The following is a 60,948-nucleotide window of genomic DNA, read 5'->3' as shown; positions in this document are numbered from 1 at the left end:
ATACATATATGAAGGTAAAAAGATCATTCATTAACTAAATAAATAACAATATTCATACAAAAATAAAAAGGCTAAACTAAACACTTATAAAAATTAGTCTAATATTTTTAAACCAATAATCATGGTATTAAATAAAAAGATATAAAATAAATAAGTAGAAACTCTTTCTAGATTCAAAATTTCTTTAAGTAGCAAGATGATTGGTCCTTACTCTCAATTTCTTTAAAAGGTCCTTAGATCTTAAAAATAGTAATGAAAACTAAACTAAATTGTGCATGAAGAACTTTAGAGAACTATATAGAGAATAATGGTGGGCATGTGTAAAGAACAGATAGGAGAAAACTCCCTCCTCCAGGAATTAGGTTTTGCAGAGAGATATACATAGAGAATAATCATCCTTTAAATAAGTCTCCCTAGAGATAAGTATATACCTAATATAAATCTATCTAATAGATAAGACTATAAGTATCCTTATTTCCACCAAATACTATCATATGAATAACTGTTAATATAAATTCTAATAATTATATAAAATGACTAAAATGTTCCTTCAGCCTTGTAATTAGCAGTCTATGCGTTTTAAACTTGGGGTTTGACACAAACATGTCTAATTAAACTTCTTTTTGAGTACTTAGCTCCATATTTTCCTCTTTTGATTAATATTATCTGAAAATAGATAATTAAACTTAAGTGAAGTAAAAACACATATTTTCACTATATTATATATAGAAATATATCATTAAAGCTCTAAATACCTTTAAATTTCTATATATAATTTGAACCGATCACTATTTTAAAGAAAAAACAGAAATTATGCCGTATATAATTTTAATTTCATAAGCATTTTTCCCTTTCATTCAATAACACAAAATGTTTTGCAAATTGAAACATTTTCTCCCCCTATTACTTAAATTATGGGTCAATCAAACATGTCTTTCCTTATCTATTTCACCATCTTACTAACTCAAGTGTGTAATATCAATATATATATATCAATAACTCAAGTTTTCAAGTATTTATCAATTAATAAATATATACCCCAGTATTATTTCAAGGTGCATGCTACTAATGGGAATAAGAAAGAGAAAAATAATTCATATACTTTTTTTTATAAATAATCAGAAGTCTCCATATATATATTTCTATTTATATATCAGATTAATATGTGAGTGTATCATTTATTTATTGTAGTATATATTAATACAAGTTGTTTAATGCAGAAAATATGCATTTGCTTAGTTTAGTATATGTCAACTTTATATACCAAAACTAATCACTATCTAAAATATTATATGAACTTATACGTTCTGGTTGAATCGATATCGATTAAATAATAATTTTATATTACTTACAGTATTAAGACTCGTAATATTTTGGAGTACTTTTTTAATTATTTAATATTTATTCATAAAATATAGGTAAAAAGTATAAATAATCCTTTAAATTTTTTATCAAATCTCAATTAAGCTCTTAAACTTTAAGTTTAAGCAATTAAGTCTTTAAACTAAATAATACAAAACAATTAAACTTCTATACGCAACTTTGTTACTATTATCATTAACTATTTTTGTAAAAGATACAAATAACCCACTAAATTTTGTCCAAATATCAATTAAACCCTTAAACTTTTAAGTTAGAACAATTAGTCCTTAAATTAAATAATATACAACAATTAAACTCCTCTATACAACTTTGTTACTGCTACCGTTAATTAGTTTTATTGATGATGACCTACATAAAATGGCAATTAATAGCATAAAAACACCTAAATTATAAATTCTATTTTTTATATTTCTGAAAAAATAATACAAAATAAACAATAATACAAAAATTAAAATAATTATTTGAACAGAAAAGAAGATAGAACCTAGGCATGAAAATGAAAGAGTTAAGATAAAACCTAGGTGTGAAAATGTAGGTTTTTTTTTTCTATTTTTTATTGAAATAATTATTTTAATTTTTGTATTATCTTTTTATTTTCTTTTATTTTTAAGAAATATCAAATAGAATTTGTAAACAAGGTGTCTTTATACTATTGGTTGTCATTTGATGTAGGTCATTATCAATAAAAATAATTAATGATAATAGTAACGAAGTTGCATAGAGAGGCTTAATTGTTCAATATTATTTAGTTTAAGAGCTTAATTATTCTAACTTAAAATTTAAGAGCTTAATTTAGTTATAACCAAAATTTAAGCGATTATTGTATTTTTTACCAAAAGAATTAACGATAATAATAACGGAGTTGTATAGAGGGGTTTAATTATTTTACATTATTTAATTTAAGAGTTTAGTTATTCCGATTTTAAGTTTAAAAGCTTAATTTAGCAAAAAATCTAAGAGTGTACTAAAATATAAAAAAGAACGTTGTGTGTTCAATCTAACACCAAATTTCACCATTTTAAAATGTCAAATAGTAATTGGTGTTAATTTATAAAGGGATATACCTTTGGTAAATATTTTCTTAGAAACGCAAGTAACTATATACAAAAATTGACAAGATGGGCGTTGAACAAAAAAAAGAAAAAGAAAAAGAAAAGACAAATTAAGAACCACCATAAAAGAAGAGGAAGAAGAAATGTATTAGGTTAGTTGAAAAGATATTAGAACGAAGCTTAGCTTTAGGGCAATGGCGACTCTGCAACTAACTGCCCACACCACCACCCCCTTTCCTTACCCGGACGCATTAGGTGAGAGGTTTTCCACCTTCTTTACCCTACTACCCTTTTTCTTTCATTAAATAAAAAGAAACACTCTTTCACCACCCATTCCTAAACTCACTTCTCTCTTTCCCTTCTCTCCATTCGCCATGGAAGCAGGCGCTGGACTTGTTGCCGGCTCTCATAACCGGAACGAGCTTGTTGTCATTCATGGACATGAAGAGGTACAGCAAAGAAAAGCCCTTCATGTTTGGTGCTTAATTAACTCTCCGTTTGGCATATTAATTTACTTTTTCTTCTTTTCTTTTTTGGTGGGTTTCTTGTGATTGTGCAGCATAAGCCATTAAAGAACTTGGATGGTCAAGTTTGTGAGATATGTGGTGATGAAATTGGATTAACAGTTGATGGAGATTTGTTCGTAGCTTGCAATGAGTGTGGTTTTCCTGCTTGTAGGCCTTGTTATGAGTATGAAAGGAGAGAAGGGACCCAAGTTTGCCCTCAGTGCAAAACTAGATACAAGCGTCTTAAGGGTACTACATACATATATGCATACAAAATATTAATGATATATATATTTTTTCTTGGATGTCGTTCCAACCTATTTAATTTCTCCGATTAATTCTGTTGGAGAAAATGTTGCACAGGGAGTCCCAGGGTGGCAGGAGATGACGACGAAGAGGATACAGATGATATTGAGCATGAGTTCAACATTGAAAATGAGCAGGACAAGAACAAGCATCTTACAGAAGCAATGCTTCATGGGAAGATGACTTATGGAAGAGGTCGTGACGATGAAGAAATAAATACCCAAATCCCACCTGTTATAGCTGGTGGCAGATCAAGACCTGTAAGCAACAACAACAGAAAAAAAAATAAGATAAAAAAATAAGAAAAATAGTTCAGATCAGATTGTTTGTTTCGCTTTTATTTCGATTCAATGGATCGATCTTTCTACAGCTTTAAAGACATGAATATGTAAACATGCACATGCAGGTGAGTGGAGAGTTCCCTGTCGGATCTTATGGAGATCAGATGTTGGCTTCTTCACTTCATAAAAGGGTGCACCCATATCCAGTTTCTGAGCCTGGTATATAAGCATATATTTCTTGGCAAATATATATATATGAAAACTTTATCATTTTCTAATATCTGAGTATTTTTGCATGAAACAGGAAGTGCAAGATGGGATGAAAAGAAAGAAGGAGGGTGGAAGGAAAGGATGGATGACTGGAAACTGCAGCAGGGCAGTCTGGGACCTGAAGATGATGACCCTGATGCAGCCACGTAAGTTTCTTGCCACCTTCTTATGATTGTGTTTGGTATTGCTGTTGACAACTATAATTACAAGAAATAACATTTCTGTTTGCATTTTCTCAAGTTTCATAATGGAAAAACTGTGCGTTGCAGGTTGGATGAGACAAGGCAGCCACTGTCAAGAAAAGTACCAATTGCATCAAGCAAGATCAACCCTTACAGAATGATTATTGTAGCTCGCCTTGTGATATTGGCGTTCTTTCTTCGTTATAGACTTATGAACCCTGTACATGATGCTATTGGTCTCTGGCTAACTTCTGTCACCTGTGAAATTTGGTTTGCGATTTCATGGATTCTTGATCAGTTCCCCAAGTGGCTACCAATTGATCGGGAGACCTATCTCGATCGCCTTTCTCTCAGGTACACCTCTCTCTATATTGACTTAATACCTACCGAAGTTTCTTTAGTTAACTTATGATTAACATTATTAGGATCAAAGTTTTATGTCATTGAAAAAAAAAAAAAAAAAAAAAAAAAAGAAACTGATTGGCATAGAGAATACACTATTGAAGTGTTGTGGCTATGATTGCGTATGGAATAAGGTTGTGTCTAAGATTAACATATATTATTAATTTTAATTAATTAATCATATATGTAAATTATTTAATATTAAAATATAAATCACTTACAGTATATATTATTTTTCTATTCATTATCATAAACCCAGACTAAATTGAGCCTGAAATTTTATTGCCCATATTTAAATCATAAGCCTAACTTATTCAAAAATAAAAATATATAAAAATAGAAAATTGTTAAAAATATATTAAAATCAACAAAAGATTTATTTTTAAAAATATTATTTTTCTTTTTAAATTTACAGTGTAATTATTATTTTGTTATTTTTAAATTATTTTTCTAATTATTTTTAATTGTTTTTCAGTCGTTTTAGTTGTTTTATTAAAAAAAAATGGAAAAAAAGACAATTATAAATTTGGGAAAAAAAAGTTAAAAATCCATATTTATAATATTTTAAGTCAGTAAAAATAAAAAAACAAATAAATCAAACCGTAAATTTAATTAAAAAAAAGATATTTATGTTTTTTTCTTTTTTCCGAAATAAAAGAATACACGAGCTTCTAAAGGAGTATTTTCCAAGTGCAACCCACTTTAGAAATGGACCTTCGTCCCGTTGAACCGAATCGAACTATGAAGAGATTCATAGTAATTAAGCCTAATCACACCGAAAAGATACCTTAGTCGAGAAATGTATAATGTCAGAGATACACACAGAAGCTAATATATGGCATGACCTAACCTTCTGTGTCTAGATTTAGCACTGATAAGTTGTGTAATGCAGATATGAGCGGGAAGGTGAGCCCAATATGCTAGCTCCTGTGGATTTCTTCGTCAGTACTGTGGATCCAATGAAGGAGCCCCCTCTTGTGACTGCAAATACACTTCTCTCAATCTTATCTGTGGACTACCCAGTAGAGAAGATCTCATGCTACCTCTCTGATGACGGTGCTTCCATGTGCACCTTTGAAGCCATGTCTGAAACTGCTGAATTTGCTCGGAAATGGGTTCCATTCTGCAAGAAGTTCAACATCGAGCCTCGAGCACCTGAGATGTACTTCACTTTGAAGGTGGATTATCTCAAGGACAAAGTGCAGCCTACATTTGTTAAAGAACGTAGAGCTATGAAGGTTTGCGATATAGCCTACCCAAATAATTAGGATTATTTTGACAGCATTGTAAGACTTGGAGCTGTTTTGGTTAATGTATCATGATGTTCTTGCCTTTGACAGAGAGAATATGAAGAATTCAAGGTTCGGATCAATGCTATTGTAGCAAAAGCACAGAAGGTTCCTCCAGAGGGGTGGATTATGCAAGATGGAACTCCATGGCCTGGAAACAATACCAAGGATCATCCTGGTATGATTCAAGTGTTTCTTGGTCATAGTGGAGGCCATGATGTTGAAGGGAATGAGCTTCCTCGCCTTGTTTATGTCTCTCGTGAGAAAAGGCCTGGATTTGCACATCACAAGAAAGCCGGTGCCATGAATGCCCTGGTAAACTAAATAAACTGTCAAAACAACCTTAAACTTTTTATATTCACTCACCCTAGCAAGTAGCAATAACTAATATAACTTGTTTGGAATTTCTCAGATTCGAGTCTCCGCCGTACTCACCAATGCACCTTTCATGCTGAACTTGGATTGTGATCATTATATAAATAACAGCAAGGCCGTCCGAGAAGCCATGTGTTTCTTGATGGATCCTCAGATTGGAAAGAAAGTTTGCTATGTACAGTTTCCTCAAAGATTTGATGGTATTGATAGACACGATCGATATGCAAACAGAAACACTGTTTTCTTTGATGTAAGTCCTTTCTTTGTATATAAATTCTCCTTTTATCCCGTAAAAATTGTGCAGAGAAGGAAATCAACTAATATTTGTTGTTCTTTCTGTTCCTGCAGATTAACATGAAAGGTCTAGATGGAATTCAGGGTCCAGTATATGTCGGGACAGGATGTGTTTTCAGAAGGCAAGCTTTGTATGGTTATTTACCTCCAAAGGGCCCCAAGCGCCCAAAGATGGTAATGTGTGACTGCTGTCCATGTCTTGGACGCCGCAAAAAGAAGAATGCTAAGCAAGGTGCAAATGGAGAAGTTGCAAATCTTGAAGGTGGTCAAAAGCAATAGCTCACTAATAACTCTTCTACTTGTCACTTGCTTCTCAAATTTTCCTTCCCCCAAAAATCCTGACCTGTTCATCTTCTTCTTCTTCAGGAGAGGATGACAAGCAGCTCTTAATGTCACAGATGAATTTTGAGAAGAAATTCGGGAAGTCGGCAATTTTTGTGACTTCAACTTTAATGGAAGAAGGTGGTGTTCCTCCTTCCTCCAGTCCTGCAGCTCTGCTTAAAGAAGCCATCCACGTCATCAGTTGTGGCTATGAGGACAAGACCGACTGGGGACTTGAGGTATCATTAGTCACGATCCTCTCATAGCTATTTCAGGTAAAACTTCTAATCACTTGAATAATGTTACTTTTACCTCTGCAGCTGGGCTGGATTTATGGATCAATTACAGAGGATATCCTTACGGGTTTCAAGATGCATTGCCGTGGATGGAGGTCCATCTACTGCATGCCAAAGTTACCTGCATTTAAGGGTTCAGCTCCCATCAACTTGTCAGATCGGCTCAATCAAGTGCTTCGATGGGCTCTTGGTTCCGTTGAGATATTCTTTAGTCGTCACAGCCCTTGCTGGTATGGCTACAAAGAAGGAAAGCTCAAGTGGCTTGAGAGATTTGCATATGTGAATACAACTGTCTATCCTTTCACCTCCTTGCCACTTCTTGCCTATTGTACCCTTCCTGCCATTTGCTTGCTGACTGACAAATTTATCATGCCAGAGGTAAATGAAAACTGCTTTTGTCTACTGAATCTTAAGCAAAAAATTACTATATACAACATGCAGAGCTCCAGAAGATACAATAAATTTTATCCATCAGTTGAAATTAATCTTCAGCATTAGCTTAACACATGAGATTCATAATGAATTCTCAAATGTTAGTAACTTTGTTAGTTAACCTGTTTCTGATTTGTTTACAATCCAGATAAGCACCTTTGCAAGTCTATTCTTCATTGCTCTGTTCCTATCAATTTTTGGCACGGGTATTCTCGAATTAAGATGGAGTGGAGTGAGCATTGAAGAATGGTGGAGAAATGAGCAATTCTGGGTCATTGGTGGTATATCAGCTCACCTCTTTGCTGTTGTGCAAGGTCTTCTGAAGGTTTTAGCTGGTATTGACACAAACTTCACAGTCACTTCAAAGGCAACTGATGATGAGGATTTTGCTGAACTATATGCATTTAAATGGACAACCCTCCTGATACCACCGACTACCATCTTAATCATCAACCTTGTAGGAGTTGTTGCTGGAGTCTCAGACGCTATAAACAATGGATACCAATCATGGGGCCCTCTATTTGGGAAGCTCTTCTTTGCCTTCTGGGTGATTGTCCATCTTTACCCATTCCTGAAAGGTCTAATGGGGCGGCAAAACAGAACACCAACCATTGTTGTTATCTGGTCAGTCCTCTTGGCTTCGATCTTCTCCTTGCTTTGGGTTCGAATAGACCCATTTGTCATGAAAACCAAGGGACCTGACACCAAGCAATGTGGAATCAACTGCTGAGAAGTTTGTATACCTTTTCTTCTTTGATATGTGCATCTCTGGGAAAAGCATGTACAGTCTTGCTTATACAAGTATCATATATGATGCATGAATCGAAAAATTGGAGATGCAGAAGGAATAAAGCTAGAGTGAAATTCTTTGTGTAGCAATTTGTAATGAACCAAGTTTTGTAATTGAAGTGAAAGATTTGATTCTCACATTTTTGTTCTGACCAACTACCCCAAGTATTGCAGAATAATTCCGAGTTTCATACTTGCCCAACCTCTAAACAATTGCTAGCGCCTTCCCATAACTAATTATCGATACACCTATTGCTCAATTATTCTTTAAATATAATTTTCCACATTGGTACATGTACACACTATGAAAGGAACACCAAAACAGACAGCTTCTTTTCCGAAGGATATTATAGTTCAATTTTAAGAAATGATACATGGATTACTCGGACAGAATTTCCTATAATGTGCAATAGCTTATAAAATGCATGGTGAACGATTTTGGCGAAACCATTCTTGATAAAGAAGACTCACAATGTTCTTCAACAAGATGATGGATCAAAATGCCTTAAACATTACTTGATAAGCATCTGAACAGAACCAATGATTGAATGGGCTTCGAACTTCCTCATTTCCGGCCAATGGAATCTGAATATAAAGGTAAAGCAACAAAACAGAAAATACTGTTAGATCCTATTAAGTGCTTTGGCATGTTCTAAGTGATTTTTATTCTTCCATCAAGCAATTAACACAGAATGTAAGCATAAAATAGTACTGGTAGTCCATAACATTTACACAATATCTTCATGATATCTTCATCAATAATTAGGAGTTTAGTGACATGCATCTGAAAATGACATTGTCACTACCCTGTTTTTAGTGCTACAAAATCAGAAGAAATGAAGATGGAACTGCATTAAGTGATGGTTCTAACCTCATAAATGTTGATTGTTCTAAACTCACAAACTTTAGTCCAATTTTATCACCAATAATCTCCACAAGAACACACGCCATCCTTGAAATGATGGAACCTATTAGCATCCCTGACCACTATAACCCTCTCTGTGATCTTAGATATAAACTTGGTTGCAGTATGACAGTCTAAACAAACACGTAAATTCTTTATAATCCTAATTTCGGTTCCAGGTGCAGTGGAAATAAGGCCAAAAGCAATGGCTAACTTCTCACTGTGAACTTTCATCATTAGTTCTTTCTCTTCCTCCTCTACATCATGCAAAGCAGTGTCAGTCTCTGGCTGAAATCCAGCCTCCTTCATCTTTCCAGTTAATCTCTCTAGCTCTGCATAGATTGCTGTTGATTGTGTATGAGACCAGTCACCAGATGTGAAGACATGTGGAACCTGGCCAACCTCGATTAAGGTGCAGCCAGGAGTCTTCGTCAGCTTTCTATTTTTAGCTGTTTGTCTCACCAAAGCAGCGCGTCGATAGTTCCTTTCAGCAGAGTAAACATTTGACATCAAGACGTAGTAACCCATGTTTTGTGGGTCCAATTCAAATAGCCTTTCAGAAGCCACACGGGCTAGGTTAGTGTCCTTGTGAATCATGCATGCACCAAGCAATGCGCCCCATACAGGAGGACCTGGATCAACTGGCATTCCCTTGATAAATTCCAAAGCACGTTTCAATTGTCCAGCTCGACCAAGGATGTCAACCATGCATGCATAATGCTCAGCTAAGGGTACAAAACCATAGTCACGGACCATGCTATGGAAGATTTCATCTCCTTCTCTTACTAAACCAGCATGACTGCATGCATATAATACAGAAAGAAAAGTGACTCTAGTTGGTTGAATACCGCAATTCAGCATCTCATAGAAGAGTTTTAGAGCTTCCTGTCCAAGCCCATGAAGACCATATCCAGATATTATGGCATTCCAAGTTACCTCATTCTTCTCTGGCATAGAGTCAAATAACCGACGAGCCTCCAAAATGCTTCCACACTTTGCATACATATCAATTAAAGCAGTTGAAACATATACATTGTACTCAAAGCTCTTAAACTTAACTAAACCATGAATCCATTTTCCTAGAGTCAAGGCTCCAAGTTGAGCACAAGCTGAAAGAATACTTGTAACTGTGACAGGATTTGGACTGATATTATACATCTGCATTTCCTGGAAAAGAGAAATTGCCTTTTCTGTTGCACCATTTTGTGTATAACCTGCTATCATGGCATTCCAAGAAGCTAAAGTTTTCTCTGAAGATTCATCAAATAACTGACGTGCTGCTTCCATTTCATTTAACCTACTATATACTGTAGTCAATGCAGTTGCAACAGAAGAATGGGAAACAATACCAGATTTGACACCAAAACCATGAATGCAGTTAGTAAGAGGTAAATAACCAAAAGGGCAATATACAGGAATCAACCCAACAATTGAGCTGGAATTAACCTTCTCTCCAGAATCAAGCCATTCTTCAAACAATCTCACTGAAGACTCTGTCTCACCATTGAAAGTAAGCCCAGATATCATAGCATTATAAGATATCAAATCTTTTCTACCGATATCCGTAAACAATATACTGGCAGTATCGACATCCCCACATTTTGAATACAATGAAATCAAACCCGTAACCACAGAAATATGAGAAAGAAAACCAAGCTTGATAGCCAAACATTGAATCTCCGTCCCTAATCTCAACTCCTGTAATTCAGCTAAAGCAGGCAATACAGCAATAACTGTAGTTGAATCAAACTGAGGTCCATTACCGGAAATCATATACTTAAAAAGTCTAATAGAGTCCTCATAACAACAAACTCTCACCAACCCGGAAATCATTGTGTTATATAAAATAGTATCTCTCTCAGGCAACTTATCAAACACTTTAAGTGCAATATCCTCGCGAGAAAGTTTAAAATACATATCAACAAGAGCAGATCCAACAAATAAATCTGAACTAAGCCCATCAACAATAACCCTCCCGTGCAGTGAAAACCCAATCTTTGCATCCCCAAAATTCCTAGCGGCAGATACAACAAAAGCATAAGTAAAGTTATCGGGGTAAAGATCAGTGCTTTTTCTCAAATGGGTAAACAGGGAAATCGCAGATAAAGGAGAGTTATTGTTGGAGAAGCCTTTTATGAGGACATTGAAGAGGAAAAGGTCTGGTTTTGGAATGGTGAAGAATAGGGCAGAAGCGTGGCTGGTGGCGTTAAAATTAAAGAGTTTATGGGTGAGTTTTGTGGCAACTGCGATGTCGTTTTGGAGACCGTGAAGGAGGAGGTGGGCGTGGAGTTGGGTTAAGTGCGAAAGAGTAGTGGATTTATTGAGGAGATTGAGGAAGAAATGGCGAGTATGAGGAGCACAAGTTGTTGATATTATGCTTTTCAAAGACATTAGTTACCGGTATTTTTAGTTACAATAGTTCTTCATAGTTTGAGAAAGGGGCGGGAAACACAATACGTCATCCTAACATCTATCCCCCAATTCCTCAGAAAAGTGTGTACAGTGGGAAATTTATCGAGTACGCAAACCTGATCAGAAATGCAGGCTTGGGTGCGCTTTATCAGGCCCTGAAACTTTGGTGTTATTAGACCTGTGCTCGAGGCTGGAACCAGCTGGGCTTGAGACAGATTACTCATCTCTGCTCTATGACATTGTCCAATTTCAAATGTAAGAAGAGGTTTGGCATCTTGGACCTGTTTTCCTAGACTCCCAGGCTGTCATTCTGTCTCCTTTCTCTTTCTCTTTCTTTCTTTTTTTCTTTTCTTTTCTCTAAACGCAATTAAAGACTTGATCAATTTCTATGAGAGGAGTCCATTTTCTTTAGAGATTGTGATTATATTGATTTCAGTTGCAATAGCATTGAGATATCAACACAAGTAGTGGGTTAGAAACCCGCAGTTGTTGCCATGCATCTACAAAAGAAACTTGAATACTGCATTCTTCTTTTTCTTCTTTTATCCATTTTACTTTTCATATGCATAGTACAAAAAAATTACACGTGGAAAAAGTGGAGCCAGCAGCTCAATTTTTAAAAAAGAAAAGAAAGAAAAAAAAATAATAAAAGAAAAAGAATTAACCCCAATAAGTTAAAAGATTTAATAAAAAAAGTGAAAAAGTAAAAAAAAAAAAAATCAATTTACATTTTAATGAGATCACTGAAGACTGATTTATCTCTGCTGAAACTTCATTTTAAGGTTAAGTTGGCAGCCATTGAGAGCCTTTCGCCGCCAAGATGGGTTGATTCTCAAGCACATGTTTCGTTTGAATGAGATGGGTGCAAATGCTGAATTCTTCAACCTGCTTGATGGCAAAGAAGGCAATCATATATAAATGCTTTATAAGAGTGTACCAAGATAGATAAAAAGCTAATTTGATTGATTTCATATTCTAGAATAAATATTTTCTAGCAAGATGAATCTCCCTTTAAGCAATGAATGTAAGTAATGATGAGAAATATAGGCCAGCAAAGCCTGATAGAGGACATTCCAGATTAGCCACATGCACAAACAATGGAATTGCGACAACACAAAAGAAAGAGACTAGTGGATGCATAACTACAGAATGAAACAGGACAGCCTGTAATGGTTCAGCCCACATCTACTTTTATTATCCAGCCATACCAAGTTAGCAATGCCATGCCTGAACCATACTGAATAATCGAAACCAGTCAACCTCAACCATTTAACGCCTACTGTAATGATCCTCCGAAGCCACGTTATTTCACTAACATAATCCAAAAGAACTGGCTTTATTACAGACTGGTTAATTCGCTGAGCAACTTCATCCTTGCACTTGAAAATGAGTGCAAGATCAATTCTAGAACAAACAGACATGACTGCCAGGGAAATAGCAAACATATTAAAGCATGTCAAACTGCCATATCATCAGTAACAGATGAGAGAAATTTTCCAAATCCATGTAAAGACAGTGAACTTGTCTTCCATCTCACTGAATATCAATTCTTTTGTTTTATTTGAACAGTGTAATTGTGGCCTGTGGGAGTTGCTCAAACCAGTTTTCAATCATAACCAAGAAATACTTGCAACTCACGTTAACTTTTGGTAAATCCAAGGAAAGAGAATTTGATGTTTCAATTTTCTTATAAACAGGAGATTTACTGTATGGATCAGCTAACAAACTTATTTCTCCTTCTCAAAAGCAACACAAGCTCAGACTCAAAAAGTAACACAAAAAAGATTAATCACAAAAAAACCCCTCAACTTTGCCAACACATATACTTTGTACCTGCTATTAAGATTTAGCAATTTTAGTCCTCACACAACAAGAACCAAACGATAATACCAATAACTGGTAAAAGATAGCTTCAAAAACATCCAAGATAATTAACAATAGGTTTATAGCTAATAAAGTGCTCCCTGGAAGTATAATAGCTTATAATCATTCTTTCCTTGATAGTTCTAAGGCTATCTAGTTGGAGTGCTTCGCTATCGCTCCTATGTAGTGGTCGGCATCGAGAAGCCAACAGATCCAATGGAGAGTGTTTTATAATGAAGCAAAACCAGAAAGAACGCATAGAAGGACATATGTAGCGACTCAGCTGAGAATTAATTTTGCAGTAACTTTAATGGTTAACTGTAGAAATTCTTCTTTATTGCATTACTTTGATGGACTAGTATATGTGACTTTCAGAATTGATTATCTCACAACCGATGTACGTTTATAGTGCTCAACTTTGTAACTATTTTTTTTCTTTACTGTAACCATAAGCATAAAGTTCTAGAACCATATATCACTACTCTCACCTGCAAAGCTGCTGTTGAAGCCAATAGCGCTTCACACTCATCAAGCATAGCTTTCTCTTCTGCTGCTACAATAGCAAGCTCAGAAACCAACACATTCACCCCCTCCACCTATACCACATTGTTAGGAACAAGAGTTGAGAATTGATATACAAATATGATTGAGAACTTTAAATCTGAAGCTTATGTAAGAATTCAGGCTGTAATAAGAATTGTAAATCACAAACAAGCATATGCCATTGCTTCAAATAAAAAGACTGAAAAGAGAAAAAAGGTGAACCTCGGTACTCTAAATGCGGCATAGCATGCACAAAAAGTCATAAATAATTTGTGCTTTATAACTATGAGTTTCACTTAGTATGTAGGTTCTAAGTTTTGCTTCTCTGTACACAAACGATAGAAATTTCAGAATGAACAGTAGAAATGGAAGTCCTAAACACCAGTCTCCATAAATCATCAAAACATGGTTAAATAAACCAAATATTATTGGTTTACTGAATGTTTCAGACGAATACAAGACCATTCTGACCAGATTTCCAGCATCATATGTATGCCTCAAGTTTTGGCTTTTTCAAACTTGTTCTTGAATAACATTTAACTTATTTTGGTATATAGTTGATATGACAACTGGAGCAAAATATTGAATGCAGCATTTATATGTTGCTGGTTGCATGAACGACAAACTAGATGAACTAGCACCTCAAAAGTTTCGTATCAAGGTCAAAGGCCATGAAATTAACGCTTCCAAGTAGCTATAAGTGACTATCCATCATCCAATTTGGTGTTTCAAACAGAGTTTCTATATAGATATCACTTTCAAAGTTAAAACCAGGGATCTTTCCAAACTGAGGAGCTACACATCTTTGAAGATCCTACGACTTTGATTAAGTCTTCAAAACACCTGCACAAAAATCTTATAACCACTTGAATTTGGGATATAAGCTTATCTGCTAAAGTATTCTACTGAAGCAGTAGTGAGATGTGATGTGAACCACAGACAGTGAATATCTCTTAAGACCTATAATATCGAGACATTAATCCTTCAAATCCTGTTCTACTGATTTCAACAAGATGTAGGCTTGGCTCCACAAACAAGCAGATGATTTACACATCAGAATCTTTGAGATATTTCTTATAATTTATTAGTAATAGTGATAATAAATAATTCTAGAACCGCCACAGAATTAATTGCATTATGATGAGCAGCGTGGTACAGATAATGATAAAACAAACAAATAGCTCAAAAGAGAATTAAGCGAAGCCAAATTCAGCATTATGCTTTACAACTCAACTCAACAAAGCCTTCGTCCCAAGCAAATTGTGGACGACTATGCCATTACACTTTACACATGAATTAAACAGTGTATGTATGGGAGAGAGAGAGTGCTAAGACATGTATCTCACCTTTGAGAGTAAAGAACATATGGATGACCCTATTGCCTGCATGACATCAACAGCTGAGCAAGTGGCAACCTTCAAAGAGTCTATATCTGCCTGAAAAATGTAAAAATGAATAAGATGACAAAATTTGGTCTCTTCAGAAATCAACTCTAGTGATCTTCTACAGCAAAACATACCTTTGCCCCTCCAGTCACAGGAATACGAAGAGTGGTTGCCTCCAAATCTTCCACAGCCCCGGATAAAGAGCTTACATGATCCCTTTCGAGAAAAGCCCATTCATCTAGGTAGGCCATCTGAATCAATCACTGAGGCAATTAATAATAGCATAACTATGAACTGATAAAACAAATGGCAAAGTTCATGGTTTAAAACAAACAACGGAAGTTTGGAACAGAACAGAAAGTTGAAAGTTAACTCTCCAAAGAGTGATCTAGGATTAAAGTTTGTCACAAAAAATTTCTTATGTAAAGATTTCTTTTCTATTTGGACAGCATTAAGAATGTCGTCATCAATTTCATCCTATAATTTGGAAAGCTAAGATTGACAATCATATTTCTTGGATCTAAGAACAGCTTAGGACCCGGCTCAACCATACAACATGATTTCAGCGAATAATGATATCATATGAACACTTTGCCTTTTGCCATGACCAACACAATTGCTTAAATACACTTGTTTGCATCTATCATAAAACTATACCACAGGAATGTGAAATGAGACTTCTGCATGATACTCAGAGATACATTTTCATCTAGGAACAAGATGCAGAAAGTGAAGGATGGTGCAGCATTCCACAGAAGTAAAAATTACTGCTAAATTTCTCTGTAACTAAGGAACAAATTCACTTGTTCCAACTGTTGCAGAAAAGAAAAAACCTATGCAACAGATAAAATTTAATTTCCCCTAACTTCCCGCATATCTGGCATTAACTTCGTTGACTTTTCCTTTTAAGCAATTTAGCCCTATGTAGGCCTACATCCATAATAAAATCATAATTAGTATACACCTTCTTCCTGCCTCAGCCCATCTCATTTCATTTTGCTCTTTGGTTGTTCTCTTGCCGCCTAGTCTCACTTCCCAATTAGTGCTGTCATTATTCTCCAGAAACTCTCCGTCACACAGTTAAGGCATCTCAAGTGTCTTTACCACATATTGATCGATTACTCATCAATCTAACTGATGCTAATTGAAACAATGACTTTCTACTTGACCCTTAATTTCTCTTTCACAAACTTCTGTTCATTTTCTTTCTTTATCTTTTCATCGTGTATGGTGGAACTTCTTTGCATGTGATGGCTCCTAAATCACATGAACTTGTACTTAAAACCTTAAAACACAATTTGCACTAATTTGTGCCCCTAAAATTTACCAGCATAATTTCCCAACTTCAGCATAAGTGGACACTGCTCAGGAAAAGGAGTGGAGCAGATGGTTTTTACGACATTGCAACCATGTCAAAGGTATATATACTGTTGATATGTGACAGAGGAAAGCCCTACTGATACTTTTGACGTGCCTAAATCAAGTTGACCAGGATAGAACATGAACAGAATTGAGTAGTTGGTGAGAAGAACAATATCCAACCACTTCTGCTGATTTCTCCAAAATGAGACCAGTCGCAAATATTTGTTCGGAATCCATCGCAGATTGGGAATCTAACCCCTTCATTTGCTGTAAACTAGGACCTAAGATACAAATTATTTAGTACATCAACCAGATTTAGCTATACTAGTCCGCCAATACAACTGGCAGCTCTTGTTCTCATGGCTCCTTACTTATCAATCTCTGGAGTCTTGCGAAGTTGCTAAGCTTTTTGCAATAACAGCTGGAGAAATGATGAGGAATGCTAACTTTGCTAGGTATAGAATCTATTTCAGAATTTCTGCACAGATATACATGCATAGATATCTATTTAGGCAAGCAAGCATAGTGCACAACATCCAGCCCATACAAAATGCTTGTATACTATGCTTCAGGTTATGTTCTACTCCTCTGCCTCACCACACCCCACCCCTCCAAATTTCTTGCCCCATTCGCCAGCTAAAATAGGAAAGAGTAAACAACTGTGAAGAAGATAAGGTAGCCCAAGTTTAAATAGTTTTAGTGAACTGTACATTAAGAAGAAAAAGACCAAGAATTGGCACATGATTACATAATAAAAATATCATCTTAAAAGCTATCAAAAACATCTCAACAAATGCATATTATATTAATGACGATCAAAGATAAACTTGCAGAAATATTTTGCTGTGATTCAGAAGAAACGTTACTTGATGATTTAAAAGAGCACTCAGTTTAAGCTCTAGTTTCAGCCGTTCAAGACTGATCCTCTTCCTGATTACTGAATCCCACAAAGCTAAAGTACTGTTCCAGACATTGTACAGATTTTTCTGCACAAGCAATAAAATTTCGATGAAATTTAAAATATTATAAGAAGGATACCTACATTAATAACTAAATTTGAAGTTCTGCACTAACAAAAGAAACATCAGCAAAGTTTATAGCAAGTGTAGAATAAGTGAGAAATAATTTATTCATACCAGAAAAGAGGTATACTCTAACAACTCAACATATCCTTTTCTATAGCAAAAATGTCTCTCCTGTATCTTTTCTATTTTAATTGATTTTTCTTTCATTACTATGTGCAAGGTGATTGTTCTACAGTGCGTAATAAAAGAAACGGTGATAGTTTAGGCCCACATGAAAATTGTCATCAAGAGAATCATGCTAGTAACAAAAGCTTAGGAGGCCTGTAAGTTTAAAAATTTAGCCAGATTAACATGCATTATGTCCTACCTCTGCAGTTTTTTTCTGAATGTAAAGAACAGCCTCTGCCCTGGCATTAGCAAATCGCCACTGCAAATATCTATTGTATAATAGCCGTATCTGATGAGCGTCTTCAATATAGTTTCCACCCTTTTTCCCTTTCTTAAAATCCACTATAAAACTAAGAACCGAAGTAGAACTACTCGATTGGCTTGAGACAGTTGACGGCCTTGTCCGAGAAGGGCTGACCCCTCTAGAAGGAGGAGTGGATGGTCTTGCATGAGATGGACTGACACCTCTAACGGAGGTCCTACTTGGTGATGGAGGGCGCAATCCAGGGCTAGGCAAGGACTGAGTTCTAACTGCAGGAATTATTAAAGACCTTCTGTCTGATAAACTTGTTGCAACAAACTTCTGAGATCCAGATACCAGCAGTAAACTATCATCTGCAGGACTTGCTTCAGACCTTCTCCTGCCTATATCTTCTATATATGATAGTCTAGCAGCATCACTAGCCGATTTCTGTAAAGGTTTAATGCTACCACCAGGAACAGACAATCTCCTGAGCGAAGACAAACCAATTCCAATTGGTGTTGATGTAGCTTTCACAGTTTTATCAGTGTGATCCACACTTTTATTTAATGAAGTGGAAGATACCTTCCCACCTGTCCTACTAGGCCATCTATGCTGATCAATCAATCTAGTACGCAAACCATCCACAGGTTTAGCATTCTCTGATTGATCCTGCACATTCTTCCCTTTAAGAGGACTCCTCTTTCTCTCTGGTGTGGGCTTTCTTGAACCAGCAGGTGTTTCGGTCTGCTTATGAGCCACATTTGAAGATGGTCGCAAGGTGCGATCAGAAGAGATGCTACTAACTGGTTTTTCCTTCTTGCTGACTGGAATTGAAATGGCATCCGACTGAAATGAAACACTAAGACTTCTCATTGTAGAAGGCCATAAACTCTCTGGTAAACGGCTGCCAGAACTTAGCCTTCTAGATTGCAACTGTATATCAACAGATGAATCCCAAACGGGTGTAGAGGGGCTTGGGGGTGAAGGTGGAGTTGAAGGACGCCTCCTCTCAGCTGATTTGGCTCTCTTGGGAACCACTTGGGAGGTAGTAGGCACTGTTCTTGATTGGTTTGGTGATGGACAACGCCTAGGAGCAGATGGTGTTGGTGATTTATATCTAGAACCAATTTCCCTCGTCTGAGGGCGGCGGGTCGTGGACCGTGCATTACTGTTCCTTTGAGCTGGAACCAAGGGAAGTCTTGGGGTATCCACAGCTGTGTGCTTCTCTGATTCACATACATCCATCAAACAATGTCCAAATTAGACCACATTGATGGATTTTTCGACATAACTGAACCACATTTGACAGCTTAGGCTTTCATTTATCTAACATTGAAGGGAATCAAACCAGCTGCTCAAAAAGAAGATACTTTTCCCAGCAATAAATCTGCCACAAATGCACATAACCAGAAAAAGTAAGATACTACAGAATGGCAAGGAAAAAGCAAAGAATAAATCAATAGAAAAGAAAAGGGAAACAGAAAAATGAAAAAAGAGTACATCTTTCCAAAGACCCAGATCTGAGAGATGATGAACTTGAGAATCACAACAAATAAATGCAAATGGGTTCTGAATTTTCATCAAGAAAACCCCAAGTCCAAGCAGATCAGACCATGACACAGAAGTTGGGCAATAGTAATGATGAGGATGATAAACCAACATTAGGTGCAGATAGGATCATAGATAACTCCAGGGGAAGCCACAAAGTGCACTAACGGTCATCACTAAAGGTTGTTTTATTTATTTTTATATAATTTTTTCTTTTCTGGTATCAATAAAATGCCGAGTTAGGGGTCCCCCAGAAGAAACTGGGAAGACCAGAGACTAGACTACTGTGAAGAGAGAGACGGAGAGAGAGAAGGGTGTGTAGGATAAGAAGGGTTGGTTCTTTTTCTTCTTTCACCTTTTTTTTTTTTTTTTCTTTTGCCTTATACTAATTTTCCCTTTTGTCCCTCTCACGGGACTGCCGTGGTCGGCTGGGCTGGCAATTGAGGTTCACTCAAACAAACACAAGTATAACATTACCCCACTCGTCACTGTTTCCTTCTTCCTCTCTATTTTCATGATACATACACAATTTAATTCGACTTTATTTCAAAGCTCACTACCAGATTCAGAAAATCTCTCCCTAAAATAACTGTAAATTCTCAATCTCACAAATAATTATCTCAGGATAAACTGTAGATTCCCATTAATAAAACAACTTCAGTTTTTATTTATTAATTATTAGACAAGAATACTGTCAGTAAAACAAAGTGAACAAACAGATAAATAAAGAAATCACAGTTACTCAAGGATAAACAAACTGCAAATGCAATTAATGAAACAAAGAGAGAGCTTCCTTGAGACCATAACAATAAAACTTCAACTGTCTTTTACCCAGGTTTTTTCTTGTTTTGTCACCTACTTAATTTATACATATATCTATAAATAAAAGGACATCTGTAAATAAATAAAATGCTTTATTTGTATGCATGTATGTATTTAGTTCTAATAAATAAATAGAAAGATTGAAGTTGCAGGTGCTGATGTTCTTAGGGATATGAGAAAGAAACATGGAGGACCACGTGCAATCAAGATCATTGTCCATCCCCATGAAAAAGAAAAATTAAAACCAGTAAAAACTCATATTATTAACTGTAAAAATACCAAAGTTAGTAATAAAAAAGTAATTGAATCCCCATTAGCATGTGATATAAACTATAATTTATGTTTTGACTAAATGGGTATTTAGAACGAAAACCGATTGACATGATAAAGAACCCCACGGAAGTTCAGTTGAAAAAGAAAATTAACAGAGGATTTATAAACGTAATAATAATAATAATAATACTTATCATTGTTAGACAGGATTCTATGTCTCTAGTTTTGAGGACACAACACAAACAGTGGCTTAATCTCTCTGTCCATTTCAGAAATTGCAGAAAAATACAACGTTCATAAAATTAAAATCACAGATTTTTTTCAAAAAAAAGAATTAAATCTTGATGAAATAAAATTTAAAAGTTAATTCAAAAGAAAAAAAAAATCTGACCTTGAATAAAGGCTCAAATACAAACTGCTCTTGGATCAATAAAACCCTAAAATTTTGTAGCAACGACTCTGTTTTAAACTGTCAAGAAAATAAAAATACAAATCTTAATAAAACTCTGAACTGAAAAAGAGAAGGTGCAGGAGGAGGAGGCTGCAAGGGTTAGCCGGGGAGATGGCGGTGATCGGAAGTAAGAATATTCCGGCGAAGAGGGGCGGCAAAGTAATTAGAGTTTTGTGGAGAAGGAGAGAGGGAGAGAGAGAGAGAGAGAGAGAAATAAAACAGAGAAAAATAAATAATTTTTATTTGAATAAAAAATTTGAGGGAAACGGTTTTTCCGTTGAGAAGGACGTTGTTTTCGCGCCACCTACTTGTGCAATCGTTTTCTTTTTCTTTTATGTTTTTGACTGTTAAACTTAAATCTGTTTTCTTTTCTGACCCAAGTGCTCCTCTTTTTCAGCCACTCTCTTTTTCTTTTTCTTGATAAATTTTACTAGAATTTATAATATAAAAATATATTTAAATTAAAATATAGAGTATTTATTTTTATTAAATTTATGAATATTAAAATTTGATATATAAGATTGTGTGCAAAACCTCAACAATCAACCATATAATGGTATTTTAGGCAGCTTTATATCTTAATTTTGATTTAAACTGTAAAAAGATTTAAATAATTTTTAAAGTATTATTATATTGTTTGACACGTTTATATTTAAAAATTAAAATATCTTTTAAAGTGTGTTAATCTTTTAGTATATAATAATGTTTATCTTTTTTGTATGATAGATATTAATAAAAGATAACTTTTCAACAATATAAATATTTTTTAAGATTATATAACATTTAATTAAAATATTGTATGATTCTAATAGATTAAAAAGGTAATATTTCTTTTAAATTTTAATCAAAATTCATAAAATATTTTTTAATAAATTTAATATATTTATAAATTTCATAATAATTTTTTAGATATAGAATTATATTTTAATTTAAGTCAATTGATGCAAAATATATAAAATAACGAAAATATACCTAAATATTAAGAAAATATCATGATATAAAAATATATTAATTCTTCAAATATAAAAGGGTGAAATTATATTATAGTTTTTTTAAACTCTGCATAAAAAAATTTGATCCCCTGTAAGTGAGTGTATGGGAGCAAGTAACATAACCATGAAATTCCAATCAAGATCAAATAATAAAATTGAATAGAAAATATAACCACTAATATGACTAGGGATGAGTAGATCAACAAGAATGATTAATTAAGCAAGATATTAATTAATTAATTAATCATTAATTAATAAAATTAATAAAAATAATTAAATTCTCTGCACAATACATTGTTTTAGCTAGGTCCATATATCTCAAGTAAATAAAGTTAATGAATGTATTTATTATTTCGTAATACAAATTTTAATAAATTATGTTACTTTTCTTTATACATATTTAACTAAGTAATAATTATCATAAATAAATAATGAAATCTATCATACAATAATAACTTCTTACTTTATAATTTACTAAAAATTGTCGTTGAGGGTTAAAAAATATATTAAAATATTTTTAGATTTAACATGATAACTTTTAAATTTTTTAAATAATTTTTAATTAAATATATTTTTTAGAAGAATATAGACTTACTTGATTTTCTCTAGAATCAATCATCAAAATTTAAAACAACTATAAATTTCTTTCGAATAGTATCTTTAGAAATATAAAGTTAGAATTATGACCCAAATCCACATCAATTTCAATAAAAAAAAAATTAATATTAAGCTACTAATGTATTAATTAATTAATTTATAAATTAAGTGACCCTTTTAAAAAATATTAATTTAACATGTTAGCTCTAAACCAAAATTAGCTAAAATTATTATTTAAAAGTAGTTACTAAATAATTGAATATTATTTTATGTAGATTATACAAAGTACAATGCCTTTAGAATGGCAAAAGTAGTACTTGAAGTTAAAACTAAGAACAAAGGATATAAATTATATTTTTTCCCCTAAGATCATAAATGTTGAATAAGTTCGTTAGCAATTCTTATTCTTGAAACTTGATATGAGAAGGCATTTCATTTGTTGGTAAATATACCTATCAATGGTACTAAATTCTCTCCTACCACACCAAATATCATATCATATCTCTACCAACTCTAATTTTTTCTTTTTGTCATAAACAATTTTTGAAAGATTTAGATGTTAAATATATGATTTCCACTTGCAATTATGTACATATGTGTTAGTATATATACATAATATCCCTTTTTTTTTTCTTGGGTTATAAATAGAAAAGAGAAAAATCCAAACTTAAAATCTTACTCAAATTTAAATATTATATTAAATCTATATATGTAAATATATATTTTATTGATATATCTCCACCTACTTCATAAATATATGATTTTTGTTTGCAATTATCTACGCATGTACTAACTAATATATATTTATTTATTTTTTAGTTACAAATAACGAGTGAGGGTTCAAACTTTAGACGTTAGAGCATCTCTAACAAACTTATAAGCTTTTAAGTCATACTCATTAGCTACAAAAAATATATGCAAAAACTAAGCTTTCAAAAGACTCTCTAATTCATCATTTTTTCTTAGAATGACTTAAAGGGTCATATTCGTTCCTCCTCAATTGAAAAAGAGAGAAAATGACTCTTAAATGATTTTTTATTATATTTTTTTCTTTAATTATTTTTTAAGAGTTAGAATCTCTCTTTTTATTTTATTATTAAAAAATTAATTAAAAAAATAAAAAATACAATTAAAATATATCCATTTCAAGACAAATTAAAATAAATAAATAATTATTTATAATTTAATAGTATAAAAATTATTATTGAAAATGCTCTAACTCAAATTGAAATATCAAAATAACCCTATGGGTGCAAATATATACCCTATTGATATATCTCCTCACCTACTCTACTTGCTAGTTATACCTATTACTATATATACAGTAAAAATTTTAATTTAAAATGGACTTTATATCTCCATATATAAAGGTTGGTTCGGTCTTTACTAGAAATTGAATAACTAGAATTCTTGATTTATTAATCTAACCGAATTATTATATATAATCTAATTTTCGATTTGAACCTTTTGAATTATTTCATTTTTTATAATTAAAACTACAAATATTTATACTGAATTGAATATACATATATAAAATCTTATTCAACATCAATAATGAAATATTTAAATATATAAATAAATATTTATTTAGAGTTAAAATTAATTTTTTATATAAATAAATAATATTTTAGATGTTTATAAACATTTCGGTCGGTTTGATTATAGTCGAAATTTAAAAAAAAAAAAAGAACAAACCAAAATATTATTCCTTATTAAAATAAACAGATTTTTAAAAACAATTGAACTAATCATACAATCTTACCAGCATTAGTAACCAATAGATTTGCACAATGATTGAGCTAGAAATATGATAATTCATAAATTTTACTTGATATTATGACTAATAAGCAAATAGAGTCATTTCTATTTTTTAAAATGTTTATAATTAATTATGCTTAATTTAATTAAGCTTTCTTCTTGTTTTTTTTTTTTTTTCTTTTTTTCCCTCTTTCTAAAGATTTTTATTTTTTCTTTTTGCATAAAGACTTGTAAATGGAGTAAAATTAAATTAAATAACTTGTGCATTTAATTTCTTTTTTTTTTTCCCTTGCAGTAGCTGATGGGATTGACTTGCTATGTTCACTTTTAAACATGGAATTCAAAACAATATCAACTTTAAAATCTAAGAGCAAAAGAACAAGGAAAACAAGTGGAATTATTAATTAATTAAGTGTGGAAATCAATCCTTAGATATGGAATTATATATTGGGTCTATTTTGAGATTATTAGTAAGCATTTAAGAATATATGGTTAGATTCTTCTTCTGGTTTAATACATTGATTAGAATCATCAACATCAAGCTACTTTTGACATTTTTTTTTTATATATCAATTTACTTATTTTTCTTTAAAAGTAATATTTAAAATCTAATAAAGAAGAATAATTTAAGAAATACTTTTCTTATTAAAATATTAATTTGACATGTATATATAAATAATCATGTATAATCCAATATTATTCTACCAATTAGGATGATGATGATGATATGCCCTAAAGAGGACACTGTATATATATATATATAATATTAAAGCCTTATTTTTAATTGAAATTCATACTATTTAGAACCTTTTGTTACATGGGTGAAATAAAACAAAATGAAAAATAGACATTAAGAGAAAAAGAAAAAAAGAATTAATTAAGGCCTCAGCTTAATTTGGATGCATATTATGGTCTAATTATTGTGAATAAACACAAATTAATTAATACTTTATGGTTCTAGAAGGAATGAAATTGGTTTTGCAGGAATTATCCCTGTCTTTGCCTTTGTCCATTCTTGTTTGTCCTTATAATTAACAGCAGCTAACTTTCATCATAAGTTGTTAATCATAATAATTATAAGCTTTAATTAATCTTAGATTATTCTACTTAATAATATCATTTCATTGTCATTAAGAAAAAGAAGAATCACTTGAAAAGTAGTATACAAGGGATGTCATATGATTCCATCTATAATCAAAATGTTCACATGCTGAATCAACAACATGAAAAATAAATAAAAAAATAAAATTTTAGATTAATTATTAATTAATTTAGACTCCTAATTAACACACAAAGAAAGGGCACTACAAAATATGTAACTAAATTAATGTTTTCATACTTAAACATCTAAATAATCATGATCAATTACTAAGTCCAAATAGTTAAGTCCATTAACAATTAATAATTAAGTTTCCTTTTTATTTTATGATTAAATTATAGAGATACAAATTGAAGATAACCTTTTCAATTATGCCGACTCAGATATTATTTATGAGAAAGTGTGAGTTTTAGTTGCATGCCTGAAGGTTGGTTATTTAAGTATATAATCAATTAGTAATTTATTAATTTTTTAAAATTAATATTAATTAATATATTATTTGTAATTATCAAAAAAATATTTAAAGAAAAACTAAAATATAAACAAGTAAAGCAAAAGATAATAGAAGGTATTTTCAGAATCTGTATATATACTTTTTTTTTTTATGATCAATCATTGAATTAAACAGTTAATTATTTAACTTCAATTCTTTAGAGCATAATTTTTTATATAACAACTTATCACAATAAAATTACATATATAAATTGCTTAATTAATTTTATAGTTTTCGACGGTCATAACTTTAATAAATTAATATTTTGAATATCTAAATTATTTTATTAATTTATTAATTATTTAAAAGTCAACTTCTAATAGAATAACAGGATTCCTAGTTTATTTATTATTTTACCATTTTTATTAATTGAGAAATAATTTAAAATAGCAAATGCAAAAATGAGTAGTAACTTCAGTAGAGGCTAATACGATTTAATTAATTATTTTATATGTTCGGATTTGATTGTATTATAGTTTTATAATAATTTAATTTATCATTAATAAAGCGTATGACTGATACTAATGTAAAAGAAAAGGATATAAATAATTTAAAATAAATTAAAGAAAGTTCTATTGAAGCCTCCACCGGACGTCTTTAGAAGGCGTGCAATGTGATTCCTATCCAAGAACTTTTCCATATTTCTGTTTAGAATTTTATGCAAAGTGTTAGAAGTGAGTGAGTGACCACTTAATTGATTACATGGACCAATACAAATCTAGAAATTAAATATAAAATGAAACCCATGAAATAGCAATAAACTATAGAAATAATATTAATGTTATATAAAAATGAACATTTCGCATAAGATTTAAGCGTAAGGTATTTATTTTGAAAATAAGAAGCTTTGGATTCAAATTTTTTTATATATATTAAATGAGATTTTATTTGTATAATGAGTATAAAAAGATGACTAGTAAGAAGTCTCAAATTATTTTTTCTGCACTAGACGAGGTTTCGTTTTTATGACAAGCATAAAAGATGATCGCCTCTTATTGTGAAATCTAGAACCAATTGATCTCCCGTGAATAAAAAATAATTATTATTGTATAATTTATAGTTAATTAGACGAATATAAGAAAAAGGATATTATAAAAGAAAGATTCAAAAATGTCAACTGCATTTACTTGTTCAAAGACCAACTGATTTGCACGCCTGACCTGACCTAACCTAATAGAATACTTGGTCATGACTTTGAATTGAGATGGCTCTTATCCTTTTCACATACCTAATTAGTGCCCTTTGCTTAGCTGACCAAACTCAAACTTTTATGTATAAAAATAAAAGAAAATGGCCGCTTAACCCTTTGCTTGTCTGAAATTGGGTGAATTCGCAAATACTATTATATATTAAAATGATGATAGTTTGAAAATATTTTTTTTTTAAATAATAATATAAATATTCTATTAATGAAAATTAATAAGTACAACTTGATATAAAAGATAAAAATAAACATTAAATATTTAGAAATACAAGTTAAGAAATCTACTCATAACAATTATCAATCGTGCTAACGGAGCAATAAATTGCAATCCTGTGGGAAGAACGTTTCACTCGGTGACACTAAGCCACATATCAATTTTATAAATATTTTTTAACGAGCCCGATTGTTTGAATGTCGAATTTAATTTTTTTTTCTTCGCTACTCCTATAAAACTCGTACAAAAGGAGAGCTTAAAATTTTCATAATGGAGGACTATAAAATCCTTCAAAAATATTAATATTTATTTATTAAAATTAATTAAAAATAAAAAAATAAAAAGAAACCACCATCGATTTAAAAATGATCGGCAGAGCCAAAAGATATAATTTTAATAAGAAAAAAAAGAAAAAAAAAAAAAGAGAAGAAAAGGGTAGACCACGCTTGTTGGTTGGAAAATGTTTCCATGACCTTACAAAAGAGTGAATTTATTAAGGTAGAGTGTAATTTGAATTTATTCTATGCATTCAAGTCTAGATTATTCAAGCTAAAATTAATAGACTTTCAAGGAATAAATTGTAAAATAATATTCAAGCAAGCTTTATGTATTCTTTTTCTGTTAATTTATTTTTTTGTATTAAATTAAAATATACACATATTTACATTCATAATGTAATATGGTGAATGATAGTGATAAAGGTGGATTCGCAATAGTGCATCGGGACGAATACTATATAGTGCATATACTTATGAATAGTAATAAGGGTACATATTTAGTCCAACGTCTATTGGTAAAAAAAAAAAAAAAAATTTATAGGGTTTTAATTATTTTAATCAACCCTTCTAATTTTAGTAATTTTATTTAAAATTATAAATATTTTTACAATTTTAGCCGATTAACTGGACCGATAGTTGATCAGTTTACTGAAGTGTTTTATGTAATGTGACATAAAACATGTTTATGTTTTAATGTTAGTGTCTAAAATATGTAGGACATGTATGATACCTTATTTACTACATCAATAAAGTCTAACCAAATTGAGTTAGATTTTTTTAAATTTAAATAAAATGATTGTATTGATACAATAAATCACTTAATTTAAAATTACTTTTTGCAAATAGATTATGAAAAGATAAATTTTGATTTTAATAATGTTTAATGTATAAATTTAAATATGTATTTAATGATGATTAAAGATAATAATTATAAATATTATTCTTAGGTATATTTTATACCACCTTACATATCAATTAAATTTTAGTCGATCTTTTAATTGGTTAAAATTATTGAGATATTTATATTCTTAAATAAAATTTTAAAAGAAAGTGTTTATCGGACCCACTATTCAACTTTAGTTCATGGAGGAATCTGTAAGTTCAAAAAGGAAAAAGAAATGAGGAATTTCACAAATCTTTCAATTGACCACTTCACCACCCCACCAAAAACAGGTTTAGTTTATGAGGAAAACTCAAGTTTGGGTTACAAAATAATGATTGGAATTGGAAACTAAATCAGTGGGGATGAAAAGCATCCAAAAAGGTCAAACCCCAACTCAAGATCTCAGGTTTTACATCTATCCAAATGGGCCTCAATTCATAAGTGAAAGAAAAAGGTAATAGTAACACAAAACATTTATTATATTTATGTCTTTGTGACTAGATTTTATTATTGCATAATTTTGTATGAGCATTCTACTCATTTTTATTTTAAAATATAAAATAAAACATAAAATTATTTAAATAAAATACCCAATAGCATATGTAAATAAAAATATTTTAAATCTAAATTTTGAATATGCAGCTACGTTAAAACATTTGAGATAGTGTTTTACAATTCATAAAAATATTCTTGTGAGGACTCTGTGGAGTCTGAGAATTCCATTTCTAACCCAAATAAGCTTTCTGGGGTAAGATCTTTTTGCTCTGAAAGTAAACTAAAAAAAAATAAAATAACCTCAATTTAAATGAAAAAATAGAAATTTCGAAATGCAAAGTGTTAGAACTCCTACATTAACATATTAAAATGCTTATCCTTGATGCATTATGAAATTATTCAAGAGGGAAAGAGTTGAATTGGCATGGACTCAATTAAAAAAGAAAAGAAAAAGGAAAAGTGATTACACATTCCCTTTTGGTAAAGAAGAAAAGGCAGAAAAACCCCTTTTGTAATGCCCATGAAAGGCAGGCAATGAATGAAGGGAGTTTGTCATCTATTTTATAAACAATAGTTTTCTTGAACTGCAAAAGGCACAATAGAGGACCCATTTTTAATTAAATGCAATGAGACCTCACATCACTATCATTTCCATATTTTGACCTTTTGATTTCCATTAAGATATTGAGGCAAGAAATTGCCTTGATTCAGTTTTCTCTCTAGATTATACTTTTTAAGGTGATTAAGACATGTATGTATGTTTTATAACTTTTCTGATCTTAGCTCAACTTTGGTGCCTTTGTCCCATTCTTTGGGGCCTACTTGCTTTTCCTTTGTCTTTTCTTCTATTGTTATTCCATATTAATTAATTTATTTAGTTTTTTTTAATTTCTTTCTTATTTTATTTTATTTTATTTTCTTTCTCTTAAAATAAAAATCCTTAATTATATATGTATATTAAAAGCATTAGTAATGGCACATATTCATATATAATAGAAGTATCAATTTCAGTTTTCATGTTTGATCAGCATGTGGTTTATACAGAAGCAAGTAATAAAATTGATTACTTTATCAATTTCTTTTGAACTTCCTCTTAATACTATATTATTTTTGGGTTAAATAAAGTTCGAATCCAGCTTTCATTTTTAAAATGGTTTCTAATATTTTACTTTGCACCACTTTTTTAGATATTAAATAAACCTTTTTAAATGATAATTATAATTATTCCATTTTAATTGAACACTCAAATTAAGTCTAGAAATAAATGAGACCAGGTTGCTCTTTATTTCAGTGGCTGCTACTGCTGAAATCACTTCTATTTTCTTTCCCTCTACTGCTAAGATTGTCCTTCGTTACCCTTTGGGAGGCCTCCGCCTTCTGAGTATCATATTTTTCTATTATCTATTAGCTATGCCATTATCACATATAATTTCAATTTTTTCCTTTTAAGGATTTAAGAAATTTTAAAGGAATAAATACATAAAAATATAATATGGTTTCATCGTTTGATAATTTTCGGTATGTAATTTTTTTAGATAAAAAAAATATGTGATAATAAATCATGACAAAAAGAATATTTTATTGTTAAAAAGTTTCAATTTGTAAAAAATTAATCATCTTCACTCCGATCAGCTAATGTTATCATATTTCTCACATTTAATAATATGAATTTAGAATTTAACAATTCAAGATGTTATTATTTAACTGTTAAATCGATATTTATTGAATCAATGACTTTTTAAATTGTGATTTAACGATTAAATATTTAAAAATTAAAAATTAAAAATTGTTTAAATTCATATTATCAAATATAGACAACATGATAATAATGACCGATTAATATAAAAATAATTAAATTTTTATAAATCAAGACTTTTTAATACTTAAATATCATTTACTGTCTCACAACTATATATATTTCTTTTATCTGATAAAAAACTATATAAATAATAAAACCACATTATATCTTTTCCCCAAATTTGAATTTCTTTGATGGTTTATTATTGAAAAAGAAAAAATACAGTAAAAGAAGAAGAAATGGCCAAAAGCCCAATTGGTCCCCAAAACGATGAGCAATCATGTGGGGCACAATCATTATGGTCAAGCCCATGCACATGCCATGCTCCTTTCCTGCCCCCTACATGCATGTCCCTTCTCTTTGTATTTTATTTCATTTATGAAAAGATCTCAGGTTTCCCCTTTAACCCTTTTCCTTTTGCGACAGAGATTTTTTATTTTGTATATTTATTTATTTATTTATATTTTTCCTAATAGAGAAAAAGAATAAGGATATGGCAGTGCCGTTCCATTTTGCTAGCAGGAGCTGAGACATGTCATAATATGCCTGTAAATCCTGAGAAATTGCACAGAATCCAAAATGAAACAACAATAATAATAATAATATATGAATGAATGCATGACATTATTTATAGACAAGCATCTAAAATTAAAAAATCTCACCGATTGTTATTTTGTTTTTGCTTGAAGTTTTGCATTGGATACTATGGCAACAGCACAAAGGAAGGTATTCATGCCTGAACCAATTGTTTTCTAATACTTTTTTACACTATATGTATTTGATTTATGCATGAGTATGACAGGCTTAATTACGTTGTTAATCAGAATCAATTAGTGTCGTTGTCTGTAAAATGTTCTATATTTTTTTATAAAAATTTTATTTTTTGATCCACTGCTGATCATTTTTAAATCCGGAGTAGTTTATTTTTATTTTTTTTAATATTATTAATTAGTTTTAATAAATAGTTATTAGTGTTTTTTGAGAAGTTTTGTAGTCTTTTATTATGTGGTACTGAGTTTTTTTTCTGCAAGAGTTTTATGGTCTTCTATTGTGAGAGTATTGAATTTTTCTTTACAGGAGCAGCAAAGAAAAGAAAAAAAATTCAATTCAACATTCAAATAACCAGACTCGTCAAAAAATACATTTAAAATTGATATATAATCCAGTGCTACAGTCTCTCCTGCGGGGAAGCGTATACAACATATCTTTGAGCAAATCTGATACATAAAAAAGTAGTTAGAATCTTTTGGTAATCACCCAGAGAACTTTTACTATAAAAGCAGTAAACACTCACTAATACCAATTAATTATTATTAACATTGACTCGAACTTGAAGGCACAATGAAAGGGTGCATCTTAATCCAGGATGTTCTTACAAGTAAGAGCAGGGTTCAGCACCTGGAACTTTAACTATAACATCTTTGAACTGCATATGGCCCCATGCTTCAGGGGAGTGGTTCATTACAGGAGGTTGCACTTGCAGCACTGTCAGGAGTGGGTTCATTATAGTGGGTGCAGCACATTGTCTAACTCATCATAATGGATGTGTAGAAATATCAGTTCCTGCCATTGCTGCTGCTGCTCATCACAAGCTCGTCCATATAAGCTTGGGAATGTTGAACAGCAGCTTAATCTGCTCCATCGGACAGTATCTAACATACAAAATAAAGAAAAAACATCAACGATACCCATTTTTATTTTTATTTTTTCGATCACATTTACCATTTTTTTTAATTTTTACCGTGATAAAATATTAAAAATACGGTTTTATTTGTTTTCAATTAAAATAATTGGAGAATAATTAAAAAATAATCACACCGCGAATTTTAAAAATATTTTTAAAAAACAGTATTTTTTTCTAAAAATTTATATAATAAAAAAGATATTATTTTATTAATTTTAAGATATTTTAAAAACTTCAATAAAATAAAGCTCCTTTTTAATTCTGTGAAGACTCCACATATGTGCAGGTTCCAACCCATTCTGCATTATTGGCCAACTAAGATTGTAAATGCACAATAGCAGCAATTCAGATTGTCAATTTTTATCCTGCTTTTACATTTTTGTTAGCTTCCCAGAGTGACAAGGATTGCTGTAGCTCCAACTATGGGCCCAATTGAAGTTACAAGCCACATGGCATATCAATTTGTTAGCCCTAACAAGGGATCCTTACTATTTGGGTAAATTACTACGAACCCTGAAGTTATGTGAAATACGATCTCTCATTTTCTAATAATATATTACAACTTTTTTTAAAATTTAGTTTAATATTTTTTTTATTTCGTTAAATAATCCATTAATATAATATAAAAGTACGAATTTATACTTAAAATGTTATAGGATAAATTACTATGATCCCTATGCTATATTAAAATTACTTGACCTCTTTATCATATTAAAATTACTATATATCAAATTTAAAATTTGTAAAAATAATTTTAAATTTTTTTATTATATGTACAAGATAAATTATAATTATGATAATTTAATTATAAATTTTAAACGTAATTATACTTAATATTGTTTATAAAACTTAACAAAGCATCTATGATTATATTTTTATCATTCAAATTTTATTTCACTAAAAATATATATATTTATAATATTGTATATTGTATATATAATTTATAAACAGAAATTTGTGACTTTATTGATTATATTGTAATTATGAAACTAACTGTACTAATTTTTTAGTAACTTAGTAAATTACAAAACATTTATATAAAATCATTTAATTTAATTTTAAAAATATATCATAACAAACTTATCACCTCACCTTAATTTTTATAATTAAAAATTAATTATCAAAAGAATTATGATAATAATCTATTTTATTGAAGTTCTTATTATAGTTATTTACAAGAAACTTAAACTTTTTAATAAATTTTTATCATAGTTTATTTTGTTATGTTAATACATTCACTAGATGATAAAAAATAAAAAAATTCATTTCATTCAAAATTTAAGGGCATACTAGTGTATTATATCATAACTAAGAGAGGAAATAGTAATATATTTTAAGGACAGTTTTGAAATATTAAAAATTATTATGTTTTGACTAGTGAAATATTTTTTAAAATTTTGACGGAAGGGTGAAAAAGTATATTAAAGTAAATTTTAAAGAGATCATAATGTATTATTGAAAAATGAGGGGTCGATCTATATATACATAACTTCAGCGGGATCGTAGTAATTTACCCTTACTATTTACCTGATGTATTTGTCTATATTATATTAGTTACTCTCTGATATTTAAAAAATATATATATTTTTATTTTATTTTATACTATAATCCCCTTCCATTAGAATTTCTATTAAACAATCGTTAACTAGGTATGATTTTATACTATTTGCCCCTTGATATTTGGTGCAATATACAAATCGCCCCTTTATAGTTTATTTATTATACTAAAACTACATTGTCTAATTGTTATACAAAAATCAATTTTAGTGTCTGTACAAAAATAATCAAATTCTAGTAAAATTTAAATATCTTAAAAGTACTTATATTAATCAAGATATTAAAAATTCATATAATTTAACCTTAAATTATTAAAATAAAATAGATAGTATCATTATTATTAATTTTATTATAGTAGAATTGTAACTTTGATAAGAAGTTTGAGGATCAAATTATATTTATTTTATCAATTTAAACTCTTATTTACATTGACTTTCAAAACGCAAGAGGATTTTAGTGCAATAAATAAAATACAGGAGGCAATACATAGAACGAATTTCTGCAGTAATATCGGGATCCAAAAAATCAGGAGGCAAATGGTATAAAACCAAATTTAATTAACGATTTCCTAACATAAATTATAACAGAAAGGGTTTTTAGTATAAAGTTATAAAATAGAAAAATGAAACAATATATTTTTTAAATATCAAGAAATAACTAATATAATATGGAAAGATACGGAGGGTAAATAATTACCCCCACAAACAATCATAAAAATTTACAATTATCAATTGCTTTTGAAGAAATGTGACTGGTATAAATAAAAGGGCTCTCAAAGTAGGTTTCAAGAAATATTTAGATGTGGCTTTTTTTTTTTTGTTTTGTTTAACGGTTAGAATTGTAGGTTGAATTGGTAACAAGTGGTAGCATAAAAATTATGTCTATTAATTTTAATAATTATAGAAATTTCAGAAACTTTGAGAGTGCTGATCGAAATTATATCAGTAATTTTATAAATATAATTAGAACCTTCCTTATACAAAATTAAAATTAATTAAAATGTGCTAAAGCTTCATCCTTTATATACAATGGATATAGAATTCTATTCACATCTCCAACAATATATTCACTGTATGCAGATTTTGAAACTCAACAGTTACAAATATTCAAGAGTTATGAGAACTCTTGAATTCCATTTATTCATATTTATACAAATATGAAGGTTCATTTTCTTATTGAAAATGTACTTTTTGGCTTTAATTCTGTTAAAGGTGTAAAAAGACAGGTTATAAATTTTTTTGATCTAATAAATTGTATTAACTCTTTTAATTTTTTATAAGCTGTTTTCTTTTCAAACTTGCTTTTGGAAAAAGCATCAATTTACCTGCCTTTTTACTTAAATAATTTTTAAAACTTAAAAAATAATATAAAATAAAAATTGAAGTTGAAAAAGTACTTTTCCAATTTGTGCTTGCCAAACATATCCTAAGAAAATAATTTTTTAAAATCAAAAAATAATATAAAATAAAAATTGAAGTTAAAAAAAAATACTTTTCCAACTTTTGCTTGCCAAACATATCCTAAGTACTCCACCCTGAGTATCATTGTTTACAATGGAGTACAAAGTAAAGACTTTATATGAACATCACATTTATTATTAAAATCTAAACTAAATATATGCTTAATTGCACAAATATGATCACATTCAAGTTTAATTTTATTAAAACTTATATTATCATAGGCGGCACTTTAGTTCATTGAATACTTAATTTGCATTTGGATGAAAAGATATGCTTCCATTTCATTTGAGTTAATTATTTGCTTGCACTTTTATTAAAGCCCAATTAAACAGATCGCGAATCTAGTGGTAGTAGTGGTGGTAATGGTTGTTGGAGAAGTAATAGAGAGAGATTTTGACTAAAAGACTATTATTATGTCACCATTTTAAAATTTTTTTTTTTCATTTGAATCTTTCTCAGATCTTCAAGTCTCAGGCTTCTGTGCGTGCGTGTTTGGCTAATGTATAATGAGCTTTTAGAGGCGATTAGGAATGGCAATGAGCAAATCGAGGTAAGTTTAGCTAATGTATAATGGACTTTTAGAGGCGGTTAGGAATGACAATGAGCGAATCGAGATAAATTTGGCTAATGTATAATGAACTTTAAAGGCGGCTAAGAATGACAATGAGTGAATCGGAACAAATATGACTAATGTATAATAGACTTTTAGAGGCGGTTAGAAATGACAATGAGCGAATCGGGACGAGTTTGACTAATGTATAATGGACTTTTAGAGGCGGTTAAGAATGACAATCAACGAATCAAAGCTTTGGCTGCTGTATGATGGACTTCTATATATTTTTATATTAAAAATATATTTTTATTACCACTTTTTAAATATAATTATTTAATATCTTAACTATTATTAAGTATAATTGAAGAAATAAAGTTTAAATTTATTTAATGTGAATACATTTTATTTATATTTTATAATTATTTTACTGTAGAAATTAAATTTATAAAAATATATTAGTACAATCCATAACACGACCAAAAAATTTACAAAGGAAATCAAGTTATTATCCTCAAAATGGGTGTGCTAATTGACTAGTTTGTCAGATCCCTAAATACAACTAAAATTCAATAGAAATCTGATGGACTTGCCCACATTGGTAATTAGGAACATCCCTGGTGAAGATTGTTACTGGGACAGCAGAACACGCCGAGCACTAAGAAAATTGGCCATCAAGATTTAGGAGCCTCATTCTGGCCCCAAGTCTGGCAATATGTAGTAAATAAAGGACAATCAAGCTGCTTAAACACTAGCAGACACTTCAGTTCAGCGCATTTTCTTTTAATTCAAGACATTTGCAACTCATACAAATTAACTGCTCAAATTATACAAAGCACTCATCTATATATTGCATCTAATACATAACTAACAAGCTTTGCCCCCAAACTTGGAAACAATATTTCATGTAAGAACAGAGGTAACACAAGGTGGGTTAAAATCTATCCTATGTAATGACCTCGAGATAACACAAGATTAATTGCCCCGGATTCAGATAACATTTCCTAACATCACATAAAAATGCTCCCAGTGATGATAGTCGACTCTAAAGCTTATCAAGGACATTTAAAATGAGAGACAGACATCACAGTTGCTTTAGAAACAGAGCAACACGTATTTGGTGTATTCAAATATTACTTGAGGTTCCAGCTTTTGGTCCTTTTCATCTCTCCAACTTTTTGATGCCCTCGAACCTCCACGCTCTTTAGCACGAGATTTTGAGTCTAGCGTGTCTACCATTTCACCACCAAAGCATCTTGAAAGTGAATCGTATTCCATGAATATGATATCTATCTAGTGTGATGTATGGAATATATGACAAAGGTGCAATGTTGGAGTATTTCTATTGATCGGTCATGTCATATAGGCCCGAGCCTAAGAGTGGGCTCCATTATCTTTTCGCAATCTTCGGCTTGCCTTATGGTTAGCTTAAAGCAAGAACAATTGATGAGTGAGCAGTGGAACCAATCCCCAATCCCGAGGCGAAACATCCAACCGGTCTTTTCTAATGAATTAAGGCGCAAAGGGGCCCTAGAGCCTAGGCACGCCCCTGACACACACAAGGCAAAAATTAAAAAGATATTAATAAATTAAAAAAAAAGTAGTAGTACCCAAAACACATAGTGATGAGAAAAACACACATAGAACTTGACAATAGAAGTTACTAGATAAAAAACACACAAGTTCCATAATCCCGGTAATACTAAAAAGTTCTTAAAACACTTATAAAAACGCAATTAATTCTCATCGACATCAATATTTTCTTCCATATTATCATCAAATTCAAGTTGATCACTTCCAATTTCCTCGTATTCTTCATATTCTCCATACCTCAGATTTTGGAAAAGATCGGTTATTTGTCTTCAGCAATTAAGATAGGCTTCTTTGTCTTCACTCTTGAAAAGTTAGAAATTGGGAGAAATCAACTTGTCTTGAGCAGTTGGTAGACGTAGAACTCTTTGTTTTGAACGGCTGCCCTAAGTTTATATTTTATCTTCTCTTCTCTTTTCCTTTTCTTTTGATCTTTTTCTTTTAATTAAAAGAATTTGGTGTGGTAAGGCCTATTATAAGCTCTTTTTAAAACTTAAAATAAAAGCCTACTTTATTTTTAAGAAAAAATTAAAAATAAGATGTATATTAAAAATGTTTCAAATGCGTGCCTTGAGAGCACCTCGCCTGCAAGTCATGGCATACCACCACGCACGCCTTTGTGACATCATCCACCTTTGGCTGACTAAGGCGCAAGGGCAGGAGCCTGGTGCGCCTTGCGCCTGAGGCATGCCTTAAATAACTATGCCCCCTAGAGTTCTACATATGAGTGCTAACAACTAGATGAGGTTGTAATTAACTTCTGAAGATCTATGCAAGTCAAAGCAGTTGGAAGGTACCTTCACCGACTTTAAAAGAATTAAAAATGTACATCATTATCAGGTAGTTGCTTTGTCAAAAATGTTGTTGACACGTGCGTGTCTACGACGATATCATATCCAACCTTTTAAAGTACCTATAGGATAATATGTCATTTTTCAGTAATAACTTCTTTAGAAAAGAAAGAATAAATCAATTCAATAACAAAACCATAGCCAATGCAGAAATCTCAAACAGCAGTCGTCAATGACACAAGAAGCACCATTCAACAGCACTACCTGAAATTATCATACCTTTGATAGGCTTGCATACTATTTTTGTTGTTTTCAATAATCTAATTCCTCTTCCACTGCACCGTCTTCACGCATCCTAAGAATTTAAGTAATATAGCATATAAAAAAGAGTAGAAAACAAAAGCACGAGGAGAAAAATTCATTCATAGCATAGATTCCAATAGCAACAAGTTCTAGCAAGGAATTAAGTAAAACACTGCGAGGAATAAAATTTATGCGACTATTATAGGATGTCAACTAATCTTCATTATTTCGAAACGTTTCAATTGACAAACAGCTCATTCTTTTTCTAGGAAGAATGTTGCATTCTAATGAGCATTAGTGTCACTGCGAAGCCTGGCTTTATTCTTAAGCTTGTGACGGTCCCAAGGATGTAGTGGACAACACTGAAAGAAAGCAAAAGGCAGCTGAACAATCCAATATGAATCATGAATATTACTTTTTACTTGTTAAAGATAGTGATAATACCAATTCAGGTTAGCCATTCAGATATTTATCACAATTCACAAATAAGAATTCCGCAGTCAGTGATTAGCTTGGAGCAAAAAGCAATAGTCTTTGGTCCTTGAGCATTACCTCTACAAAACTTAATGGCACACTGTCCATCTTTAGTGAATACCAGATTAAACAGTGAATAAGTCATTTGATGCACTTCAGAGGTAATCTTTTCTAATGGAAGTGAAAAAATAAATATAAATAGACAGCAATCTTCAAGAACTAAAGATATAGCTGCAAAAGAACATTTAGTGCTAGCAGAATAATGCTACCAATTATAGGACTCTACTCAATATGAAATATGCCGCATTGAACCACAAATTGCCGATCTACACTTCTCACTAATAAATTATTTCCAAATCAGTCAATTAAAGTCTTTGGAACCACTAAGATCCAAATATAATAGAATACTAAACCACAAATGAGAAATGATGACCGAGTGCTTCTTAAGATTCAACATACCTTTTAGCAGCTGGTTTCCGCTTTTCATCCATACCAATACATGCCTTTAGCTCCCTAATGCTCAATATATCCCCAAGTTTACATTGGATTAAACTGCAACCATCCATGAAAGCAGTAGACTCGACCAATCCGGAAATATGAGTTGAACTTTTAATGTTTCCTTTCGTATATTCCATTAAAACAAGTGCTGCAGAATAATCAGGAGAAAAAAAAAAAAAAGAAAACAAGTTCAACAATCAATCAAGTTGATAAATCATTTTGGCAAACACAAGACTATGTGGTAACTCCACAGGTAGAACTGAAAAATTAAAAAAATTAATTCAATCCTTTGTTAAAGCATGCCCTAGACACCTGTTAAAAAAAAAAAAAAACTGTAGACATGCCGTTACTATAAGAATCACAATTAGTACTAGTTACAACCAGAAAAACCACGATCCCAGAACATGTGATCAAGATACAGTTGTAAACCTTTGACATTTGTACGAGATGGCATAAGTGACACCATAAAATGGTCATTTATAAACATATTATTAAGCTTTAAGCAAATCAAGGGCCCAAATGAAGCAGAATGTTCAAGTGACAAAACTAAGTCTTCCATACCCATTTTCTATTTCTCCTTTTAAATAAAATTTTTGATAATTGAATTTATGATGGATTCACAAAAACACAATAAAAGAAAAATAATCCATTGTAGAGTTTAATGAGTCAAACGACATGTAAGTTGACACCATGATCTGAAAAAACATCATATTTGTGCTTCAAAGAAATGTAGAGAAGTTAAAGAAAGAATATGGCAATTTATAATAAAAGTACACCAATGGAGACAAAAAGGCTACTTTAAAGCACCACGCAAGTAACAATTTTCCTTTCCCTACTTATCCAAACTTCCGAAAAAAGCAAAAAGAATTGGACCTATTAGGTACCCACAATAACATTATTCTTCAAACTACTTACAAGAAATTACCAAGGTGTTTCAGACCACAGTTCAAGAAAACATGTTTCAGACCAGAATAGCTATCTGAAAGGCAGCATTGGGCACAGAAAAAGTAAGCATACAGTTTTGGGTACATTTAAATGCAACAAATATTTGTAAGATTATGGCTTTTAGTTAGAAGGAATAAGATCCAATTTGGCCCCTGAACTTTTTGCTGAAGGCCAAATTACCCCTTTTGACCTTTTTAGACCAATTTAGCATAAAACTTTTTACTTTTGACTCAAATAACCCCTTAGGCGAATAATTGAGGTACACTGTCAAGCTATAGTGCGTGTATTTTAATTAGAAAAAGGTGCTAATAATATTAGAAAAGGGAGAAGAAAAAGTAGGGTATTTGAAAGGAAAAATTAGAGAAGTGGAAAAGAAATTGACATCGCCGTAATGAAATAAGTGTGTCCACTGAGTTTGCATCAGTTAAGGTCTCCATCATCAACAAGACATAAGACATAAGCAATGGAGGTTTGAAAATGAAAGCAGAATGGTGAGTGCAGTACAAGATGTAAAGAGCAGAGTCCACAAGATGAGTAGAAAGACAATGAGCAAGCTCCAGAAGCAGCAGCAGCAAGTGCTTCTACCAATATGTGCACAACGGGGTGTGGTTGAGGATGGCAAGGTGGCTGGGCAGTATGTTTGTAGAGATGATATTTATTAGAGGCGGAAAGTGGTGGATTTGGTGCTGCTGGAGTAATGTTAATGGCGGTGGTGCTGCCATTTGTGGCTGCTTTGAATAAGGTTTGTTAGGAGATATTGTAAAGACACGGTACAACACTTCCAATAACAGTTATCAAGGCCTTTGAACCAGGATTGTCACACCAAATTATAAATTGATAGAACAAATTTTCACAGGATGTTTCAACCTTCAAAAGCATGTGTACCTCTCTGGAACTTGGAGAACTTCCGCAGTTGATTTAAATCACTGAGCTATTCACAGTTGATTTAGCCAGCAGAAATGGCCAATCTTCACTAAGGTGCCGTTGATTTAGATCTATGGAAACTTTGAATCAAGCATAGATGGCCTCCGTTCATGTATAAGATACACTAACCCACAATTGAAGAAGAAACGATCTTTTATTGAAAATTTTTGGAACCGGGGTTTTACGATTTGGGGATTAACTCTTCTTCTTCTTAACTAACTAAAGATCTAAATGTATAACAAAAAATTAACAAATAAATTCAATAAAAGAATTAAGAAAATTAATAATTATTACAAATAAGTTGTTTTTTATTCCTCAAAACAGAGTTTATGTCATGCATTCTCAAATCTGAATTTTGGGGGTTATTTGAGATAAAAAAGGGCAAGTTCAGTATTAAATTGGCTACAAAAGGTCAAAAGAGCTGATTTTAGCTAGGAGAAAGTGAGCAAATAAAGGCGGAAGCAGCAACAAAATGATGATTATCCATTTAAGACCCAATATAAGTTCTCACTTCAATTACCTTTACCACCATAAAAAAAAACAAAGAAAACGAATTTATTGGCTAAAAAGTCATGATTGTAAACTGAAATTCAAATCATGACTTAGCTAGTACCTTCTTGATCCTGAAAATAAATTGAATGGTGAATCACAAGATTCTCTTCCTTTTTTTTTATTTGAACAAAGGATCACAAAATTCAGCTGATTCAAGAAAATAGAAGAGACATAACAGATGTTCAAACCTAGCATGTATATATGGTAACTGATTTGAAACCTAGAATTCAGGGATCAAATAACTCAGTACCTCACTTAAACAAGTAACTGATGAGTCAAGTAATCAGAGAAGAAACACTGTCCAAGGACTCCATATTAAAGCAACTGCATGCAACATTGTCCATGGACCCCAAATTAAATCAGCTAAGCAAGAGAGTAAATGCTGCGAATGATCCTAAAGTGTAGAAGCCAAGGGAAAAAAATACATGACTTTTACACATCTAAAATTTTTAAATTTGTTTTCCATAGTTAGAGAAACTAACTTCAACATAGCTAGCATTCCCAAAAACTGACAAATAGACAGTATTTATTAGTAAAAATATCCAAAGGATGCAATATCCCAATAAAATTACTGTCCGAAGATTTACAAACCACACTATGAACAGTAGAAGCCTATTAACCAGCAAAGATAAATCGCTTGCATCCACTGCTCTGTAGCAGAAGCTCTCAAATGATACATCAATGGATCTCCAACAAATTGGAAAGAATATGGTACTCCACCACATTACCTCCATCCTAACTCCAAAAAGGGAAATTCTCCTTTTCTAAATGTCTAGACCCCATTGAATTCCCAAAGAAGGATATAACAAACACCAAAAAAAATCTTCCATGCTCAGTCTAAAAACTCGAAGGACACTTAGATCTGATTCTTCTTTAATTTTATGTTCATGTTATAAACCTTAAGTTCCACTTTTGGCCATATGGATACATAATAGGTAGAATAAAAAAAAAGGAATTAAAAATATCCTCCTAGGGTCTAACCTATTATGCACTTTCTAGAGTAGTATGAAATAACCAAAAAAGAAAGGCAACTTAAGTATTAGCTCAATAATCAACATACTATCTTACAGTTTGATCCCTGATTTTCTTTTTTTATTTATCAAATTGGTCCTTAATCTTTGTATTGTACAACACTATATTCTCTTATTGAAATGACACATCAACTCTTTGATTAACTCTGTACTTTGATGTAATAGATGACTAACAAAAGGACTAATTTGTAGGATGGTATATAAATGTAGAGGGATCAAAAGTAATATATTTTGAAAAAGCAAGGATGAAAGTGCATAATAGGAAAAACATCGGGGGGCATTTAGAATTATTGTAAGAGAACACATACCAAGAGCTCTAAGCATCTTCAAATCAAATTTCGCAGCTAGTTCCTCATGACCAATTACTTTTGCTCGTTGAATGACCAGCGTTTTCAAGCTAATCAACAAATCCTGACATGCATTAACTTCCAAGTCATGAGCTCAAACATTCATTCAATCAAAACAAATAATTGTATTTTACTTGTACAGGAGATAAAGAGTTCACTTACAAGCTCAGACTCAGTCAAGGAACAGAGCCAATGCACGTCTTCAAACCGATTATTTCCTAAATATTTTTCTGGTTTATCCATTCTACAAAATTGCATGTAATATGTTAGTAACCATTACTAATACATGCAACACAAAAATAAAATTTATCTTGCTCTAGCCACTGTATCAAACCTAATGGCAGATTCTAGTACTGTTTTAACTTGAAGACAATAGAAATAAACATACAAATAATAAAAAAAAAAATATTGATCACTCAAATTGTAATGAAGTAATAAACCAATGTCTCGAGCACAAGTACCATGATTTTGTTTATCAAATTTCAATTAAAAAAAAAAAAATTAGTACATAGATAGAAGTCTACTTTATTATTTTGGTGGATAAATGCATGATATCTGCGGTATGGATAACTAGCTAGAATAATACATGATACAGAAGCATAGAGGCAACAAAAGAAAGGAGTTGAAGTCACCTTCTTAACCCAAACAAGATTGATGACCTGCAGGAACAAAATTGGGAAATGGAGGAAATTGTTCCAGGCTTAGAGGCTCCTTTCTGAAAGGTCCACAAAATAAGAAAATTGCAGAAAGAGATAAAAAAAGCCGCACATTTCATAAACATAAGCAACAACCATTGGTAATTATAAAGAGATAATATTGCAATAAAAAGTGACCATCAGTAAAGATGGATCAAAAATGAAAGAGACCATGAGCAGAAAAAGACAAACAGGATAAACAAAAGCAGCAATCAACAGTGAACATAGCTAAAGAAAATGCAAACATATGACATCTCAATAATAATAATAATAAGAAATTAGAAATTAACTTGCCAAGTATTTTAGTTAGTAAAGGTTAAACACCAAACATTGTTCCGAAAATCAACTATGCCTCCAATTTTAATTACAACATATTTCAGTTTCATTCAGATGTCCAACTCACTGTTAAAAAAAAACCCAACTCAAGGTCTCTTTTAGGTTTCAGTAATCAAATTGGCATCTTATGAGCAATCACATTAGGGTTTAAATTCAAGAAAAAAAAAAAACACACACAGACACCGTAAACATATAAATAGAAATCAATTATACAGATATCAAATAAACATAAAGCCAAAGAGGAGAACTTACCTCCGAAGATAGAGCAACAACGGCAGAGGGGAATTTAGGTACTAAAGGCCGGAGACGTTGAACGGAATTGATTTCGGTACGGCAGCGAATGGCAGTGGAGAGCACAGCGGAGGGGTGAAAACAGACGTCAAAGAAGAACAAAAAAGTTATTGGAGCGTTTGTAGCTTTAGAGACGTACTCAATCTGGTTCCTTTTGCTAATTAGTAGATTGATTTTTCGTAATCCGACACCTGAAATTGAAATTTAAACTTGCCCTTAATTTATTATTATGGCATTTGAATGCAATATCTGCATTGAATAATAAGGGCATTTTTAGTCTCAGTTAAAACGCAACTACTCATTGGCATTTTTATACAATTCAATTCCTTTTTCACGAAAAGCAATAATTTTATGATCGACCGTATATTTGATAATTTTTTAAGGAGGAAAGAAAATAAAGAAGAAGCTCAATTTTAAAGAGACGGAAGCGATAATAGATAGTGCATATACCATTGATGACTGGCGTTAAAGAAGTTGAAGAAGACCCAACGACGACAGTTCCAAGACAGATAGTCCGAACTGAGAGAGGGCCCTCTAAACGGCGGACAGGGACGACGCTATCACTGCAGCCGAAAAGTGGTGGTGGTGGTGCAGTTAAAGGGACAAAGCCGAGCTGTGGGTTATTGACGGGTTTGATGAAGGCAGTAGAGGTGGTGACGGGGTACGGTCCAGTAGCGGTGATGCAGCCAGGCGGTGAGATTTTACTTTTTTAAAAGACACAACGTGGGATGGTTGTATTACCTGTTGGCTGTTGCCATCGGGTGCAAATATCTTTTATTTAATTAACAAATATTTTTGGACTTTTAGTTTATTTAATTATTTATATTTTTTTTTAAACCAATTTATGTTACTTATTATAATAGTTAGAAGATTATCATAATTCTATTTGCTGTAAATTTTATTTGCTATATAATTGTAAAGTCGTTTGTATTGTTATTTTGCTATTATTATTTTTATTATAAAAATTAAATTCATTGATACAATTTAAAAAATATATATATTTAATATATTTATAATATTTACAAAAACTAAAAAATTAACTATTTTTGAATATTTCTAATATTTTTAAATTTTTATTAATATAATAATATAAAAATTATTTTAAAAATATATATTATTAACTATAATATTATATAAATTAATACTATTAATATAGCTAATATTACTATTTTTTAAAATTAATATCTGAGTTGTACAATTAAAAAATTAATTTATTAGTGAATATATTTAAAAATATTATTTTTTTATAATTCGAAAAAGTAATTTATTAGTTAATATGGTATTAAAATATAGTTAATATGCTATTTTGTAAAATAATTAGTGTTTAATTAGGAGCTAATTTATTATTAATATGTTATTTCGTATGGTTAAAAAAATATTTAACTAAGAATGTAACTTATTAATCAATAAATTAATAAAAAAACTATAAAATTACACATAAGCTTGAATCACATGTGTCAAAAATTAAGCACACATGTCAAAAAAATTTAAGTATCAAATTTATATATATATATATATATATATATATATATATATATATATTAATTTAAAAATTATTAATTTATAAATTTATTAAATTTTATTTATATTATTTTAAATCTAAAAATGACAGATTACTATTTAAACAATATATAATATTATAAAAATATAATTACTTCTACAAAATTTAATATTTTATAAATAATAATAAATTTACTAAAACAATTAATTTTTTATAAATATAAAATATATTATTAACTTACAAAAAATAACAATTCTTTTTATATTTTATTTACAAATCAAAATAACTTTTATAGTTTTACTACTTATGAAAACATATAATAATATGAAAATATAATTATTTTTATGATCGTAAAATTTATTATGAAAATTGACAATTATTCTTACATTCTTATAAATTAAATAATTTTTCATAAATCTTATTATTTATAAAATATGATTGCTTTTATGATTGTAAAATTTAAATGATTTATAAGAAATTCATAAATCTACAAAAATAATAAATTTTTTTATAAGCAAAATATATATTATTATATGATTTATAATACTATCTTATGTTATTTTAACAATCCTTCGCTCTAGTTGGGAACCTATAATTATAGGTAATCAAATTTTTTAATTATAAATTATAAATTAATTATTTAACCGAATTTTATTAGTTGTTTAAAACCAGTTACTATAATTGATTAGTTTAGGCTTTTTGTTTTTACCTTATGCCTTAAAAAAAAAAAAAAAAAAACACTTGGATCATTGTCATGCAGCCCGGGAAGAGTCATCCACTAGGCTTTTTCTGTGGCCTGAAGATGGTGCAAGTGCAACACTGTTCACTAAGAGGCCATCCGGCTTGACATGAATCACTAAGAAGGCTATGCTGCCATTTACAGAAGCAAGCCTATTTCTATTTTTACTTCAGTGTCTTCTGAGAGAAAAACTATTCGGTCTGTTTTCAGTCCAACCAGAATAGACCTACTGTACAGAAAGAAAAATGTTAGATTGCTAGACACCCTTCTGAAACAAACCTTTCAAGGAACAGAATATCCAGGTGATAAAATTAATTTATTTTAGACAAGATTTAATGGTCTTCAAGTAAGGTCCAAATCTGCCACTACTTCCTGAATTACAAGAGCTTCACCTTGAAGTCAACTGGACTGTTGTTCTGAATCTGAGTTGAATAAACAACCTTCTGAACAACTTCTATCTGTTATATAGTGGTTATTCCTAAGACCCACTTGAGGGATGATGGCAGAAACAAGTTCACCAATTCCAATGACTAGTAAAACAGAGAGCGGCATCTTTGAGCTGGCAGACATCGAAAAGCTGCCCTCAAGCTTCTATATGCCTCTGGTAAATACAAAATCTGCATTGCGTTAAACAGCCATGCAGTTGCCCTTCCACGGTCAGCAGTTAGCAATAAGTATCAACTTGCCCATAGGAAAATGATATTAGATATCAACCATCAGTATGGACATGTTGAATTTTCTAGCAAGCATAGGTGTTGTATACTGACCATGTTTTGCAGTATGGACAAGAATTTCAAGCTCATGTCATTTGGTCCTCATCACTTAGGTTCAGAAATTGTGCAGTCAAGCTATGTATCCACGCATGACAGTAATTAACCAAACTGTTTTAGTACTTCACAGATCCAACACCCTGAGCCTTCCCCAAAACCAACTCCATGTTCTGGATGAGATCGAAGTTCTTTGCCACAGCAAATCCTGCCTGCATGCCATCAACTGCTGCACTCACAATGCCGCCAGCGTAACCTGCTCCTTCACCAATTGGATAGAGCCCTCTCAAGGACATACTCTCATAAGTGTCACTGTTCCGAGGAATTTGAACAGGAGAGCTGGTTCTAGTCTAGAAGCAGGAATGAAAAATCAAAAGCAAAGTTCTAAGAGTAATTAATAAAAGAAACTGCAATTACAATGGTTAATAGATTAACACGAGTGCAGCAAATGCTGCAGAAAGAAGTAGGGGAAAAGTTAGAGATACCTCTACCCCATGAAGAAGGGCCTTCTCGGACAAAAATCCTGGTAACTGAAAATATTCAAAGAAAACAAGTTTATTTAGTAAGAATGAGGAAATCTTCCACAATTGAAGAAGAATTAAGAAAGAGAAACTGAGACCTCTTTCTCAAACATCAGGATTGAACGCTGCAGAGCATCTGTAATGTGAACAGGAAACAATTCATGGAGATTGGCTGCTGTTACTCCCAACCGATAGCTCGATGGTGGCAAAGATGTAACTAGAAAAACAAGGCAAGTCAAGCTAGCTGAAAATTCTTTTGGTTAATCACTTACGGAGAGGAAACAATAATTCTACCTGATAACTTGTTTTCCAGAAAATCAGTAACTGTCTGTGCAGGCACCACAAAATCTCCACCTCCCATTACAGCTGCTCTCTGCTCAAATTCCTTCTAAACAATGAGAAAAGCTGAAGTAAGCGACAGAATTAATGTGGTCATTTGATATGTCATCTATGGAATAATGATATCTTCAAAAAGAATAATGGAATAAGTCAGATCTCAAAAAGAAAAACAGAAAAAAAGAAACCTTTTTCAGCAGTTCAAACGAAATATCATTATTGCAAAAGTGGAAAAAGGTCTCTACAATTTTTATGGACGTAAAGTTGGGTGAAAAATAAATTAAATACAAAATTAAAAATGAATAATGGGCACCAAGGTAGAGCACCACAAGGAAAGCCTACCTGGAATTCAATCCCTGCAAGAGGCCCATGCAAATTTAATGCCTCAAAATCCTGTGCCGAGACAGTGACAACAAGTGCAGCATTTGCCCACTTAGAAGCACGGCGAGAAAATGACATACCGTTGATGCAGAGTTCCAATGGATTTGTGCTAGTAAGAACAACCTGTGGCCACAAATTTAAGCTTCCTCAACATATACGTTCTGGCAGAAATATCAGGTAAGATCACCTGATTCAACTACCACAATTATATGAAATGGGATCCATACAACCATTGTACAAGGCAATTGTACGATAGCAGTTCCAGACAGCATTACAAAGTACCCCATGACAATCTCGACACTGATAAGCCCAAATAATAGTAACAACAATCAAACTAAAAACTCAACTCAACATGAAATTAAAATTCTTTTAGCTAAATCAGATTAGCTTTGAATAGTAGGATAAAAAAAATTGTATTTGCTGTGACAAGATCTTGAATCAATATCATTCAAAGTATTCATTCAACCAATAATAACACCTAGAAAATGTACAGTATGCAGAAAAAGCCACAAGAACAAGCATACCTGTCCCCCAGGACACATGCAGAACGAATAGCAACTACGACTTTCAGGCCCTGAGTTCAAAGACATGTCCATATGTTCTCCACCAACATAACTAGCAATCTTGTAATCTGCTACAGGCACTTTACCCCGCCCCCTACAAACCTCAGAGGCTAAACCAGAATACTGCAGAAAGAGAAGCATGTCACTGCACTCAATCTTACAAGAGAATTTAAAACATAATAATAACAATAAAATAAAATTAATTTTATGAGCAGAATATATCTTTGACCAAAGCAAAGAAAGAGTAGAAATGCAAATTCAACCTGTATGCTGTTTATTAGTTCTTGGGGGTGTTCAATGCGCAAACCAACCTGTTTAACCAATCAAGTTAAAAGAAGATGATAAAAAAGTGTAAAGAAAAAAATGGAAGCATGAGGATAGCCAAATCTAAGCATTATTTTAGAACTGAACATCGATCATCACATTATAAACTAGACAACTACAACACATGATGGATACCAACAACAAAGCCAAAAAGATCATTCAGTGAAAATTTATAATACAATAACAATAACAAATCACCAGCTCCCACTTCCCAAGTTCCAAGACAATCATCAAAGCAGCCACTACTTGCATAACAATTACATTAGAAATTCCATAATAAATTCCATCTTGTTCACCAACAAACCCTGCCTTCCGATTTGTCCTTTTCCTATTTGTGTTAGCTATTACTCGACTATTAAAATAAACCTAAACTGACACTTCTTCTCTTCAACTGAAGTTGCAACAGCTAACAGCACTACATCTTGTAGAAATTGCAAAACCTAAGGAAATGCAATTTTTCCTTACCTGCAGATTTAGAAACTTTTCTTGTGTGGATTTAAACTAAGCAAATTTATGTGTTCTGTTGAAATCCATGCGAACAGGTATTAACATGCATGTCTCCGGTTACAATGCAGCTTTCCTATAGAAGACATGATGGTAAGAGAAAATATTCCATACTCACAGCGAAATCTTTTGGGACGATGTGAATATTATGAGAAAGAAGCATTTGATAAATGTCACGTGCAGAATGCCCCACTGCCAGAACTACTGCATCAAAACCCAACATCAGGACATCATGCTGCAATCTGTCTTTTGAATCAGAAACTTTAATCCCCACAACATGCCCATTCTCTATCATTAAATCATCTAGTCTTGTGCCAAACTTAATTGAAACCTAATCATGTTAGGAAAACAAAAGTCAGAAGCAAAATGAGACACCAGTAAAATGAAGTTCAAATGGGTGACAAAGCAAATTGTAATGAAGAAGCACAATCAATAACTAGTTGCCGAAAGGAGAATTTGATTGCAACTTACACCCAACCTTTCTAGATGTCGCCTAAAGTTTTGAAGCAATGGAATTAACTTATCTGTTCCCAGATGAGGCTTTCCATTAATCAAAATATTTTCTGGGGCTCCAAAGTGAACTAAAGTTTTCATAACCTGAGAAAAAAGAAGCATAGAAAATTTAATACGATAACTTAAATACAACTCACTTATTCTTACAGTAGGATTTCCTTATAATAGAGAAACTAATACTTGAAATGATAAATGAGCTTCAGATATGAGGAAAAACTTAACATTTGCGTTAAATGCAAAAATTTCATGACTGGCTAACTAGGATGAAGCCTCTCCTTTCGAAATCCATATACAGTGCCAATAAAATTAGTTCATGTGAGACCTAACTTAATGGAAAATGATTTGAAACTGGGAAGCTATAAGGTATCATACCCTAGGGATAACAAAAAACAATGAAGCAAAAGTGATCAGAACACCAGAGAAACATTTCCAGAAAGGCCACCTATTTGTTCATTTACTCGTCTCAATGAAATTATAAATAAGCTCTACTAAGGATTACTGCTAATCAGAAAAAGGAGAATGTAGCAAAAAAGCTAGCACGAGGAGGAAAGTTGGGACATATATTAATGGAAAACCAAAACAGAAAAGAAGAGAGAATCCAACAGTTAGGGGGAATAGTCCTCACAGCCATAACACTGTTGCTGTTCCTTCCAATTCTAGTTACTAGCTTTCCATCACTCCAAGTACCTGCACCGCCCTGCAATGCATAAGTCCTTAATAAAACTTGGCAGTGAACGAAATAAGGAAAACAAACCAAAATTAGATAAATAATTGCAAATTAATATATTAAAATTTAAGACCAAAAATCAGTAAATTGTCTAATATCTTTCTCTTATTATATCATACCTAGGAGTATGCTAAAGAGCACATACTAAGGAGCATCCAAAAGTATATAAAACCTATTAATTGACTGTTGTAAAGGTCCCCAGATCCAAATTATACAAAAAAATGTGAAAATAGAGGAACAGGTGAATGGTGTTAAAGGTAGTATCTCAACTTGTAGGTTGATATGATAGCCTCATTTGCCACTGTGGACTAGGGCCAGGAACCAAAGCTTATATTAAAACGTGATTCAGGAATAGGGCAATATCATTCTTCCTAATTACTGGGCTTTCAGTGAACCCAGTGGCATGTGTCATTATTCAACCACCCCATGGACATTGGAGTGGAACAAGGCCTTTTAACAAGTCATCTTGCAGGTAGATGTCTACTGTACAGAATATACTCTTTATGAGAAGCTGGGGACAAGATTGTGCTGCATTTTAAATTCTAAAATAAATAGGCTACACAAAGTTTTGAATAAAAATTAAGATTCAACTATTATACTCAAGATTCTTGCTAGTTCATCGATGCAAGAAATCAAACATCAAGACAAAGAAAAACTATATTCAAGCAAAAAGAAAAAGAACAAAATTTTTTATGGAAATAAGCTCTAGTGAAAGTGATATACTTTAAATAAATCAGCTAATGGTTCAGAAGACAGTTTATATCAAGAAAAGAAAAGTCAGAATTCACATGTGATATATTAAAGGAATCTTCAATAAAATACTAAATGAATCAAGATATAACCTCCCCAAAGCAAAAATTGCTTTCCAGTTCTAAGATCCGCCGAACCATTAAAGCGCCAATGTCGCGCCCTCTTTGTTCAACTGGTTGACCTCTTTCTATTAAGGTAACATCTGCACCCAATTCTGCAAGAACAAGAGAAGCAAACAACCCAGATGGACCACTCCCTACAACAGCAATCTTTGGCTTTCTGATTGCTCGGTACCTGTGCATGTCCGCAGAGTCAGAGGAAACACTATGTCGACATTCCCTTGGTGGCTTTTGATCCTCGACCTTTTCACAAGCATTTATTATACTGCGCAAATCACCTGAAACTCTTTCTTGGGGTGTATATTCTACAAATCCAACTTTAGGTTTTAAATCAGAAACGAATTCCCGAGTACGAGGCTCTAGATTAATAAGTTTACTAGCATCCATATCCACGGTATAAACAAATTTGGGTTCCTTCAATATCTGAAAAAGAAAACATATGTCAAACAAAATCATTAGGTCAGAGAATCCAAATATAAAAAATGATGCTTATTTTTTCCCTAGCAGCAGCTAATTATTGCAAAAATTCACATTACACCAATAAAATAAGAAATAAATCCATATTGCATTTCCAATTCTTGCCAGCTAAAGTTTATTCCCCAACTAATTAGCTAATAAGGCCTTGTTTGGGACAAGAGTCCAATTGAACTGAATTCTTGAAAGATAATGTCATTTTGGCATGAGTTCATTCTTTAAAACGTTTCATATATAGGTTTTCCAAACATAAGAATTAACTTATATTTTTAGACTTTCCAAACACACTTAAAATAAAGAGAATCCAAATTTATCAACTATATTTAAAAGTATAAATAGATAAGTAAACTGTTATTATCTCCAATCAAAACTAACCTTCCTGGCATCAAAAGATTTCCTAACCACGGTAAATGCTTCTGCTGGAAGCATAGAAGCAACCTGTAAATAAATATAATTGAAAACAGTGACAATCAATTCTTTCATTTCTTTTACTCAAAATATCTTTAAGAAAAACCGATTACCGGGAATTCAATAGCTTTAGCAATTGCTTGAAGCAGCCCATCAGAGATACCAAGAAAGTCTTTACCAGGGTCGTTTTGCACCGAAACAGAGAGCTTAGAGAGCCGCCACATACCTTCAAACTTGTTCTTGACATCGACAAGTCTTTCTTTATGCTTTAATTTAAGCTTCTTCTTCTCTGATGGGTACCTCTGCTTCCCGGTTCTCTTTGCGGCGCAGAGGACTTGGAGTGTTCGAGGAGAGGGATAGTGGAAACTTGTAGTTGAATAGGGGAAATTGGGATTATTGTTTAGAGGGGTTAGAGAGAAAGGAAGGTGCTTGCAATGGAGAAGAGACATTGTTTCAGTGAGTGAGGTAGTGAGTGTTGGAGGGATAAGGAATATTTCCATAGAGATAAACTGTTTGTTCTCAAATAATTAAAACAAGTTACTTTTCTCTTTTTCTTTTTGAAATCCTTGGCTATTTATCAAAAAAATATTTTAGTATTTTATATTTAAATATAAAAAAAAAACAATATAACTTATAATTTTATAATTTATTATTTAAAGGGAGACACCTAAGAAATGTTTTCTTTTTTGTTTAAATTATTATATATTATTATTATTATTATTATTATTTTAGAAATAGCATTTGCTGATTTTGATGTTACTATTAGCGCCCAACCGTACAAAAGATTTAGATATTTGCGATGCGCTATAATTGTATGATATTAAATAAAAAAAAATTATATTTATATATTTAAACTAAATAAACTTATTATTATTGATTTAATAGAAGATTGAATAATAAGATTTTTCTTTGAACTTAATATCTAATTTTATTGGTAAAATGATAGAAATTAGAAATATAATATATAAATATTTTATTTTATTATACAAATAAGATTGATAAAGTAAAACAATACTATAATAAAATAAAATATAGTATAATATATATATTTTTAAAATAATATATATAAATATTACTATATAAAAATATTTTCTTAAAATGAGATTTAAAAATTTATAATTTAACTGGTCCAAATTAGCACCATAATTTTTATTATTATATAGAGTATCACTATAAAAGTTTTACTCTATATAATAATATAGTTTTAAGATTTAATTGTTTTATATATATTTTTAATTTTTGACATATAAATTTTTTATTTTAATATGTATATTCATTTTTAATACGTAGGATTAAATTTATTTATAATTATTTTATTAATTTATTAGTTATTAAATTATATTTCAAATTAAATAATAACTATAATCATAAGAAATAGTATGTTAATTATATTTTAATATTATATTAACTAATAAATAATTTTTAATTAAATAATAATATTAATTTTATCATAAAAATATATATTAATTAAATTTTAATATTATATTAAATAATAAATTAATTTTTTAGTTAAATAATAATTATAAGTATAGAAAATAATAAATTAAATTATATTTTTAATATTATATTAATAATAAATTAATTTTAATTATATAATAAATTTGTAATCCTAAAAAGATAATAATATTAATTATATTGATGGTATTAATTTATATGATACTAAAATTAATTAATAGATATTTTTAAAATAATTTATATATTGTTATATTTATAAAATTTTAAAATTTTAAAAAAATAAAAAATATTTAAAAATAGTTAGTTTATTATATATATATATACTTTATTCTTTGTCATTATATTTAATTATATAAAATTAATAGATATACGTGAATGTAAAGAAGAGATTTTTACAAATCTCGCCTTTTTTAATAAAAAAAATCTTTAAAAGCAATTTTAAACTAAAGTGTTTGTATTGTTTCACCGAAGAAGATTGGAGAAGGAATTGAAAAGAGGTACAGAATTTGTTTCCAACTTCCCATTCCCATATCTTTCTCCCAATTAAGTTGTTAATTACTTAATTTGCATTACTTCTCCATCTATCATTTACAATACAGGATATGATGGTTTTTAATTGTAACCCAAATCCAACCACAATTACAACACTAAAATTACTCAAAAACTATTTATTTATACCTGCATTATATAATATGCGTGTGTTCATAAATTGGAAGGAGCAGACATGGTAATAGCAGCCCTAGGCCAACTCAACATCCAAGAGCCCCCGCAGCAATGGTGGTGCCGCGGCATAGACTCCTACCGAAGACTAGACATACTCGGGGAAGGAAGCTATGGCCAAGTATTCAAGGCAAGAGAAATCGGAACAGGAAAAACAGTAGCAGTCAAGAAGCTGCTAATAACAGACCATGAAGAAAAAGAAGGTTTTCCTATAACAGCCATTAGAGAAATCAAGATTCTGACCAATCTTCACCATGATAACGTTCTGGGGCTCAAGGAAATCGTAACAGATTATAAGAACTACAAGGGCAACACCTACTTGGTTTTCGAGTACATGGAGCACGATCTTGCAAGCCTTTCTCATCGCTATAATAATAACTTGAAATTTGCTACTCAATTTACTGCAACCCAGATCAAGTGCTACATGAGGCAGCTGCTTTCAGGGCTCAGTTATTGCCATGCAAATAATGTGATTCACAGAGACATCAAGTGTGCTAATGTCTTGATTAATCATGAGGGCGATTTGAAGATAGCAGACTTTGGACTAGCTCGCTGGTTCGTTTTCAAGAATTGTGACCGCGACCACCTCAGTCCACGTCTCACTAATAAAGTTGTCACGTTGTGGTATAGACCGCCAGAGTTACTGCTCGGAGCGACAAGCTACGATACTGGTGTGGATATGTGGTCTGTTGGCTGTGTTTTTGCTGAGCTCTTGATAGGACGTGCAGTACTATGTGGAACAAGCGAGGCTGATCAGTTGAAGAAAATAATCGAGCTCTGTGGAGCTCCTGATCAGGATGATTGGCCTGGTGCTTCCGAGCTTCCTCTGTATGACAAATTCAGGCCGAATGGCCCTGCGAGGAGGCGGATTAGGGACGTCTTCAGGGGTGCTGATAGATATGCTATAGGTTTGTTAGAGAGAATGCTGATGTTTGATCCGTCAAAGAGAATATCTGCTAGGGATGCACTTAATGCGAAGTATTTTTGGACTGACCCTTTGCCTTGCAACCCCAGGATGTTGCCTAAATATGAACCATCACTTGAGTACAATAATATCAAGCACAAAAAGCAGCAGCAGCAGCAGAGGAAGCAGCCAAGAGACGGTAATGGCACCAAAATCAGCATAGTGGCCTCCGCATGGGCCCGATAATTGGACCAACTATGGGAAGGCTATTCACCGATTTGATGGGTGAACATAGAAACCAGAAAGCAAAGTCATGGTTGTGGAGATATTAGTTTGGGTTCTACTTGTATCATGGACGAATGAATAATTGTGTGGTTTTATTTATATTAATTAGTAATCAACTAAAAAACTTTTATAATCTACAAATTAGTTATAAGAACTATTTCTTTTTTGTTTTTTGTTTTTTGTTGTTCAGTACAATGTGATGAACATCATTAATTTTTGCAATTTAAATATCCTTGTTCTTTTTCCTCTTATTGATGCAAAACATTCCTAGTTAGTTAATGCGATATTTTATTTGTTTCTTTGTCATCAATGCGATACTTTCTTACTTTTGCAAGCTCAAATCAAGGTTCAGAGGTATACACTTTCGATTTTGCAATTGGCTATTATGGTGATTGTTCCCCTTGATCTTTGTACGGCTGTAGGCCGTGGTTATTCTGGGCAGTAAGCCCATGTTTTAGAGCTCAACATAGGTGTAGAAGACTTCAAAATGTTCTATTTTTCCATAGAAAAAAATTTATTCAAGAAATACTCGAAAAAATGTTGATCACCCTGTTATTCCAATAGGGAGAAGAACCTATGATTAGCTTGTCGGGAAATTTCCAAACAAATAATTTTAATAAAATCTTAAGCCCTTTCTCTTTGATAATAATAAGATAAGCCAATGAAGTTGTTCCAACTTATTGATTAGGGCTAATCTTGATGGAGGACATAGCTTACGATCATCGGTTTTGATCATGCCACTAGGCATTTCATTAAGACATTGCACAATCAGCCACACTGGGACTGATACACGGCCTGAACTCCTACGGAAAACAGCAGTGGCGTGTAATAGTGACCGCATCACAAAAGAGTTTGATATCTCGGACTTGTAATCTTCCTAATCAATTATTTTTTAAATCTCTACACATGCAATTCCCTCAACACAAGAAGATATTTTTGTATTTTTTTTTTACATAATCCTTGATACTTTTTTGACTTTCTAAATCAATAGCTTCCCACCAGTCAAGAATTAGAACCTCATAATCACTAGCCAATATGCTTTTCTCTCATGTCTTTCTTCGTTCATGATTCAATATTGTGGTTTCCTAGGCAACTCAAGAACAACCAAAAAACAAACAAGGGTGCCTTAAATTTGAAAAGGAATTAGAAAAATATAATTTTAGAAAAAAAATTTACACAATAAAAATAATATTTTTTTTGTTGATTTTAGAATATTTTTGAAAATATCCCTCTGTTTGATTGATAAGTCCATGTTGTATCTCTTTTGTACTTTTTTTTTGGCCTTAGAGCCCCTCTTACTGCTAGTTCTCATTTCTATTTCACCAAAAAGAAAAAAAAAAAAAAACAATCGCCATCCACTTGGTATATAAGATTTGTTGGTAAGTAGCATCAAACTGGCGTGCTTTTAACTCAGAACCATCAATAAGATAATCACAAGCACAACACAGCCACATGACACACCCATCCAGAGCAACAAACTGAAGTATAGTTGATGATAGCTTCAAGTATTAAGTAGTTATTGCCTGTATTCACATCATTCTCGGACCCAATTCATGGCTCTCTTTGATATTATGTTCAAGAGAGAACCATCAGATAATATGAAAGCTAGTCATATAACATGCTCATCAACCATGTAACTCACTATGCATCCTAGTGTAAGCACCTCAAATTTCCCATATCGTTTTTTTTTTCTTTTGACGAAAAGGTAGTAGCTTGGCCTACTGGGCTTGATAATTTCAGCTTACAAGAGAAACTCTACTAGATATTATAACTGAACATGTTTTTGTGATAGCAAAAAATCCAATAGTTCACACCTCATATGACTATAGCATGTGTATATAGCTGTACCTAAAACTATCATGCTGCAGCTAAGCATTTTCATGGCTCACCAATTGCCCCCATCTGCATCACGATTCTGGTAGAAATCATTTGGCCGGACAATATTGATATCCTCGAACTCATTATCATCTGGAATTGAAACCGAATGTCATTAGTGGGGACACAAAAAATATTCAACCACTTTAGTTTTCAGATTTCTATTTAATAAAAAGCTTTAACCCATTCATACCAAAGAAGGTTCAAGATATATCAATCAAATGGGCACCTTGATTCTGAATCACACAAAAAGGTCAGAACGGAAAGAGCATGCATTTTAATCAGGTTTGCCTTTTCATAATCTTCTACTGAAGCAAATAATAAATGCAACTAAATCAGAACCATTCACTGTCACAAAGACAAATTTGGAACAACTTCTTACCACAGCATCTCCTATTGCACTCAGAAAAGAACTGCTTATTCATATGTGAAAATTAAGAAATACTGGCTATTATTATCATACAGATAAGAATTACTACTTTTACTAGAGAGGAACTAGTGTAAGTGGAACAAGATAAAGGCTCAATCGTAAAGAGGTCTAATATATCATTGACATGCTGAATCATTAAAAAAGCAAACTGAAAAGTAAAACAATAAAAACCAAAAATTGTTCGAGCGCAAGAGGGGGTGGAGAATGGGAGAGAGCATTGCAGTTCGTGGAAACCAATTACAAAATCCTAAAACGTTATCCCAAACAAAATACATATCAACAAATCATGCAAAAACATTCAGGAAGACTCTCGTTTCTAATTCTAAGAAATTCAATGGATTCAAGTTCCTAACAGGCTACCAGTTACAAAAAGATAAAGTGCAAATGAGATGAGGCAGACAAAAAAAGTTAAACTGCTGGTTTGACCAAAATTCATAGCATCACCAGATTAATATAAAAAGAACAGAAAAAGAACACACATTGTTAAAATTCATGAAGCAGTCTGTATAAACAGCTTCTACAATACCAAAGAATAATGTAAATTATTCTTAACATTTATATCTTATCTAAACCTTAAGACATGCTCAGAACAGCTCATGGGGGTATTACTAATACCAACTCATGCTCCTTTATTTCTCAGTCATATCAATTGACTCATAAAACGCATTAGAAAATCGTGGCACACATAAAAGCCAACTACAATGTTAGGAACATGCATGAAACAAACATATATACTGAAAGGCAAGGATAAGGGAGCCAACCTTTTCTCAAGGTTAATGCAACAACAGCATCATTTTCAACCTGAAAAGAAATGGTAAATTCATTGGAAATGTGAAAAGGAGTTTAAAGAATTTCTCAAATGCAACTAGAATAGGCATTTTTCCAATAATGCATATATACAGATGAATATTTTCGTTTTTTTTTCTTTCTAACCAATACAAAATAAATGTGATTACTAGCAATTGTACATTATGGTCTGCCAATGACTTCGAATCCTCCAACACTTCCCCATTCGGCATTAAGGTCAGTCGCTGATCACTAACTGGCTTGTCAATCAGGACATGCAATTTCTGCTTAACATCCAGAATTTTCTCAGCTGGACCGCATTGGATAAAGTAAGTTGTCTTGTTACGCTTAACCCGGATATACATAGCCTATACAAAAAGTACTATATTAATCACTCCGAGAGTAGAAAGACCAAAAGAAAAAAGAAAGAACAGAAAAATTTAATGGGTGGCTTCAAAATAAAAGGATAACATACATAACAAGTTTTCTAATTCAGTTAATTTAACCTTCAGCAAGCATTGGATATCGACCAAACATTGGTAGAGAAGTTAGACAGGAAGTAACAGCAAACAAATAGAGTTCAGAATTGAGCTCAACAGTAGGCACAGTATGTGATAAACAGCCCAATGTTCAAATAGTCCAACATGCCATATAAAAACACAAATTTTGATCTAGAATTTGCATATCATTATGCTCATAAGCTCATCAACCTGGTTTACTTTGTGGCTAATCACAAATCAACACCAAAATCTAAAATTAATAATACAATAACAAAAAAGAAAGAAGAAAATTGAAAATGCATTAAGAACATCGAAATGAAAAGAAACAGTCAAAGGGTATTACAGGTTC

General features: G+C 31.6%; 7 protein-coding genes across 15 annotated transcripts in view; 2 read left to right on the top strand and 5 right to left on the bottom strand.

The window, feature by feature from the left end:
• Positions 1-2,723: 2,723 nt before the first annotated feature.
• Positions 2,724-8,318, top strand: LOC8270711 (cellulose synthase A catalytic subunit 7 [UDP-forming]). The gene is made up of 13 exons (XM_048372447.1): positions 2,724-2,884; positions 2,995-3,190; positions 3,305-3,507; positions 3,654-3,747; positions 3,833-3,944; positions 4,068-4,334; positions 5,275-5,620; positions 5,723-5,986; positions 6,084-6,296; positions 6,395-6,602; positions 6,707-6,900; positions 6,982-7,335; positions 7,538-8,318. The coding sequence occupies exons 1-13, from the start codon at positions 2,810-2,812 to the stop codon at positions 8,117-8,119; spliced, it is 3,108 nt and encodes a 1,035-aa protein (XP_048228404.1). The 5' UTR covers positions 2,724-2,809; the 3' UTR covers positions 8,120-8,318.
• On the bottom strand, positions 4,974-11,864 carry LOC8270712 (pentatricopeptide repeat-containing protein At4g30700). 2 transcript variants are annotated; one of them, XM_015727821.3, is made up of 3 exons: positions 9,050-11,864; positions 8,650-8,763; positions 4,974-8,157 (listed from the first exon to the last, which is right to left on the bottom strand). In XM_015727821.3, the coding sequence occupies exon 1, from the start codon at positions 11,471-11,473 to the stop codon at positions 9,098-9,100; it is 2,376 nt and encodes a 791-aa protein (XP_015583307.2). In that variant the 5' UTR covers positions 11,474-11,864; the 3' UTR covers positions 4,974-8,157; positions 8,650-8,763; positions 9,050-9,097. The 2 variants fall into 2 exon arrangements, with proteins under 2 accessions (XP_015583307.2, XP_015583306.2); XM_015727820.3 differs by having other exon boundaries at positions 4,974-8,087.
• A 143-nt stretch (positions 11,865-12,007) lies between these two features.
• Positions 12,008-21,489, bottom strand: LOC8270713 (AUGMIN subunit 8). 2 transcript variants are annotated; one of them, XM_015727822.3, is made up of 7 exons: positions 21,119-21,489; positions 18,040-19,471; positions 17,514-17,633; positions 15,420-15,536; positions 15,247-15,336; positions 13,846-13,953; positions 12,008-12,379 (listed from the first exon to the last, which is right to left on the bottom strand). In XM_015727822.3, the coding sequence occupies exons 2-7, from the start codon at positions 19,327-19,329 to the stop codon at positions 12,278-12,280; spliced, it is 1,827 nt and encodes a 608-aa protein (XP_015583308.2). In that variant the 5' UTR covers positions 19,330-19,471; positions 21,119-21,489; the 3' UTR covers positions 12,008-12,277. The 2 variants fall into 2 exon arrangements, with proteins under 2 accessions (XP_015583308.2, XP_002533230.2); XM_002533184.4 differs by lacking the exon at positions 21,119-21,489 and adding an exon at positions 19,585-21,099.
• A 15,431-nt stretch (positions 21,490-36,920) lies between these two features.
• Positions 36,921-45,782, bottom strand: LOC107262379. Of its 3 annotated transcripts, none has more exons than XM_015727826.3 (8): positions 45,468-45,782; positions 44,979-45,208; positions 44,328-44,410; positions 43,858-43,939; positions 43,657-43,759; positions 39,858-40,044; positions 38,901-38,976; positions 36,921-37,789 (listed from the first exon to the last, which is right to left on the bottom strand). In XM_015727826.3, the coding sequence occupies exons 4-7, from the start codon at positions 43,936-43,938 to the stop codon at positions 38,934-38,936; spliced, it is 414 nt and encodes a 137-aa protein (XP_015583312.1). In that variant the 5' UTR covers position 43,939; positions 44,328-44,410; positions 44,979-45,208; positions 45,468-45,782; the 3' UTR covers positions 36,921-37,789; positions 38,901-38,933. The 3 variants fall into 3 exon arrangements, with proteins under 3 accessions (XP_015583312.1, XP_015583311.1, XP_015583310.1); XM_015727825.3 differs by lacking the exon at positions 36,921-37,789 and adding an exon at positions 37,864-38,743; XM_015727824.3 differs by lacking the exons at positions 36,921-37,789; positions 38,901-38,976 and adding an exon at positions 39,029-39,286 and having other exon boundaries at positions 45,468-45,780.
• Positions 45,783-47,361: 1,579 nt separating this feature from the next.
• On the bottom strand, positions 47,362-54,177 carry LOC8270715 (uncharacterized protein Cbei_0202). Of its 5 annotated transcripts, none has more exons than XR_003080815.2 (14): positions 53,758-54,177; positions 53,612-53,674; positions 52,736-53,185; positions 51,792-51,863; positions 51,125-51,250; positions 50,772-50,984; positions 50,089-50,136; positions 49,787-49,948; positions 49,224-49,385; positions 48,840-48,933; positions 48,644-48,762; positions 48,510-48,554; positions 48,025-48,374; positions 47,362-47,938 (listed from the first exon to the last, which is right to left on the bottom strand). XR_003080815.2 is itself a non-coding variant. In XM_002533186.4 (13 exons), the coding sequence occupies exons 1-13, from the start codon at positions 54,142-54,144 to the stop codon at positions 48,144-48,146; spliced, it is 2,172 nt and encodes a 723-aa protein (XP_002533232.1). In that variant the 5' UTR covers positions 54,145-54,177; the 3' UTR covers positions 47,362-48,143. The 5 variants fall into 5 exon arrangements, 2 of the variants coding, with proteins under 2 accessions (XP_002533232.1, XP_048228014.1); XR_001536248.3 differs by having other exon boundaries at positions 47,362-47,874; XR_007215149.1 differs by having other exon boundaries at positions 47,362-47,858.
• Positions 54,178-55,823: 1,646 nt separating this feature from the next.
• Positions 55,824-57,460, top strand: LOC8270716 (cyclin-dependent kinase C-1-like). Its single transcript, XM_048372142.1, has one exon. It carries the CDS (start codon positions 55,824-55,826, stop codon positions 56,967-56,969), a length of 1,146 nt encoding a protein of 381 aa, XP_048228099.1. The 3' UTR covers positions 56,970-57,460.
• Positions 57,461-58,492: 1,032 nt separating this feature from the next.
• The window catches only part of LOC8270717, a 2,758-nt gene continuing 302 nt past the window's right edge, over positions 58,493-60,948 (bottom strand). Inside the window, exons 2-5 of the mRNA XM_002533188.4 lie at positions 60,943-60,948; positions 60,282-60,467; positions 60,075-60,114; positions 58,493-58,976 (exon numbers count right to left, since the gene is read on the bottom strand). The exon at positions 60,943-60,948 is cut by the window's right edge and continues 52 nt beyond it. Of these exons, the coding sequence (XP_002533234.1) occupies positions 58,894-58,976; positions 60,075-60,114; positions 60,282-60,467; positions 60,943-60,948 (315 nt within the window). The 3' untranslated portion in view covers positions 58,493-58,893. The remainder of the gene's footprint in view (positions 58,977-60,074; positions 60,115-60,281; positions 60,468-60,942) is intronic.

The sequence above is a fragment of the Ricinus communis genome, chromosome 3 (assembly GCF_019578655.1).
Source record: "Ricinus communis isolate WT05 ecotype wild-type chromosome 3, ASM1957865v1, whole genome shotgun sequence".
NCBI classification, from domain to species: domain Eukaryota; kingdom Viridiplantae; phylum Streptophyta; class Magnoliopsida; order Malpighiales; family Euphorbiaceae; genus Ricinus; species Ricinus communis.
The sequence above is the reverse complement of the archived record's forward strand: the minus strand, read 5'-3'. Positions and strand labels throughout refer to the sequence as shown.

Coding starts and splice junctions, on each gene's coding strand:
- LOC8270716 (XM_048372142.1), top strand. CDS start 55,824: ATGGTAATAGCAGCCCTAGGCCAACTCAACATCCAAGAGCCCCCGCAG.
- LOC8270713 (XM_015727822.3), bottom strand. CDS start 19,329: ATGGATGTATGTGAATCAGAGAAGCACACAGCTGTGGATACCCCAAGA. Junction 17,634..18,039: donor TTCAGAAAAAAACTGCAGAG/GTAGGACATAAT, acceptor TTGCTTGTGCAG/AAAAATCTGTACAATGTCTG. Junction 15,337..15,419: donor CTGTGACTGGAGGGGCAAAG/GTATGTTTTGCT, acceptor TACATTTTTCAG/GCAGATATAGACTCTTTGAA.
- LOC8270712 (XM_015727821.3), bottom strand. CDS start 11,473: ATGTCTTTGAAAAGCATAATATCAACAACTTGTGCTCCTCATACTCGC.
- LOC8270711 (XM_048372447.1), top strand. CDS start 2,810: ATGGAAGCAGGCGCTGGACTTGTTGCCGGCTCTCATAACCGGAACGAG. Junction 3,508..3,653: donor CTGGTGGCAGATCAAGACCT/GTAAGCAACAAC, acceptor ATGCACATGCAG/GTGAGTGGAGAGTTCCCTGT. Junction 6,297..6,394: donor GAAACACTGTTTTCTTTGAT/GTAAGTCCTTTC, acceptor CTGTTCCTGCAG/ATTAACATGAAAGGTCTAGA.
- LOC107262379 (XM_015727824.3), bottom strand. CDS start 43,938: ATGGATAAACCAGAAAAATATTTAGGAAATAATCGGTTTGAAGACGTG. Junction 40,045..43,656: donor GAAGATGCTTAGAGCTCTTG/GTATGTGTTCTC, acceptor ATTATTCTGCAG/CACTTGTTTTAATGGAATAT. Junction 39,287..39,857: donor CGGAAACCAGCTGCTAAAAG/GTATGTTGAATC, acceptor GCTTTCTTTCAG/TGTTGTCCACTACATCCTTG.
- LOC8270715 (XM_002533186.4), bottom strand. CDS start 54,144: ATGGAAATATTCCTTATCCCTCCAACACTCACTACCTCACTCACTGAA. Junction 50,985..51,124: donor GACATCTAGAAAGGTTGGGT/GTAAGTTGCAAT, acceptor TAACATGATTAG/GTTTCAATTAAGTTTGGCAC. Junction 49,386..49,786: donor GCATGTGTCCTGGGGGACAG/GTATGCTTGTTC, acceptor TTGTGGCCACAG/GTTGTTCTTACTAGCACAAA.